Source organism: Carya illinoinensis, chromosome 5 (assembly GCF_018687715.1).
Source record: "Carya illinoinensis cultivar Pawnee chromosome 5, C.illinoinensisPawnee_v1, whole genome shotgun sequence".
Classification (NCBI taxonomy): Eukaryota; Viridiplantae; Streptophyta; class Magnoliopsida; order Fagales; family Juglandaceae; genus Carya; species Carya illinoinensis.
Genome location: NC_056756.1, coordinates 1,531,192 through 1,591,066, shown reverse-complemented (window position 1 = coordinate 1,591,066; position 59,875 = coordinate 1,531,192). Strand labels below are relative to the sequence as shown.

General features: G+C 36.4%; 6 protein-coding genes and 1 long non-coding RNA gene across 15 annotated transcripts in view; 2 read left to right on the top strand and 5 right to left on the bottom strand.

Annotated features, from left to right (window-relative positions):
- Positions 1-1,188: 1,188 nt before the first annotated feature.
- LOC122311118 (alpha-L-fucosidase 2-like) lies at positions 1,189-8,445 on the bottom strand. 2 transcript variants are annotated; one of them, XM_043125521.1, is made up of 10 exons: positions 8,026-8,445; positions 6,407-6,552; positions 4,910-5,814; positions 4,437-4,569; positions 3,859-4,017; positions 3,028-3,252; positions 2,836-2,937; positions 2,565-2,700; positions 2,135-2,330; positions 1,189-1,730 (listed from the first exon to the last, which is right to left on the bottom strand). In XM_043125521.1, exons 1-10 carry the CDS (start codon positions 8,231-8,233, stop codon positions 1,427-1,429), a joined length of 2,514 nt encoding a protein of 837 aa, XP_042981455.1. In that variant the 5' UTR covers positions 8,234-8,445; the 3' UTR covers positions 1,189-1,426. The 2 variants fall into 2 exon arrangements, with proteins under 2 accessions (XP_042981455.1, XP_042981456.1); XM_043125522.1 differs by lacking the exon at positions 8,026-8,445 and having other exon boundaries at positions 4,910-5,937; positions 6,407-6,547.
- A 1,399-nt stretch (positions 8,446-9,844) lies between these two features.
- Positions 9,845-11,695, bottom strand: LOC122309972. The gene has a single exon (XM_043123817.1). The coding sequence runs from the start codon at positions 11,480-11,482 to the stop codon at positions 9,920-9,922; it is 1,563 nt and encodes a 520-aa protein (XP_042979751.1). The 5' UTR covers positions 11,483-11,695; the 3' UTR covers positions 9,845-9,919.
- Positions 11,696-12,053: 358 nt separating this feature from the next.
- On the top strand, positions 12,054-26,320 carry LOC122309971 (DNA repair protein REV1). 8 transcript variants are annotated; one of them, XM_043123812.1, is made up of 25 exons: positions 12,054-12,614; positions 13,013-13,157; positions 13,575-13,690; positions 13,785-13,861; positions 14,051-14,535; positions 14,731-14,868; positions 15,070-15,202; positions 15,291-15,379; positions 15,576-15,626; positions 15,711-15,911; positions 16,362-16,481; positions 17,192-17,284; positions 17,802-17,861; positions 17,944-18,039; positions 18,223-18,306; positions 18,417-18,489; positions 19,596-19,649; positions 19,841-19,942; positions 21,078-21,368; positions 21,464-21,537; positions 22,294-22,883; positions 23,833-23,893; positions 25,130-25,290; positions 25,632-25,866; positions 25,946-26,320. In XM_043123812.1, the coding sequence occupies exons 1-23, from the start codon at positions 12,391-12,393 to the stop codon at positions 25,181-25,183; spliced, it is 3,411 nt and encodes a 1,136-aa protein (XP_042979746.1). In that variant the 5' UTR covers positions 12,054-12,390; the 3' UTR covers positions 25,184-25,290; positions 25,632-25,866; positions 25,946-26,320. The 8 variants fall into 8 exon arrangements, with proteins under 8 accessions (XP_042979746.1, XP_042979747.1, XP_042979744.1 ...); XM_043123810.1 differs by having other exon boundaries at positions 12,057-12,614; positions 19,596-19,664; positions 25,615-25,866; XM_043123808.1 differs by having other exon boundaries at positions 12,058-12,614; positions 19,596-19,664.
- A 4,353-nt stretch (positions 26,321-30,673) lies between these two features.
- LOC122311377 (ARF guanine-nucleotide exchange factor GNL1-like) lies at positions 30,674-32,726 on the bottom strand. The gene is made up of 2 exons (XM_043125923.1): positions 32,676-32,726; positions 30,674-31,751 (listed from the first exon to the last, which is right to left on the bottom strand). The coding sequence occupies exons 1-2, from the start codon at positions 32,720-32,722 to the stop codon at positions 30,890-30,892; spliced, it is 909 nt and encodes a 302-aa protein (XP_042981857.1). The 5' UTR covers positions 32,723-32,726; the 3' UTR covers positions 30,674-30,889.
- Positions 32,727-36,000: 3,274 nt separating this feature from the next.
- Positions 36,001-37,377, top strand: LOC122311704. Its single transcript, XM_043126341.1, has one exon. The coding sequence runs from the start codon at positions 36,046-36,048 to the stop codon at positions 36,820-36,822; it is 777 nt and encodes a 258-aa protein (XP_042982275.1). The 5' UTR covers positions 36,001-36,045; the 3' UTR covers positions 36,823-37,377.
- Positions 37,378-52,047: 14,670 nt separating this feature from the next.
- LOC122309721 lies at positions 52,048-52,616 on the bottom strand. The gene is made up of 3 exons (XR_006242507.1): positions 52,475-52,616; positions 52,214-52,306; positions 52,048-52,118 (listed from the first exon to the last, which is right to left on the bottom strand). It is a non-coding gene; the product is annotated as an uncharacterized LOC122309721 (long non-coding RNA).
- A 4,821-nt stretch (positions 52,617-57,437) lies between these two features.
- Positions 57,438-59,875, bottom strand: part of LOC122309252 — a 3,953-nt gene continuing 1,515 nt past the window's right edge. Inside the window, exons 1-4 of the mRNA XM_043122651.1 lie at positions 58,818-59,875; positions 58,645-58,732; positions 57,767-58,541; positions 57,438-57,448 (exon numbers count right to left, since the gene is read on the bottom strand). The exon at positions 58,818-59,875 is cut by the window's right edge and continues 1,515 nt beyond it. Coding sequence (XP_042978585.1) covers positions 57,438-57,448; positions 57,767-58,541; positions 58,645-58,732; positions 58,818-59,875 — 1,932 coding nt within the window. The remainder of the gene's footprint in view (positions 57,449-57,766; positions 58,542-58,644; positions 58,733-58,817) is intronic.

Below are 59,875 nucleotides of genomic sequence, written 5' to 3'. Positions count from 1 at the left end.
AATATGTAAAATTACAATTAAAAGAAATATATTTTTTACCAAAAAGAGGTGAAATTTGCATAGAAATAATTTTCATTAAGGATCAGCAAAAATGTTAAAAAAAAAAACAAAAAAAATACTGAAAATGCAATCGAAATCTTAATCCTTTTGGTTCTTGAAATGAAACTTTAGTGTAATATGAAGAATGAATTATCATTTAATTTGAAAAAGCAGACGTATTATTTAGTTCCAATTATATCATATTAATCATACTAACATGACTAACTTATTGGTGACTTGTTTGCTCTCTCTTCCCAGGTGATATTTCTCTTTAGCCTTAATAGGGAGTAATCTTCCCTTCTCCGACCACGGGGAGTCCACTCTTTCCCGTTCGGGTCATTCTGGATATATTCATTAATTTTTTTATTTTTTATTTATTTATTATTATTATTATTATTTGCTGCCTTCCAGCTCCTATGACCACTATGCACTCCACTACTAGATTTTCCAGCCTTTGATCCTTTGGATAGAAGAACAAAATTGATTCAAAATGTGGTGTATACGTCTCATGCATTGTCAGGTTAAGAAGAGTCTATCGCCGCCTCATGCAGCAGTATTAAGAGTAATGACTTTGAATCTCTTATGTTCGACTTTTATATTATCTTTAAGGGTGGCGCGTCACCTACACATGCCTTCATAGCCAATCACAGTCATGTGCTGGCAATTTAACTCATCTTCCAGTTTTTTTTTTTTTTTTTTTATGTTCTCGTTTTTCTTAACCAATGATCAAGAGAAAAGAGTTAGGAAAAATCTCATTCAGCCAATCCAAATTAGCAAAATGCAACACACAACAATTCAATGCAGTTTCCAGTTATAGTTTTACAGTCTATTTATTAAATTATATCAAAACTACGTCAAGCGATTTTTCTTTATGAAAAATATGTTAGAGCCTAGTCATTAGCTTTAGATCTTTTTTTGTTTTATTTTTCGTGTTGTATTTGCTAGTTTAGAATGATTGTTGAGGCTCACACCCTATTAAATCTTATAACTGTTTATTTTATCTATGATATGCTTGTCTGAAAAAAAAAAAAAAAAACCATTTACTAACAGAAACTTTTATCGGCCCCGAGAGAATCGCAGCGATAGAGACCTTCATGATCTGGTGATCGCAAGCCTCTGAAGCTTTAAAAGAAAATCCAATCCAAGTCATACGTCGTAAATTCTTGCAAGAAACTGTTATTAATAACAAATAAATAATGCGTTGGAAGATTCACTGACATGACTAATCGAGTTAAATCCAGACCAAAAGAATGATTGAGAAAGACGGATAAAAGAATACAAGGGAATTTTTTCATTCTGTGGAATTTATTGGCGATATAGAACCCAATGCTCTTAATAAAAGATCTAGCTTGATCTTAGCAATCGAAAAGAAAAGGCCGCTTGCTTCTCAAAGAGAGCACGCTTTAACGCATTTTAATTGCCGATTGAATGTATAAACCCTGCCAGATGGTAGATTTGCCGTGACCGTAGTTCCTCTGTAATGCAATCTTCTAAGAGAATTCGGTTCCTTGGACCAGAGGCCGACTTCGTGAAGATCTCCTTCCTTCCAGCAGATGTTTACTGTCACCCCACCGCGCGCCTTCAATCCTTTTACACAACCATTTGCCCATTTATCTCGGGGTAGAGCAGGAAGTAAGTACAGATCCTTCACGGTGCTCTGGACAAGCATTTCTGCAACTGCTGCTGAAAAACTAACACCCCAAAATTACAGAATCGTCAATCATAACTGATATCTACTTCAAGTGGCATGCATATCAAATAAAAATACCATGGCAAAGCTCCCGTGTACAATTTCAATTAAACCGTCAATATCAGATGATTATACCGTCACCCCCACCTTTTAAGCGAATATATATATTACTCAGTCACATAACTCGAGTGTTTGAACCCAAAATTTAAACTTCAACGATGAGAAAATGCTTAATATGTTGAAAAATTACTGTATATGACTTATAATAACTACAGTCCACAAAATAGACTGTTGCAATCAGGGGAATGGAATTTATAATAGGAAGCCTTTTTTTTCTTTTCAAAGTGATCATACATGTTAGTAATAGAAGCGTATATTAAATACACATAATGTAGTATGACTTACCCAAAGTTGGCATCAATCTGGAAAGGGGGGTGTGCAGTGAACAGGTTACTATATAGTCCTCCTTCATAGTCACCTTCATGATCTGGATCTACCAAGTTAATCAAATGCTTGACCATCCGATATGCATGCTCACTGTTATGAAGACGGGCCCACAATGCAATTTTCCACGTAGTTGACCATCCTGGACCATCATCTCCTGTTTCATATGAAGAGATCAGAACAACACTACTGCAAGATTACGATAATAGTATGGACAAGGAGGAAAAACATGGTGTTGATGATAGAATCATCAAATAAAAGAGTAGAGAAAGAGAAACATCAAACGCCAGCTTAGACCTTGGTAAAGCCTTTCTCTGCAAACCTCAGTGGATATGGTTTTACAGGACGATTTGCACTTTGACACCTAAATAGCCAGTTGTCAGATACAAACCTCTTTTGTAGAGAGTATAATCAGCCGCTTTACACAAGTCTGGAGTTTTACCAACACTGATTGTATGCCCAGGAAAGAGGCCAAAAAGGTGTGATACATGTCGATGGTGAATGTCTGGGTCTTGAAAATCTTGTGCCTGCCATAAAACAGAGAATTTGCTGGCCTATAATTAATTTCGACATTCCAATACATTGAAGAACTTCACTAGACATGCGACAAGATGACACCTTCCACAAAAATATGAGAAGTTAGAATCAGGATATTCACATACCCATTCCATGATGGAACCATCTCGAGCAATTTTTGTTGGTAATAGCCTAGGTTGAGCCTCACGGACTCTTTTAACAATAGCATCCTCAGTCTTTCCCAAAACCTGTTTGTCAGAAAATTTCTTGTAAATAGATTATAGATCTTATAAAGATAAAAGATTAGAATTGACTTAACCAGTATATAGAAGCTTCACCTCAGCAGCAGAAACAATTGCAGAGAAAACTTCTTTTATGATTGCCATGTCCATGGTTGATGAGTAGCTCACACTAGCAGGTTTACCATCTGGAGCAATAAACATGTGCTCTGGAGAAGTTGACGGGTTGGTTTCCAGATATCCTCCATGGCCTTCAATCAACCAATCCAACAGAAACGATGCACATCCTTCCAACAAAGGATATGCCTTATTTTTTAGAAAATCCTAATTATACAAAAATAGATATAAGCAATCATATAAATAGTAAATACCAGGTATTATATCCAACATAGAGAACATGTCATATATGATATGGATTGAAAACTGATATTTCGATTGAATCGATATTTAAAGCCCCTGATTCCTCATTTTTCAATTAGTCAAACCTCAAAACATCATATCTTCAACTAGGCAACAAGACAATTTATAGGTCCTGTCTATTATCATGACATGAATGAATTAAGTGTCGAATTAGTCTTTACTTACCCAATAGTCCAATGAGTAGAGTACAATAACAAAATATTTTACAGTCATACAGACATTCTACACCACTTCAGCAGCCTTTCCTCCCACTCTAACTAAGGCTTTCGGGCAAGACTACTGCTCCACCTAGAATGTTAAAATTAATTACGAAAGGACTTTGCTTAGCGGACAGATTTCACTTGGCATGTCTGGACTTTTTTGTTTCTACACTCTCAAATGCCACAACAATATCATGGTCTATTCCAATTCAAAAGCTGTGGCAGCTGTTGTTTAATGTTCCTTCTCATGATGAACAGACATCGTAATCACATTAGCAATAAACAATATATGGATAGAACAGGAACTTACTTTGTCCATTTTGTAAGTATAATGTTCCCAGAGATGGGTACAAAGCCATGCTCCTCCCATTGGCCATAAGGCCCACACAGCCTCACCTCGATCAGGGGATGTTTTTGCCCATATGTCAGACACTTGATGGACAACCCAACCACTTGCTTCATAATTCACCTGTAATATTCAGCAATATATAAGAATCTTTATGCTTGGTTGTATAAAAGATAGCAAAATCAATTGTCTTGGCGACACAAGATATTGGAGGCCACCAAGTTTCTATGGACTCATGCTGGTTTAAGCCTATCAATGTTTCATGGATAAGGAATATACACTATCACTTCACATTGGAATGATATGGTGAATAATAAAATCAAAATACATCATAAACTAAACAGACCCCCTTCTACAGGGTCAGCCTATAGGCGCTGTACTATCCATACATCAGTAAATTTAAGGCCCCCTCATTTATTCTACTTAAGGTGAACCATCCATTAAAAGTTTCTGTAAAAATAATATTGATGCATTGAATAAAATACATAGACAAATAAAATAAACAAACGAAAGGACTTTACACTACAAAGTGAAAATCTTACTTTTGCAGTTTTGCTCCCATTGACTGACAGATAGGAAACGTACTCAAACAAGGGTTCCTGGCACTCGCTAAGGTTGCAGGGAAGTGAAGGCCAATAGTTCATTTGAAGATTAATGTTTGTATGAGGAGCGCCACTGAACAAGACAGGAATCAAATAAGTAATTATACAAATAAAAAATGAGATGCAAATAGCCACAAGAATTGGAAGGTACCATGTAAATTAGGTAAAATTTTATATTTATGTGCTATCCTTGAAAGGGAGCACATTTAACCATCTCATGTGTCTAATTCATGTTTACAGAAAGAAAAAATGTAGTGAGAGGACTGGAATAATCTTCCTTGAATGTATACTTTTATCTTATTATTTTACAGTCTTTCCTATGTCCCTGTAGAAAGATTAACTTCCTCTGTTTCATTAAAATTACTGCACACTAATATATGGGGTGGGGCAGGGTGTGAGAGAGGAAAACATACTCCCATGCAGGCTCAATATCCTTGTTCCATATACCCTGCAGGTTTGCCACCTGAGTTCCAGGACGAGAACAAGATATAAGTAGATATCGACCATACTGGAATAAGAGCTCTATCAAGGATGGATCTTCATCAGTCTGGAAAGATTTAACTCTCTCTGCAGTTGAGATCGTCACATCCTCACTTTCCTTGAAATCTGAATTAGTTATAGAGGACATAGCTTTCTTCATCTTCAAAAACCCATTTCCTAAAAGGCTCTTGGAGCTTTTTGAAAGCTGCAACGAGACACGATGAAAAAGATTCTGATAGTCATCCAAATGATGTGCATAAAGGTTAGAGTATGACAATTTATTTATTTGCTCTAATGCACCGAGAGACTCTGAAGTGGGATCCTTCTTAGAATCTGCAGGCTCGGTAAATGGGCCAACAAATGAAGATGAAGCTACCAAAAGCAGGACAGCCCAATCTGAGCCCTCTACCTTTAACCTTTTGTCATCCAAAACCATTATTGCCCCTCTGCCATCACTTATCTGTAAATCAAGGATTGCAGAAAACTGAATTCCTTTAGGATTTTCACTTTCATTCGCTTTAGGGGGGATTCGTTTACCAGGACAACTTCCTTCCATTGTTATCTGATTTTTTCCATTTACATGTGAATGATGATGTAACTTGCTGTCCAAAAACACTGTAAATGATAGAGACCCTAACTTGCTGGCAGAAATCTTTGTCACAATCACTTGGTCTGGATGGGAAACGAAATGTTCCCTCATAAATTCTACATCACCCACAGAATATTTTACTCTTGCGGTACCAGTATCCAAGTCCAACTCTCTTTGGTAAGTGTCTTCAGCATATGTAAGATGCGAGTCATCAAATTCAAGCTTGATGTCCCCAAGAAGTTGATAAACCTTCATCACCACAAAATAAATATCAGGACATAAATCCCATTAGCAAGTTAAATCTTTTGGTAACATGGAAGCTCATCTTCTCTGGCATCATTGGCAATAAAAATCTTGTCTTCTGACTAAATTCTGCAGCAAAATTAACATTTTGATAATGTATAAGATGCACACCACAGATATAAGACCACCATCCAGAGATGAGACACTCCATGATCAGTAGGAGCCAAATGCTAATCAATACTGCAAGCATGAAAGCATTAAACACCCAGGCATTCCTGAAACTATCATTTTCAGCTATTGCGTATGTTTCAGCTTTAACATCATATCTGTGGCAGGGTGTAAGCCTCAATTACAAATAGATTTTTCTTTGGTTGCACTGTTTGTATATGTATCAGCAGTGCCTTGTCTAGATAAAATACAAATGGAAGACAGGACTCACCACCGACTTGCAAACAAAAAGAATTGAATAGGCAGTTTTACCATAAGGAAAAAGCTTGAGAACTCCATAAATTTACTTGCATCAGTATTAATATAAACCATACTTATTAATAATAAAAAGATGAAAAATAGAAGCATCAAATGTAAATAAGTGGCATACATCAGAAGGAGTTCCTGACAACTTGACTGCTGCTGCAGTCGCTTCAGTAAACTCATCATTATCAACAAGTTTTCTGACCTGTGATAGTGCCTCTGGAGCATTTGGGTTGGTATAGTTCCCTGGAGTCCCAGTCCAGAGGGTGTCCTCTGCATACACATTGAAATAAAATAGCCATTAACACATTTATAGATACATACATACATACATTCATATATATATAGAGAAAGAGCGAGAGAGAGAGAGAGAGAGAGAGAGAGAGAGAGAGAGAGAGAGAGAGAGAGAGAGAGAGAGAGAGAGAAGAGACCAAGTCAATGTATTGGATATGAAAGAGATGCTTATTGTTGTATCTTGTGCCATTTGGTTTGTAGTAAAATGTATGAAACAAAAAGAAATTCTCCATCTAGATTTACAGACCTTGGTTTATTTGGAACCGGTTAAAACAATAATGATCCAGACGGTGATGGGATTTTTAACTTTTGGAAACCATAATAACACAGTATAAAACTCAAAACTCCAGTCCCCACTCTCATTGCCTCAAGACTCTCGTCAACCAAATCCAGACATAATTAACAGACCATGCATATAAACTAACTAGATGTGATTTGTTAAGCCAGGTTGAATCAAAGATGTGAATTCTTTTTTTTCTTTTTCTTTTTTTTTTTTGTGCTGAAAAAAAAAAAAAGAGTATGAGAGGGCGATCAGTGGTGGCTTCCCTACCTCGGCATAACCATAGCCGCACTCTAACTGCTAGGAACCGAACAAGAGGGGCCAAAATGGAGGGAAGCTGCAAGCGGTTTGAGTCATAGCTTAGACCCTAGTCTCACTAAGGAATTCAATGCATCTTTAGGCGGCTAATATTAACAGTCTAAAGTGATCCCATAGACCTAGTACTTGCTAAACCACTTATGATAAACCACTTGAGAGTAACCCAAGAACAAAATAAGCAAATAAGTGAATCCAAATTCAAGAACAAAATCACCTAATTGCATTCAATCTTAGAGACCAAGCTGAATGCACAAAGGCTCTGGGTAAATGCCACATTAATTCTTTAATTTCAGAAAAGATCACTCCAAGCAGTTAAATTATGAGTGCCAAATAATTGTCTCATTTTTGTGGCTCGGAAAATGTATGACATGACCAAGTCTTGGATCTTAGGAGGGGTGAGAAAAAGGAAAAAGAAAAGCATAGATATCACTTCACTCCAAGAATTTCTACCCAATACAATACCAGTTAAGCTCCACATGGCCGCCACCCATTCTGTTGCTCAGAAAACGTAGGAATGCAGCATAAACAACTAAATAGTTCTTCTTACTACGTAATAAGCAAAGCATATAAATATATATATATATATCTCGTTTGCTAATCAATAAGAAAGTAAACAAACTCAAACTTGTCGATATTAAAAATGGTAAAAAAAAAAAAAAATTAAAGGTAAGATATAACAAAATCATCCACCTGAGTCTTGAGCAACCTTACTCAACTACTTTTCTTACTTTAATTTTCTTTCGATTTCTGAACTACCAAGCATGTCATAACCAAATAATTTTACTCTCAAAACTCAATGTGCAGTTCTTAAAAACACGAGGGGATCCGGCATTGGCCGTTGTTTTTCTTTTTACCATTAAGTTGGAGAGTTTCTGATGCCACACCACCCCAAATCATCGCTCCAAGCCGCCCGTTCCCAATAGGAATCGCATCGGTCCAGTGCTTCGCCGGCCCAGAAAACACAAGTTTCAAAGGCTTAGAAGTTTCTGCATCCTCTAAACTGGGATTCCAGAGTTCCTTCTCTGCCGGTGGCCGCACCAAAATCCACTCTCCATCTTCCATTACCGCAACAACCAAAGTCGGAAAGTAAGTACAGGACGAACAGGGAAGGTGCTTGGGGTGGTACGGTGAGTCCTCTAGCAGTCCGTGAAGCGTGGGAGAGAGAGTAAAGTTAGGGTGGTTGGGAAGGCCGCGTGGCCCGTGCTATAAATTTCACATGTCAATGAGGCATGTAGTGAAGGAAACGGGACCCAATGCTACCCGGCACTGTACGTAGCTTTGAAATAAGCTTTCTGAATTCTTGATATCATATTTTACTGCACGCGGGCGTTATGTGCATTGCAGTGATCACAAGGGAAACCAAGTACGATTGCATTTGTTGTTTTTCGTAATTTATTCTCGGTCTCCGTTACGCTTTTTGTCTCTGGTCCCACGTAAAGGCGGTGTATTTCAAAATTAATATATTTACGTCCCGTTTGTACATCGAGAAAATATGAGGTAACTTAAAGAAATAAAAAATAAAAAAAAAATAAAATGTTATTTTTAATATTTAAAAAAATTAAATTATTTATTATATGTAAAAAAAGTTATAATAATTTTATAAAATAAGATAAAATATTTTCATCATACAAATAGAGCCTAAATTAACAAGGAATTAGCATAATTTGTTAATTTAACAGTGGACAATGTAAATTTTTAACATTTAATAATTCAATATATATATTTTCAGGTGTTTGGGTAAAAAATTTCATTAAAAAAAAACTTATCCCCTCAAATGCTCTCTTATCAGGATAATTCACTCCGCATCAAGCGAAGAATCTGACACTTGGATTCGATATGTCGTGACTCGTGCCCAAGGCAACGTGCCACAGGTTATATTATATTAAATTAAAGAAGTTTGATATTTTTGAAAAATAAAAAAATGCAGGCCGGATACCTATTTTAGTGTCGTTCCCTAGTCTTGGACTTCGGGTTGCTGGACCTTCACTCGTGCATTCCAGGCTCTCAGGACGAACCCAAGGCCGACTACCACCTCGCAACTCGTATCCAACAAGCAGTACCTGTAACCCAAATGCAATAACGATACGTCTATCATACTGTTTACTACAAATATTATTTTTTTAATCTTAAATAACTTTCTTATTTGATCTATTGACTTATAAAATTATTTTTTAATATTTGACCATATTGATCGACATGAATGCAGACAAGATAATGAGTCATATTATTATTCATTTGTATATATTTAGACCAATTTTCGAGTGTTGAAATTCAGAATGCCTATTTTTCTTATTCATACCTGTGATTTATTGTTGTATTTGCTTCTTCTTCTTTTTTTGAGTCCCCTGTACATATACATATAGACACACACTAATTTGTAGTTTGTGTTTCGTATTTTAACTAATACATATCTTTCTTTCTTGTTAAGAAGTCTCAAATCTGATTCCTAAGCACGGGCACATGAACTATATATAAATAGGAATGCCACAATTATCCCTAATTGTGGCGTACGTGTTGGTTCAAAACTTGGGTTTGTCCAACTTTCATCTAAAACATTTTAGATAAACGAACCTAAAAGTCATGATGTTCTGCCGGATAATAATTGGTTTAAAGCAATATTGCAGTTTTACACTGTATCATATCTTAATAATAAACATGCACATCGAACCAGAGTACTAAAACACGTAGACCTTTATAACGTACATCAATTAATTTTACATAATTATAAGTAATTTCTTACAAGCTGAATTATTTATCACGAATCAAAGGCAAATCAACCTCATCACACCACTCCACGCACCTCGTCTCAAAATACGAACTCTTTACCTCATTAGGCAAGTAACTTAGCCAAACTTGCCCTCCTATCCTCCACTTCAACACACTCCCTTCCATCTCTTTGCTCAACCTCCAACTTACTCCCTCTCCATACACATCCCCCGCGAATACCAATCCCCCGGTTTTGGTAAACGGCCTATTCGCTCCGGTATATCGATTTTGAAGACCATGCCCCGTTTTACTAGTAACACCACTGTGTGGATTCCACGTGGCTGCTTCAAGACCCGTCATGTCGTCGTATAAAACCGCATCGAAAATTGCTGCGTTTCCTTCAGTGTCTTGGTCCCACCTCCAATTCTTCGTCCGCGTCCTCGTCGATGTTGTTTCCAGGGCTTTCACCCTCTGAACCTTTGCTTTCTCAAAACTACCCTTCACTATTTTTTGCGTTTCCACTTCTTTCTCTCCGTTGTTCGTGGACCGACCCAAGCTCACTCCGGCCACGTACGTTGCCCCGACTTCCGGACCGACCCAAAACCGAATCCTCGACGGGAAATGCCTCTCTTCTGCATAATGCACGTCTTCGCTTTCATTAAATCCTAGCTTTGCCACGTGGAGTCGTATGTTATCGACACGCGTGTTCACGTGAAGAAACCCATCGTAGAATGTAACCGAATATTCAAACTGAATAACGGCCTCCAATTGCTGGTGCGCAAGAGCGTATCTTATCAATGATTCTTTCGCTTCTATAACAGGAAACCGATATTTATGACCTTTATAACGCGCGAGTTTCATTCCCAGCACCGGTGCGTAACCCTTCAGTACCCAAAACCCATGGGCCTCCGTAGCATAAGAAAACCCTAGGTTCTTATCTGGTGTTAATGTTTGCAATCCTACGCCCACCTCTTTCAAGATCAACCATTTTGTTATCATGTAGCCTAGGGTGCGCATGAAGCACTGCTCAACATCCACACCGACTGAGATAAAAAATGTTCGCAGAACTGGCATGTGCTTACACGACAGGGCTTCGATGTTTGGAGCCAACAAGGAATGGAAGTAAAGTGAGCCAACCTCGCTAGGGGAGTCGCATACGCAGAGCCAGAACAGCCTCATGAGGAAGACTTGGTTGAAAAAGCTAGAGAACGACTCCAGTGAGTGAGATTCCATGATCCACGAAATCGGGTCCTGTTTCAGCTTTTGAAGTTGTGACCTGGGGCAAGTGCTATCTCGAGCCTTTGGTGAGCGGGATATGAGTTCCTGGAGCAGCTGGAGCAAGAGGGGGAGGAAAGGTTGGGGGGAGAATAAGGGGCAAGCGTCGGAGACCCAGATGGTCATTTGAACGTCAGAAGAATCAAAACCATGTGAGCATATGGTGAAGGTCATTAGCGTGTCCGTGTTGGACCCGGAGGTGCGCTCGGCTATGAGTTGGATAATTTGAGTCTGCTGACCCGGTCCGGATCTCGCGAGTTCAAGGACGTTGTGTGAGTCCCCCTCGTCTAAGTTGGAAAGCTCACATATCCAGGACCAAATGTCCAACATTATGTTCAGTTGTTTGGTGGGTATTGCTTTGCTGTTTGGGAGCCAGGTGAATGTGAAGAAGAAACCTGGGCGGTTCTTGGGGCTATAAGGATGGATGAGTGATAGGAATTTCGCCAACTTGGAAGCAACGGGAGCCACGGATGAGGTAGCTACCGTGTTTGAAATTTCTAAATGAGGTGGAGCACTGGAACTGATGGTTCTAAGTGTGCGTTTGTGTTTGATTCGAGGTTGTTAGTTTTTGGATTGCATTAATGACTGTCGCTTTTCTCTCACTTTCTAGCTTAAGACAATTCTATTTTTTCTTATCGGAAGAATTGCTCAGGAAAATGTTTGCGTGGTTGTGGCAAGTACTGGCAACTGGCGACGTCGAAAGTTTAACAGTTTTCTTGGGCCCGGGCGGCCTACACGTGTAATGTGATACTGACGAGCATAAATCACGAAAGGAAATAATGAATACATAAACTAATTTACGAGGATATAATATTTTATAATATAAAACAGCCGCGTCGAAAGAAATAATTGGATCTCAATATTGGGCTGGTTTAAATATAGCACATATCTAGTCAATTGTTTAGGCCAGAGCACAACACTATGAGGGCCTAGTTGGTGAACGGCTCAAACAGCCCATCGCCGGCTTAACGTGCCCTTGGAGTTGGGCAGGTAAAATTAAAGATTCAAACAGCCAATCCCCTAATATAGCCCATTTCTAACAGAGGAGGTTTGGTTGTCGATCCAAGCACGAAAACGCTATTTTCTACCCATCCACTATCCAGTACCGCCACTCGGTAGTCGGTACTCCATATATCATATCAAGTATCAACAGAAGCTTCAATTTGCCGCTTCATTTGAACGGTACTCTCTGCGTGATTCTGTACTTGAGCCTTCCTCCGTACGCTTTTTCAAACAAAATGAGTTTGGATTCGTCTCGTTCTGCGAACTCTTCCGGCGGCCAGAAATCCAAGAGAAGCTTCAATAATTCGACCTCTTCTAATCCTTCCAATTACAGCAACGGTAACAATAACAAGAAGGCGAAGCCCAGCCAGAAAACCCTAGGAGCGGCCTCCTGGGGCGCCAATTCTCTCTCCCCCTCTCGCTCCTCCTTCCGTAATGCCCCGTTCTCCGATTTCGGCAGGTGCTCTTCTCTCTCTCTCTCTCTCTCTCTCTCTCTCTCTCAAACTAATTAGATTTTTTCGATCAAATTTACAAGTATTTGATTTTAATATGCGTCTACATACATATCACATATATGAATGCATTGAATCGCCTTTATTATTATCTTTTGTATTTTTTTGTTACTTATTTGGATTTCTTATACTCAACTCGAATAAGCGTTAATTAGGGTCAGCTTCAGCTATATGGATCCTCTTATGCTAATCGGTCATGTAGGACCGTGTCCTCGCTTATCTATTTGGCAATCACGTCCTGTTTTCACTTTAACAATTGTGTCCTCTCTTCGTATTCCTTCATGTATCGTAACACGTTGTGGTTTAGGTTGCAATCTTTGACTGTTTTATTGACACTCGAATGTAGTTATATGATGGAGAAGAATAGGAAACTTCATGACCAGTTTGATGCCGAGGCTTCAACTTCTTCACATAGTGGTTCGGATTCTGGGAAGCCTATATTCCATGGAATTTCCATCTTTGTTGATGGTTTCACAATTCCTTCCAGTCAGGTTCAATCACTTTCTAATTATTTTCTATTGAGGTCTGCTTGGTTTCTGGGAGACAAAAACTAGAGTAGTAAAAATGATTATATTGAAGATCTGGACACGGAGACTTTATATTTACATTTTTCTAGTTCATAGTCTGAGTCAATGGTATATACCTTTCATGAAAGAAAAATGATTATATGAATTGTTTGACACTAAACTAATTAGTTTTAGATTTTTATTTTGATGGGTGGGCTGTTCATTCGATCTTCCATGTGGAGATACCATCTGTGATCCGAGGATTTTGGTATTTAGAGGCAGATGGTGAAAACTGTTTAATTTTGGATTATTGTTTCTTGTTTCCCTCAATGTTATGGTTCGAATGCAAGGTTGTTATTATAACTGGCTTTTGTCTTATTTACTTATAGTAAGCTATTTCAGGATTTGCGGGGCTACATGCTGAAGCATGGTGGAAGATTTGAGAATTATTTTTCAAGACGCCGTGTCACCCATATCATCTGCAGTAATCTTCCTGATAGTAAACTTAAGAACTTGAGGTTTACCTCAGTTTTCTTTTTTCAAACTCCTTCAATTTAAATATTTTAGAAAAGCAACTGAATGGGATTTGTGCCCTTTGTAACTCCAATACAGGTCCTTCAGTGGTGGGCTTCCCGTGGTGAAACCCTTGTGGATTTTGGATTCTGTTGTTGCAAACAAACTTTTGAGTTGTAAGTTTTTGCATTTTGTTGGTTTGGACTTCTTTTAATGTGTAACATAGGTATCCACTTAAAGTCTTAAACTTAATGCAATGGAAGAAGGAAGTTTCGTCCCCTCAATATGGTTAGACTACTAAATTTCAATTCCTTTCTATGTCCTATTTTATTTCGTTCACAATCAATTTATTCTGCTCTCTCCAGGGGTTCCTTACCAACTTGACCAGCTTGCAAATAATCAACCAAGGTTGTCAGCCTTCTTTGCCCCGAAAAGCAGCTCGGTCTCTAAGGATGTTAAACCTGAAGGTTCTTCCTTTAAAGGTGGCACATCAACAGAAGCATACTTTTCTGATTTGGGTGAATCCAGCGAGCACAGCAGGCAAATTAGTAGAGAAACTGATAATCTTGTGAATAGGAACTCTAATGCATCATTGGTCACAGAGCCAACTAGCAGTTGTGGCAGGCCTTTTGAAGTGACTATGGAAAAACCAAATAATATTGATGCAGACGACGAGAGAAGTGTTAGAAACGAACTGCAGACAAGTCCTTACCAACCCTCTGCATTGGCTACCAGCAACTTTGTAGAAAATCATGATATGACAGGTTCACCAAGTTCAACAGTCAGTGGGCTTTCTAATCACCGTCATTCAACTATTGAGGATCCCAATTTTGTGGAGAATTACTTCAAGGTCCTGAATTGCTTTCCAATTGCCCATTAGAGATATGGCTGTTTATTCAATAAATGCGTTTCTATAAGTTTGTTTCCTTGATTTGTTGAAATTACCAAACAGAGCATTTAGTTGGCTCCAGTTATTTATGGATTTCGTAGGCAAATTGCATTGCAAACTTTTGGTTATATATTGAGCAAGTTTAGCATTCTGCAGAACTCGAGGCTGCACTTCATAGGAACCTGGAGAAATCGATACCATAAGCGTTTTTCTAGCTTATCTAATGGGTTTAATAGCAGAAGTTCCAATATTAAAGCCTCTGCTCAAAAGACTGCCATTGTGCATGTTGACATGGTAATCTCCATGCCTTTGGTAGTTGAAGTTGCAACTGTACCTTTTGCATATTTATTGTTTTCCTTTTAACAAAGTATATTTCGTTTTTTTTTAATTCACTAATTCTGGGATGATGTGATATTGGATCCTATAAGAATGGATGAACTTTTTTCTTCTACTGTGTATTTGTAGTTGTGCCATGACGCTGATTTATCATTCCAGGACTGTTTCTTTGTCTCGGTGGTCATCAGGGACCGTCCTGAATTGAAGGATAAACCTGTAGCAGTATGCCATTCAGATAACCCAAAAGGAACTGCTGAAATTTCTTCTGCAAACTACCCTGCTCGAGATTATGGTTGGTTTGTGCTAATTTCTTTTATCTCAATTCTCCTTGACAGTCTCTTAGAGGGTTTTTTTTTTTCTTCTTATTGTTATTCTTTTAGGAATTAGGGCTGGAATGTTTGTCAGAGATGCTAAGGCTCGTTGTCCCCACTTGATCATTTTCCCATACAACTTTGTAGCTTATGAGGAGGTTAGGATTAAGCTATACATTGGAGCGTTTAATTTTCCTGTTCAAATGAATTGCTCACTGTCGAAGAAAGTTGCCTGCCTAATTTCGTTTTCTCTTGTGTATCTTTTGATTTTTTTATCCTCCTTTCTTTTGTTTTGTTTTGAATAAATGTTGAGTGGGGTTATTGGAAGTGTATAATCTGTTGGATAATTTGCAGGTAGCTGATCAGTTCTACAATATATTGCATAAGCACTGCAACAAAGTGCAGGTTTGCTTGTGGAAATGCGTTCATTCAGTGCACATCATTTCTGACTTGCCACCCTGTTAATACATTCACTGCTGTTCAATGTAGGCTGTAAGCTGTGATGAAGCATTTTTGGACTTCACAGGCTCAGTGGAGGATCCTCAAATTCTAGCTTCAAGAATAAGAAAAGAGGTTATTGAGACTACCCGATGCACTGCTAGTGCTGGGATTGCAGGGAATATGCTTATGGCTCGTCTTGCCACAAGAACTGCAAAACCAGATGGTCAATTTTTCATTCCTCCTGAAAGGGTATGTCTTAGGAAATTTTTACGTATATATATGTGGTTAGCATCGTATTTAATTCTATTGTTTTTTTTTGGGTTCAACACCCTTTTGTCTTTTTCTCCCTCGTTATTTATGTCTGCAGTGAGTCTTGTGAATTATCTCATTTTTTTGGCAGCCGTTTTAACTTTAATTGAGCAGCTCTGCTTGTCTGTTCAAGAACTACTTCAAACTTCGTTTTTTTTTTTTAAGTAATTAGGTATTTGTTGAGTTATTTATGTACTTGAGGTTTAAACTAATAACATGTAGAGGTTGATACGGGGAATGGAAGCAAATTTTGAGTATTTGGTTTTTCGCTCACTTTTGCTCTCTTTAAAGACAAAGGATCCCTGTTTAAGTTTGTGACCTTTGGATGCCCTATCTTCATAAAATTTATCCCATCTTATACCTATATCTATTATTGTCTCTGAATTTCAGGTGGATGATCATTTGAGTCAACTTCCAATCAAGGCACTTCCAGGAATTGGGCATGTTCTAGAGGAGAAGTTGAAGAAGCAAAATGTTTGGACTTGTGGGCAACTGAGTATGATATCCAAGGTCTTTTATCCAGCTCGATTGATTATTGAGCTCTACTTGTTCTGTCTTGAGCTAGGATGCCCTCATTCAAAACTAATAATTCTTAAGATTTTAATGCATAAAAGTTGCTGCATAATTTTCATATGATAAATTTTATCCGTTTTGAGTAAACAATGCTAGTTATCAATTTTAATTCTCTTGACATTCTTTTCAATTCAGGAAGGCGTTTAAAAAGCTTAAAGTTTGAATTGGCATTGGATTCTTAAGGTTTCTACTAATCCTGGGAAAAGCCTACCTCTTGATAGCACAAATTAAGTCCTTAGAGAACTGAGAAGATTTGATATTTTATTATGTTTCTTCAGTGGGGTTTATAGGGTGCTTTAAATGTGTCATGTCAGCACTTGGCAGAACTGAAGCTGACAATTTATTGTAGTTTTCACTACACTCAAGAACTTCATGAATTACTTATCTTTCTAGAAGTATTTGGGTCATGGGTGAATCAGTTTTTCCTCCTTGGCTATCATAAGAGTGAATAATTTCTATAAGCCATCCGTTAGAGATTATATCCTAATCAGCTATCTTTATTGAATACACCCCACCAGACATTAATCTCCAAGGTTTATTTATATTCTCTACAGTTTTTATTATCTTATGCAGTGAATAACTATTTTATATCTATTATTTGCATGTGGTTATTTATATTATTACTCACACCTTTTTGGCATCTCCAGGAGTCTCTTCAAAAGGACTTTGGAATGAAAACTGGGGAGATGCTATGGGATTATAGCAGAGGAGTAGATGATCGGTCAGTTGGGGTGATTCAGGTTTGGCAAAGAACAAGATTTTGATCAACTACATAGCTTTCAGTTTAAATGGATATTTTTTCTTTTCAGTTTATGCTTGAGATAGCCAAATAATTTTCAAATGTATGTAATGGCTATCATGTTAGTTCTCTGCATTTTTTCAAATGAAGGTCTGCTTTTATCAATATTTTTCTATTTTTTAGGTGGAGTGCTTGGGTGTAAAATGCAATTGGTTAAAGTATCATATTGGAGACTAAGATACGATCTTGTCTGAACTTTTTAGTTATAGATTGCAGAGGCTTATAAAATTATATATCACCTATCTTCATCTAATGCTTTAGCAAAAAACTTCACAGACCCTTTTACACTTCAAACACCTTGTGACGGTGGACTTTAATTGTGCTAAATTTAAGAGGTCCACTGCCATATAAGCAAACTGGCTTGAATTTAGCTTTCTTGTCCAGATCAACCTTATTTCTTCTGTGTTATTTCATTTACCATCATTGTGGCCTTGCTTATCAGAAAATGTGTTCTGCAGGTAAGCAAGTCTATTTGTGCTGAAGTGAATTGGGGTGTGAGGTTTAAGGATGTGAAAGATGTTCGTATTCTGATGCACTGTCAAGCTAATTTCGTATTTTTGCTCACAATAGGCTTGAATAGTTAGTGAATTTACATATTAGTTTTTTCAGAGTCAAAACTTCCTCTCAAATCTTTGCAAAGAGGTTTCATTACGCTTGCAAGGATGTGGAGTGCAAGGGCGCACTTTTACCCTTAAGGTACCATGCTATTGTCTTTTCCTAAAACTTATCAGTCAAAATGATTAATTGCTTTGAGTAGCTTGTGAGTGGGTTCAGGCTGAACGGTTCTTTTTTTATGTCTTGCTTTTAATTCCATAAGAGTTTAGGTTGCCTTGGATATATTTTGAAGTAATCTGAAATTCTTGGCATGCAATGATCTAGATAAAAAAGAGAAGAAAAGATGCTGAGGAGCCTATAAAGTATATGGGCTGTGGAGACTGTGAAAACCTGAGCCACTCCACTACGGTAGATAGTATATTTCTATTTGTTTATCCATATGTGGATATATTTCTATGCTTGTACTGTTAAATGATTGTCTTTGGGGATGTGTTTAAAGATCATTGATGTTTCAATAGGTTCCAGTTGCTACTGATGATGTGGAAGTGCTTCAAAGGATATCAAAGCAGCTTTTTGGGTACTTCCACTTGGGTAAGTTAGCTTTCCTTTGTGCTCTTTATATAGAGCTTCCTTTTCGATTAGACAAAAACTCTCTCTCTCTCTCCCCCCTCATTTGTGTCTGCATTTCATAAGGTGACTAATCTTTTTCCAAAATAAATTTTTTGCCATCTTTTCTTTCCCTTTTTCCCATATGAAAAGAAGTTCTTCGCATTGAAAACTCTTAATACATGAATTGGAGGTCAAGTGTGCTTTTCATTAATTTTCCTTGCATTTGTTGCATTGGAGAGAACATAGTATGTCTGCTAAGGATAAAAATCCGTATTTTATTTATTTCAATATGTGAAGGTTTGGGAAAATTGCGATTAGCATTTGATTTTTGTGGACAAAAGTACAAAAAAATTCCTCGAAGACAGTTGTAACTGGTATCGGGGTGTCACTTTGTTTTTTAGTTAGGCACCTGTATAGGTTGGGCTGGGGGTTGGAAACAGATCTTGACTGGTTATTGACTGCTACTTGGCATGAGAGTTCATGTCTTCTAATCATGACAACTAGTTACCTCTTCTCAGCATCTTCTTGATGATAGTTAAACTGTGTTCTAAGGTTTTGTCTTAGGGGATGCCTGGGGAATGAGATGAGATGAGATGAGAAATTTGTGAATAGTAATGAAATGAATTGTGAATAGTAGCGAAATGGTTTAAGTTAAGATGCTTTATGGGGTTTTGGGAAATAAGAGAGAAAAAGTTGAATAAAAATATTATAAAGTTAAAATATTGTTAGAATATAATTTTTTTAATATAATTTTTGTTTTGGAATTTGAAAAGGTTGAATTGTTTTTTGTGTTTTGTTTGGAAGTTTGGGAAAACTATAATAATTAGGTAATGATCAAATGAAAAAATTGAAGATTTGAAATTGAAAAAATATTTGTGTTTTGAGGGATGTTTGGGAAGGAAATTATGAGAAATTTTGAGATGAGATGGGAATTGTTTCCCAACAATCCCTTAGTTTTATTATTTCATCTTCCTTGACAGCAGTAACATGAGTTTTACTGTTAGTTTTACCGTTGGATAGGGTTTCCATTAAACAAGCTTTGTTCTTTTGAACATCTTCATGATTATCTTTTCGTTGCTTTTACATAGATGTCAAGGAGATTCGTGGTATTGGCTTGCAAGTTTCCAGGCTTGAAAGTGAAGGTAGTTTGAAGCAAGGTTTGTGTTGTACCTTTTTCCTGTAGTCCCTATATAGTTTTTCTCATCACATTAGCCATTAATGTTGTAAGTTGCACATGTTGCAAGAGTAAATGAGGTCTAAATCCTCTTCCCAGGGAAAGCTGCAGTATTTTATTATCTGATTGTGAAACTGGTTGTTACTTTGTTGTTTAAAGGGTTGGAGAGAAATTCTTTGAAGTCATGGCTTACCTCTGCTGCAGCAAGTACAGAAGAGGCATGCAATAACAGTTGCACTGCATTAGTGAGGTCTGATACAGGTAACTGGAAGTTATCATTCTAACCCTTGTATACTTGACACAACCAGTAATTTATTACCATTTATATCACTCCCATTTGTTTCGGTGTTCTCTTGCTAACTGGTTTTTGGAACACCAAGAGGCCAAATTATTATGATTGTGTTTTGCTTCCTATAGCACACATAAACAGAAAGTTGGTCTTTTTTTTTTTTTTCTTTCAATTCTCTAAAAGATTAGCAATCCAGTTATTCTAAATATCTGTGGTTAAATATAGTACTGGATCATTTTTTAACAAATGGAGTATTATGTTCATTGAGGTCTAATCCTTGTATACTTGACAAACAACCAGTAATTTATTACCAATTTATATCACTGTTCCCATTTGTTTCGGTGTTCTCTTGCTAACCAGTTTTTGGAACACCAAGAGGCCGAATTATTATGATTTTTTTTTGCTTCCTATAGTACACAAACAGAACGTTGATCCCTTTTTTTTTCAATTCTCTAAAAGTTTAGCAATCAAGTTATACTAAATATCTGTGGTTAAATTAGTACTGGATCATTTTTTAACAATTGGAGTATTATGTTCATTGAGGTTTCATATTGCTTTTCTAGTTGTGAAACATTTTTAAATCTATTATTGGTTCTAAAGTATGGGCCTTATGTTATTTTGTTATTTTTAGTAATTTTGTTTTTACTTATAAAAAAAAAAAAAAATTATTTTTGTTTTCTCCCTTGGGCTACCTTCTGTGACTGATAGTTATTTGGTCCAATTGGATTATATTCATATGAAAAATTTTCATTGTTCTTAATTTAAATCAGTTATGAAAATTTGAAGCAGGTTAGAAGATATTAGGCACGACACATCTTCATTGATGTTGTTTTTCACCCCGACAAAAGTATTTACAATTCTCAATATAACTAACTTGTCGCTTGATAATCGCTGCTCACTTCTCATCACAAGCAACTGATTTAAAGCCCTTGTCCTCTCCAAACAAAGCTCTTATCCCATAAACTAAGGCAGCATGTTGGGCTTAACTAGACAGCTGCAAATCGTTTCCTAGTCATAATTGTTTTTAATATCCCCACTTTTTTTTTTTAATTATTGAATATGAAAAAAAACAATTGCACAGCATCTTGTAATTGTGTCATTTTACAGATTGTGAAGGACAAGGCAATGAAATTTTGGGGAAGATATGTGCTAGTTCAGTTGGGCCTTCAATTGAAATGGACAATAATATATCCAATGGTGAAGCTTTTTTGAACCAGGTTTCAGAACCGCCACCATTATGTCATCTTGATAAGGAAGTTTTAGAGAGCCTTCCTCCTGAGATCTTTTCAGAATTGAATGATATATATAGTGGGAAGTTAATTGATTTAATCACTAAAAGTAAGGGCAAAAGTGAAAATATTAGCAGTTCTTCGAGCAATTCACATGTACAAGTAGAAGGTGAGAATTCCTTTTTGTTTTCTTATACTCAAATGCCAACTAGCCAGTGCTCTGCTAACTGTGAGTTACTAAAAGGACATTCTGAATTTGTTTAGGGGCAATGAAGACGGGACACATGGTTCTCCATTCTGATCCTTTTCTCCAACATGAAATACCAGTAGAAAATAGGGTAACATTTTATGTTTTTCTTATTGAATTTATGTAGGTGTGTTTCGCTTTTGCTTTTAATGGATATCTTTTACTACAATTTGGTCTTTTCTAATTCTATACATTTCCTTTGACGGGCAATTTTCCAAGTTATGTGGCGGAACTGTCAGTTATTGACACACTTGTGCGATCCTTTTATTAATTTATTGCTAATTTTTATATAACTTTCTTCAATTGTTAATCCATCTTCCACACAATCATACAGTTTTTATATGCAGATTTTTCCTATCTTCAAATTCCCATAATAAATTGTTTGCATCCTGTCTGTTGGAAGAAACACGAAGGTTCTTATCTTATAAAGTTTCAACATAATTTCATCTGTCCATCCCTTCTAATTTAAGCTGAAAGATAGGATACAAGGGCATGCTGATAAGAATATCCAGTAATGGGACATGATTTTCTCTTGGTAAATGGTGCAAGGCTCTAGGTTGTGAAATTTTAAATGTAATGTTTGTAGCTCCCAAGCCATCTCAACCCTTTGCAATGCAATGCTAAAAGGGCCAAAGATGTTGCTTGTGTCACTTATTGGGTCGAGTTTTGAATTATGGTCTATCTGACAGTCATTCCATATGTAAGAGGGACAGTGCTGCTCAGTATTACCATTGCAGTTGTTTAAAATGAATTTAGATTCAGGTTTGCTTTATTTACATCCATATGATATTATAATTTTTAGCTTATATAGTGGTTCACCATTGTTACTTTTTTCTGGGCAAAGCAGCATATAGCTATGGAAGATCAGGCAGTCCTTGTTTCTGGGGCAGAATCGAACAATGTGGTTCTTCCTGCTTCAGGGATTCAAAAAATTGATTTGATGCCTTTGTCTCTTAGCCAAGTGGATGCAACAGTCTTGCAACAGTTACCTGTAGAAGTGAAAGCGGATATACTTCAGCTTCTTCCTGCTCACAGGAGGCAAGACCTTTCTTCAAATGCTCTTTCCGGACCTTCTAAAGAAACCCCTCTGGAATTATTAGGTACCAAGACAGCTGAGGACCACTCTGTATCAAAGGGTTGTGTCTCAGAGAACAATCTTTGGGCTGGAACTCCTCTCCAGTGGGTTGTTAAGTTCAAAGTCAGCAATTGCTTGATATTAAACGTTCTTGCAGAGATGTATTATGAGTTGGGTTCTACTGGTACTTTATCTGCAATTCTGCAACGTGCGATTTCTCTCCCTAAACACCAACTAGATGCAAATCGAGATAGTTGGGATGAAGCTACTTACAACTTGTGTGACCTTCTGAAGCAGTATATTAAACGAAAGATAGAATTTGATATTGAAGAGATCTATATTTGTTTTTGTCTTCTTAGAAGGTTTGTATTGAGGATTTCTAAATCTCTTTCTCTTCATAATGCATAGTCTTTACTTCTACATAAAGAACAGTCTTTTTTTATCTTGTCAGATATTCCTTAAACGATGTCATCGACACAAAGCTGATGCTGGTCCTATTCTCTTTTCATTTGCTTCCTATAACCTCTTTGGGTGAGGGTTGGGGGGGTTGGCTTTCTCTTCACATGGGAATTCTTAAGTTCTTGGGTAGCAAAAATAAGGTTGTGGACCTGTGGTTGAGGCTTCTGTAACATGGTGTCCTGTGTGGGCTATTTGTGAAACACAGTTTTTAGCTTCTAGTGCATTATAATCCTTCTAGCTTACTGGATTAGCGGCATTTAGCTCACTGCCTCTTTAGATGTTGGCTCTTAACTATCCATTAATCCAAGTGCCCAGTACAATAAATAAACAAATAAACTAATGTGTGGTTCATAATATTCCAAATTAATTAAAAGTATTCCAGATACACGTGCCTAGAATTCTATAAAAAACATATTCATTTAAATGGATAAGTATTATGATTTAGTTATTTTTTATGGCTGAAAATTTGCACCGGTGGTTTGTCATGGCTATATACAACAAAGTTTTAGCTACAGCATGGGTGCTTGATTTTATATTGTTTTAACATATGATAAATCTATGATTGTACTATATTTGAAATTTGAGTGCCCTTTTGAAATCTTAGAATCTCATTGCTAGTGTCTGTCGTGCACATCTTGGGTACTTTGATGATGCCACTTGTCCTTTTTAACCAAGTTAAAAAATTGTTACTATTCATATTTCTCTGCCATCCATCCATGTATATTACATGATGCTGTTTCGTGTTCTTTGCTGTATGCTATATTGGTGATCGATTGTTGCTGAACTTTTTCCTCAAGAATCTTGTTTTGCTCTTCTAAACCTATATTGATTGAAACTCAAATGGTGCATCAGGTTTGCAATGAAATCAGAAGTTTTCCTACAAGTATACACCAATGTGTTTCCTTACCTTCAGGTTAGTACATTGACTATCCTGTTTATTGCTCTGGCTTTATCTAAAATGTCCTACATCTACTTTCTTTCTTTTTTTACTTAAATTAAAGAAAAAAAGATAAAATAAATTTCATCCTTTTGCTTGTTCTCAGCGGTTAGGCTTTTATTGTTCTGTGGAGTGTAGAAAAATCATTGACTACTACTGTCAACTACAGAGTGGTACAATGCAGTTTAAGCCCGCATTTTTTCATCGCAAAATGCAAATTAATTGATGATACTTTATATAATAGTTGGGCTTATACCTAATGCCTTTGGTTTGCAAGAATGATTTTATTTCCAAACAATGATGAATGGAATGAGTCTTTAACTTGCACTGTTGTCTTCCTACCCTAATTGAGGGGAAATTGATATAGAAAAGCATAGAATTATGTGCACATAACATGAATTTGTGCCTTGAGCTGCTAGGATTATGGCCTTTTATGTACTTCCAAATTGCGTTTCCTAATAGTACATTTCTAACCTATGGGCTTTTTCTTATAAATTAAATAATAAATAGAAAAGAAAGATGTCAGTTTTTTTTCAGATTCTGAGAATGGTAAGGATTGTGTGGGGTTCGACATGTTTTATTGTGGTTATCAAATGTGTGTTCCAAAATATAGGTTATCTGGTCATCAGTGTTCTGTGGTCAACTTGAGTTGGGACAGGTTTTGTAATTCTTATATTGATCTTGCGTTTACCATGAACTTTTGCATTTAGCTTCTTGAATCACCTTAGAGGTGCTTTTTGCTGTATACCTGAAAATTTTACTTCTCTGGCATGATCAATTAGACTTATCTTATGACTTGCAAACGACTTATGTGCTATAATCAACTCTTGTTGGAATACAAATAGACAACAAATTCTGACTATAGAGCTTTTTTCCTATTAGATGAACATAGAACTTCTTCTCAGTTTTGGACTGGTGGTGAGGGTTATACTAATTTTGGAACCTGCTCTGGGTTATTTGGAACTTATGTTAACGCATAACCTCCTAGCCATTGCTAAATATGCATCTTTGTAGTCACTAGTCTCTACGAAAGTAGTTTAGTTTTAGTTTTAAATTTGTAGTATAATTTCTCCATATTGTCTACTTTTACTGTCGCCCCTCAGGCAACATTAATTTCTAGTATTCACTTGCCCCTTCTTTATTTTCTCATTGTATTAGGAGATGAAATTTTAAGGTCCTGATTTTTCCCCTTGTGGCACTCAAACCTTCTAGGCATCAGTTGGAGAAAACTATGGAGGAAACTTGCACATGTCATTGAAGAATTAGTACTGCTTATGATGTGACATTTTTTTCTCAATTCATGTCATTCCACTTTCCAAGGGATGGGCTGTGCGATTCATGAGCAATAAATACCTTGAAACCTCCGATTTAAGGTAAGATTTTCTGGTGCTGGTTTTAATTCATACCCTAAGTGAGTTGTGAAATGATAGATGTACATGTTTTATGCTTAAAAAAAAGAACTTTCCTTGATGCATCGTGTTAAGGTCCAGTTGGTCCAAATTTACTCCATTTCTGAATCCTTCTCTGTGGGATTGTATTCCAGTTGTTGAGACTAAACAATCTTCTCCAAAAAAAAAAGGAATAGAATAGACGTGAAATTATGATCTTTGCCATTTTTTGGTCAAATCTATTTTTCTTTTTTGTGCTATGGGGAAAACCACTGAGTTCATGTTCGTATATGTCATCTTGAACGTCAGATTGTTTTCAATTTTAGGTTTGGGTATGCCAATGATCGGGCTTTACTCCATTTGATCAGCCAAAGTTGGATGATGGAAGCCGTATATTGGAGGCCTATACGTTTAATAATTATGCTTGCGTGCCCATGAGCTGAACCACAGAGAGTTCAAGCTCAAGCCCATTTATGAGAGAAGCTTTTTAGGCTCGAGTTTCAGCTTGAAAACTCCACACCAATCCCAATACGGTTGCGAACAGGTTTACAATTGAACTGGGTAAGTGCATTGACTTTATTGAATTTTTCAATAAAGATGGCGTCGATAATGAGAGATTCTAATTCTGCTTAAGTTTCAGAACCAGAGATGGGCGCCCATACTTAAACTCCCATGAAAAGGGACGTTCCTGACAAGGTTCTCATTTCCAAATCCTTGAAGCATTGACATGATTCGTCATTAGTATTGTGAGTATTAGAGCAAATGCATATTCTTAACTACTGGAAATGGCGGACTGAATGAGCTATCCATGATCACCGTCCTTTGTGTTTGTTCGTTCTGGTTGCAATCAATTGACATATAAGTTGGTTTTTGGCTCCTAGTCCTAATTTTATTCGTATAAATACAGCATCTTTTGAGAACAAGGTCGGTGTTCCCTTTGTTCTATTAATCGTCAGATTGTAAAGCTCGTGTAATATTTGACGTGTATGGAGTAATATGATCATAGTTGTGAAAACTTCTTCCCGCATGTATCGATTCGACTTGCGAGAGTAGTGGTGCATATAAAACATAAATGTGGCAACAGTTTTTTGACAAAGGAACTCGATTTGTCCCTCAAATTTAAACATAATAAATTGTGGCAGCATCGGGTTGAAGCCGCAGCAGGTGTTGAAGTTTTGAAACTTGAAACATTGCCTTGCTAAAACGTGGACGGCAGGGTGAGCGAAAAAGAACCGCTTCCAGTTGCTGAAACAGAATGTTTGAAATCTCAAACCTTTTTAGCTGTTGATCAGCCGAATTTGGCCAACCCCAAAAGACTTCAAAATTAGGCACCCGGAAAATGAGAGAAGAGCATCTTGTACCTGCCCCTTAGGACCAACTCGCATCACAGCTCCACTATAATTTTAATTTGTAGTCACCTGAGGAAACGTGTTATTGACTCCTGTGCTATACCCCATCACATGACTTGACCGTTATAAATACCTCCCGCTTCAGATTTCTTTGTTTGTTCCACGTTGTGACGTGATAGACTTCTATATATATATATTTTTACCTCGAGATTAATGAATGAAAATAAATTATACAAAATAAATTTATAAATTGGGATGATTTAATAGAATCTATTATATTATTTTATAATAAAAATAATTTTTCAATATGATGTATCAAATTAAATTATGTTAATTTATAAATTTATTCTTATGTAATATATTTATAGTTAAAATATTTTTCTAGTGAATCTCTTTTCCAATTTTTCAGCTTAAAAGATGATAGCGTTTTCCAGACTTTTTAACCTTGCATTAGGGGAAACTATAGGTTGGCATTGCTTTATGTTTCAGCTATATAGCAATAGTTTATGTCATTGCTTTATGTAAACTTGAGCGGTACTGCCCGGCCGGCGTAGAAGCATTATGCTTAAACAAATGTCCGCCGTACGTTGGTGATATTACTATTGCACGATAGCCACTAACTTCGACAGAAAACTGGGGCGAAACGTACGTGAAGGCATGCGCATGTTGGCCATTACTAGTCCGCGATCAAAAGATAATTATATGACGCAAAAAGGGCAGCAGTGTAGAAAAGCGCCATAGATCCATACAGCCGAGCATATTGAATACACGGTTTGAACCTCACTCATGTTACATTAGACGAGAATTCATTAATCAAGTCCCCTTTAAAAACTTTTTGGACAAATTCATCGCAACAATAGATCGAGACTATCCATGCACCGAGATTGCTTTGGATTTAAACTATCGATAACAAAAATACTTTGGATTTAAATTAATCACATGTGTTGTGTTTTAAACCAAGTATACAATAATATCCAATAGATCCCAAATATAGAAATCCGAATACGTAATAACATTCAAGACTTCCAAATCTGAGATCCTCCAACAGTATAACAATATATATATATGTTTGTACACAGATTCAAAACAGAACATAAATCAGGAATCTCCAAGTGATAAGATACTGATCAACACCGAAACTTAGTTGAGATATACACAGGATATGATAATGATAACAGGATAACAAGAATAATGAGACAAGCTAATAAATCGATAAAAAAAGAAACAAGAAATATGCACAGAAACATAAAGAAGAGAAAAGAAGAAGGTGCAAACAGAGATTACGTGGTTCGGCCCTAATGGCCTACATCCACGGCAGGAACAACCTCAGAGATCACTTTATTGATGAATCTTCAAGGCCAAAATGCCATAGTACAAGATAGAACTACAATGGAGTCGAGAAAAGCCACAAGATCATGACTTTTCACTTTCCCTCTCAAACCCTAGCTCTTTCTCTCTCTCGGACTCACCCAAGCTCTCAGACGGCTACAGTACAAAAATGAATCACTCTAACCCTAACACGATAAGCAGGTATTTATATGAAGCATATGTTACATCAAGGCTCAATCGGACGGCTCTTCTTCCCTTCCTCATTAACTTGATACGGCACCGTATAATAGCATGTGCCCTGCACGTGTCTGCATTACTTCATTTAAACATAAATGTTGCTGCTTCATAAGCCACCGAGAACATTTAATTTCTGCATAGATCAGTTAGCAACAGAGTGAAATATAAAAGATTGGCACAAATATCACAATTCTCCACCTTGACAATATTTTATTCACCATACCTATCCTATTCTCATCTTGGCTGTTCCTGCAATGCCCCTCTACTAAGTGACCCCAACAGATTTCATATTAATTAAGTTCAAACAGTGTTTGAACTTTGCTAATGGCAAGGACTTGGTCATCATGTCTGAGGGATTTTCCTCTGTTGGAATTTTCTCCACTCCAACTTCCCTAGACTCAATTACATCCCTTACAAAGTGAAGCCTAACATCTATATGTTTAGACCTTTCATGAAATACTTGGTTTTTAGCCAAGTGTATAGAGCTTTGATTATCACAATGTACAGTTATATTTCCTTTGAAAAATGCCCAATTCATGTGATATCCCATTCAACCATATAGCTTCCTTTATAGCTTTTGTCAAAGCTATATACTCAGCCTCTGTTGTAGACAAGGCTACAACAGATTGCAAATTAGACTTCCAACTAATAGCCCCCCCAAAAGCAGTAAAAATATATCCTGTTAGAGACTTCCTAGTATCCACACTACCAGCATAATCAGCATCTACAAACCCTTCCAATTCACACCCCTTTTTAACATTATTCCCATAATTCAAGCCCAAAACAGTAGTTCCTGAAATGTATCTTAATAGCCACTTAATAGCCTGCCAGTGTGCCTTACCAGGGTTACTCATAAACCTACTAACAACACTGACAGCATAGGTAAGATCAGGTCTTGTACAGACCATTGCATACATTACACTTCCTACCATACTAGCATAAGGTATTTGATGCATAAACTCCATTTCAGATTCAGTTTGAGGGGCTTGAGTAGTGGACAACTTGAAATGTTGACCTAGAGGTGTGCTTACAGGTTTAAATTGGTCCATACCAAATCTTTTAAGAATTTTAGATAAGTAGTCTCTTTGAGATAGAAACAGACATCTCTCTGGTCTATTTCTTATAATATCCATACCTAAAATTCTACTAGCTGGTCCTAGTTCCTTCATATCAAACTCAGATTTTAACATGCACTTAGTCTGTTTAATTAAAACAGGATCTTTACATGCTACCAACATATCGTCTACATACAGCAACAAATATATTAGTATTCCATTAACATCCTTATAATAAACACAACTGTCATAACAGCTTCTTTTAAACTCATTTTCAAGCATGTAAGTATCAAATCTCTTATACCATTGTCTAGGTGATTGTTTTAAACCATATAGAGATTTTTTAAGCAAACACACCTGATCAGAGTTAATGTCTTTTGTAAACCCCTCAGGGGGTTGCATGTAAATTACCTCTTCCAATTCTCCATGTAAAAAAGCAGTTTTTACATCCAATTGTTCTAAGTGCAAATCATTATATGCTATAAAGGATAAAAGCAATCTAATGGAACTATGTTTAACCACAGGAGAGAATATCTCATTAAAATCTATTCCCTCTCTCTGAGTGAAACCTTTAGCCACTAATCTTGCCTTAAACCTAGTCCCTTCTACCCCTGGTATGCCTTCTTTTCTTTTAAAGATCCACTTGGATCCAACCAACTTAACCCCAGCAGGCTTTGTAACTAAATCCCAAGTTTTATTTTTATTTAAAGACTCCATTTCTTCTTGCATAGCAAGTATCCACTTAGTGGCATCCTTGCTTGCAATGGCCTCTTTATAAGTCCTTGGTTCTTGATAAATGACCTCATCAGCAACAGTCAAGGCAAAAGCAGTGAGCTCTGCATGACCATACCTAATGGGAGGTTTTATAGTCCTTTTCTTCCTGTCTCTTACTAACATGTAAGAGTTAGGACCTGGTTTATCTAAGTCCTCTGAAATATGATCCTCAGACTTACTGACTTCCCCAGTATTACTAACAGTAGAGGTGTTTCCTCTCTCCACCTCAACCTGTACATTTCCCTCTGTGTTTCCAGGTATTTGTTCTATTTCTGTATTCTGGACCCGAGCCATTTGAGATTCATTAAAGATCACATCCCTGCTAATTATCCATTTATTTCTACCAGGTTTGTCTATCCATAGCTTATACCCCTTCACACCTTCAGGGTATCCCACAAAAATGCATTTTAGTGCCCTAGGGTCTAACTTATCAGTTTTTGAATGTGCATAGGCTGTACATCCAAAAATTCTAAGGTAATCATAGGCTGTACATAGCTAATAATTGTTTAGTATTTAAATTGCTTTCTATTTTAATTTATTTTATTGTTGGGCTTTATTGTTTTATTTTATTAATTTTTAGTTGTAGTATTCCATTGTTGGGCTTTCTATGTACACTATCACTCAATTCAAAACTAAAGACTGTTTCTCATTTAAGGCTTCACCTACAAACCATTAATATATAATTCCATACCACCAAATGTTCATACACATGAAGTACACTTGATTGATGATTCACCAAAAGACTTCAAACAGAAATGCCCTCTTTTCGTTGGGCAAAACTCATACAATTATACTGCACTATATCACCAATTAATATGGTGCCAGAGACGTCATATATTGTTAAACTGGACAATATATAACATCAAAGGATGTGCCAAGAATTATTACCTCTTTATTAACACACGACCTGTTTCCATTAGCCAATGCATGTTCGGTACTGCCTATATCAGGCAAGTGAGAGAAAATACACCTAACCAATTCATGCATAGTATGGCGTGCAATCCGCTGCAACAATTCACCTTTGGAGCTAGCTTGATGGACCACTCGAAAGCATGTATTTACAATATTGCACACATGCTGATTACTCAACCTAACGGATGTCGTATTCTTCATGCAAGCCAAAAGAACCTGAAGTATCTTCATCAGCACCACTTCTTCAGAGGCAGGATCAGTGACCTCAAACCGGCAACTTGTCACTGCATCAACTATCAAATGCATAGCATCTCCCACATTCACAGTATCAAGATTAAGTATGTCAAGGCTCAATATCTTGTAAACAAATGACAATGCAACTCCAATGATTGGTGCACCAGTTTCATCAAATTGAATGACATCCAAAAATGGCTGGAGGTACACAGCTGGATTGACATTGTGCCACTTATTTTGCCAAGAAAATATCTTCTTTCGAAGTTCTTTCAACGAATGGATGAGAGAGTGCTCTAGCTTATCATCATCTGCCACATAGCGAACTCCCCATCGTACATTTCTTCGCATCACAGCCAAAACAGCACCTATTTCAGAATTAACCATACAAGCTAAAGCACCTTTGAAATTTTTAGCTGGAGATTCCTTTCTTTCACCATTAAATGAGATGGTTCCAGAGTCTGGCTTTAGATGCCCTATGTTTGTTCGAGTTTTTAGATACAGTTCAATTGATGATTGAACCATGAGTCCAGAACCCAGACACACAAGATTCCAAAACCTGGCCAAATAATTCCATTCTTGATAACCATTGGAGCTCAACACAAACTAATTCAACTATCAATTTGTATAAAAGGTGCAGCTAACAAACTAATCGCTATCAAACCAAATATATATCAGAACATGTAATAAAAGGTGCAGCTATAACTGCAAATAAATGATGTAGATAAAACCTGCAGTTATATAGTAAACTGAAACATAGACATAGCAAGAAAGGAACAGCTTTGTTCTGGAATGCAGAAATTTCTGGATTCGCGGACCATATACAGAGGATGAGGAAATAAAATCAAATACTCAAAATGCTGAAACATGAACATAATGAACCAATGAACTCGGTTAATTAGACCAAATGTAGGAAAGAACAATTATTGAGTTCAGGACCAAGCAAACTTCAGATATAAGGAGGGGGAGAGACAGAGAAAGAGAGCTCCTTGAAATACCGAATTCGCTACTCTACGCCGGAGTTAATACTACTAAAATATATAGTTCAACTGAGACATATACTTGAAACCCAGATCTACCCAAACTAACATTTTAAATTATTACATAATTCAATAAAGAAAATAATGAAAACCCAGATTGGGCATCAATGCATAAAGCTACTCATAAGATGAAAAAAACCAAACACCAACACCATTGACCAGATCTACCCAAGAACTTAAGGTCTCAAAGTGAAATCGCCCACAAATGAGACAAGCAAATTCAAATTAAACATCAGTCAAAGTTCTCGTACCGGGACACTTCAAATCCAAATGAACCCGAATGGTATAAAAGCAACAATTTAGATTTTCCAAACAGATCGAAACAAGAAATAAAAAACAAAAAATCAAACTCAGCGTTGGGGATGCCCGAGTTGAGAATTAGGTTCAGGTACCTTGCAGAAATGGAATTCCAAGAAGCCAGAGAAACCAAGTGAGAGCCATACCCATGGTGTCGCTGCCTGTCGCCATGAAAGGCAGTGTACGGACGCATGGACAGAATGAAAGTAAAGTATCCACGACATTGATCTCACCAATTTTACAAACGGCGTTAAAGTAAAACAATAATTTTAACAGAAAAACAAGAATTTCCCTTAATGACCGTTACATAGGCACTTTTTATATATAGAAGATATTTATATTATATCTGTTGTTCCAAGCACCAGAGCCTAGCATTTCAACGGTCAATCCGCGGGCTTTATGTTTTCAAACTCCCAACTGAAAAGCTGTGAGTAAACACCCTATTTGCCCCGCCAACCAGCACACAATAGCTAAAGTCAAACAAAAAGAACGTCCCCTTCCTTAAGCTGCCACACCCTCTCCATTAGTCATGGGCAGGGCAACACGCTATATATATCAAACTGATCTACTTCCTTTCTATCCTTACCATTCCAAAGCTTTCCCAGATCACATATTAGACTATCCTTTCACTCCCGACTTCCCATTCCAAATTAACGTGTAAGCCTCCGAGATTCATCACCCTTACCAAAAACGATGAAGGGGGCATTCTCTTGCATTTGCTTTCAATATCCTTTTCACGATCTCCTTCATCTTCTTGCTCTCTTATTCCATGTATGTTGAGGGCTCGAGACCTCTCAAAGCTCAATCTCTTTCTTCGCCAACGAAAAGTCAAGCTTATTCTGGACCCAGCCGTCGGGGAAGCGGTCATTGATGATCAGAACCAGCGTATAATTTATAAGCATGCATGCAGTCGACAACGTTTTTTTCATCAACTCGAAGGAACTATAGGCAAAGGTTCAACAATTTTACACGATACGCTTTATTCAACGCAGTTAGCGTGGCGTCGATCGACTTCGTCTGAATCAACACATATATATATATATATATATATATATATATATATATATATATATAAAATATAACCACTTGATCAGGAAAAAAAAAAATCAAACTATAATATAACCGCAAATTTGCAGTTGTTGATCCGTAAAAGGAAGAGAGCAAGTTTTATAGGGATATAAGGAATTTATGTCAAAGAGGTAAGTTGGAATGTATACAGTGCTCTTTCGGTTTTATATTTAGTAGTTTTCGTTCCATTTTGTCGGAATCTCATCATTCATGAATTATGTAAATTGTTTCGGATTTGGCATATCACTGAAACAGTGTAACCTTTACTTTGTACGTTTTGCTTAAATTTTGAGCTGGTTTGTTCTAATATTTGGTAATCTTAAGATATTATTCTCGAAGTTATTAAGATTTGCCCTGGCCCCTGCATGGTTTCCAAAATGTAAAACAAAAAAGGATTGCGAACGGGGCAAAAATGGTCGACCACTTGCAATTAATATGCATGCAGCATTTAGTACGGCCAGTCAGCCCAACACTAACGTACATAATTTCGTTTGATCTAAAGAGTCCACTTTAATAATTTAAAGTATATATGCAGCGACGTTCAGAAACACTACTTACAACAACCTGTCGATCGAGCAATATTCATGGAAATTGCATTTATATGGGACTACTACTTTATAACCTCATGTAGGGTATCTAATTATGATTTTAGTGTAATTCGTTAGCTCCAAATACCATGAGTCCTAGCCACTGGGCATAGTGCATTGATTTGGCCGGCATCTCAAAGTCAAGGTATATATATGATTCATTCTTCAATTAATATCCAACTTGAAATAATTACAATATTCACTAATAAAGCATCAACTGATTTTGGAATCGTCACTATTCACTCTTACCAAGAAAGCAACCAAAATAAGTAACGTCCACTACCATATATAATATGATGAATTATTAGCTTCATTTTGTTTCAAATTAGAATAATTTGATTTAAAAGATAAATTTTAAAATTTAAATCTTACCAATTAAATTATACTATATAGATGACATGTAGTGTAAAAACTTCAAATAACACTACTCAATTGAGAAGTGCTAAAAGTAAATAGTCCGGTACAGGCCAACTTAATTAATTAGTTATATATTGACCCCGCGCGAGTGGTGTGGGTATATTAAACAGACAACGTCAAAAAAGGAAACTGCATGCTGCATCTCAAAATTAAAGAATTTCATCCTTAATTTGTTTGACAAATTGTCTTAATTGAATTGTCAAACGTAAGCTCCTTTCTTCCCGCGCCAACTCGGCCCACAATCAGTATCCAAAGTCGAAACGGCAAACCTTTCTTTGTTAAGCTCCCTTTCATTAATAAGCCCACACCCTTGGCCTTTTTCCACACGTCGTGTATATTGGGTTGTACTTGATGAAAGGGGGACTATAGAGTTGGACTTGTGGATTTCATAATCATTAGTATGGGCCAAGCTCAGTGGCGATAAGGGGAAGAAAGTCCCATATGGCAAATAATTCATCAAGGGCCTAGAACCTTGTTCACATGTAAATAAATATGAAAATTTTTAAACGTAAGCTCTACACTCTTCACATAATTTAAATATTTGATTTTACTTTTTTATTCTCTTTTATTCTATACTTGAAAAACTCTGATATATCAAGTGTGAGGCTTTTGTATAGCATATCTCAATAAATATATATGAATGGATCTCCCATTGACACAATTAGATATTCAAAGTAATTTTGAAACAATTACTGGGAATTACGAGATGGATTACCAATGTATCTAACCAATTATAATTACTTCCAAGTTTCAATCCCAACTTATGAGTGAAAACTGAAACTACTCGGTAATGAATAGTCTTCGAGATTTAACAAAATCTATTGCGCGGATTATGGGTACTAATTTTTGTACTTGGAACAGTCCCATTGGCGTGAATTATGGGTTAGCTAAATTGTAATCAATGACGTACGACTTGTCATTAATATCTTGTCACGATGCTCAACTTACGACGTGTTAGAAAAGTTTGCGGTCTAGCTGGGATCAACTATCCAATTACAGACATCACTATTTACTGCTGGAATATTTCTAATTTCTAATAATCTCCACATGACTACCGTTAAATTATACGTTCGCGATCAATCCTCTAGAAGGACATCACGATAATATCTAGAATTATAATAGATTTGAGACGGATCAATATTTACATTAATTTTCGAGGACTACCTTTTTTGTGCCAACAAGAAATTATCATACTTGACTAGCTAGATCGTCAAAGTCAATGTTCGTATTTTTTTTTTTTGGGGGGGCGGCGGGATTGACTGGTCCGGGTCAATATTTTCATGCTCATAATTCGCAAGAAGTCATCGGAGGACCACAGTGTAAAGCTAGTTAAGAGTCCCATGCATTCCCTTTATAAATCACAGAGCACTAGGGCATTTGTTGTGCAAAACCAGCTAGAACAAAGAAAAGAAAAAGAAAAAGCACAAGCTGCACGGCACAAACCATGGCCTCTCACCACATTCCACTCCTCTCCAGCTTCCTTCTGATTTTAGCAGCCATTCAAGGCATTCGTGCGGTCAACTACGCTGCCACTAACACTGCCAGCAACACTTCCGATGGGGTTCACTACACCGTTACTAATACTGCCAGAAACACTTCCGGTGCAATTCGCTTCGACAACCATATTGGATTTGAATATAGCTTACAAGCATTGGCTTCTACTACATACTTCATATGGAAGCTCTTCCAGCAAACTAATGATGCGGATAAAAAGAATGTGTCAAAAGTGAGTTTGTTCATTGATGACATGGATGGTGTCGCATATACTAGTAATAACGAGATACACGTTAGCGCCAAATACATCAATGGCCATACAGGAAATCTTAAAGGAGAAATCACCGGAGTGTTTTACCATGAAATGACACACATATGGCAGTGGAACGGTAATGGGGAAGCTCCCGGAGGATTGATTGAAGGAATTGCTGATTTTGTGAGATTGAAGTCTGGGTACATACCAAGCCACTGGGTTCAACCTGGGCAAGGCGATAGGTGGGACCAAGGCTATGATGTTACAGCTCGATTTTTGGACTATTGCAATGATCTTAGAAATGGATTCGTGGCTGATTTGAATAAGAAAATGATTAATGGCTATAATGTTAATTATTTTGTTAATCTACTCGATAAGTCTGTTGATCAGCTCTGGAGTGATTACAAGGCTCTATATCATAAAAAGGCATCTATTTATGTGTGCGGGTGCATGTGCACGCGAATATTTTTGTAATAGGTAATCAAGAATTTTATTCATAAAAGGGGGCAAAGCCCAAGTACAGTGTGTAAATATATTTATATAAAACAAGGAAATGATCATTTTCTGAAGAAAAAGGAAAGAGAATAAAAACATCACATAAATCAAGAATGGCCTGAAAATATATCAAGTCAAACACTGTAGTGATATAAACAATCAGGGCTTTTCACTAGCTGCTGATTGTATATCGTGGGCTGCTGGCTGTGCATCATGGATTCTATAATTTGCTTCAACACTCAGCATCACCATCAAGACAAGGGAAAGTCCAACGGTTATATTCAGAAATCTTGTGAAGGTCAGAAAAAACCACCTGCTCGATGAGCCTGCATAACTCCACATTCCCGCAAAATTTAGCAACTGCATATAAGCAAGCAATAGCATGAGTAAGACTACGAGACAGATCATATACATACGAATCAACATTTTAAGTACAGCACCAATAAAACTCACCTAATCATAACGTAAATCATGCTCTAAAGACAAGGGGTGTGGGAAAATAATTCACAGAAGGGGCACATTGGTAAAATAAAACAAGGCTATCCAGTACTTCAATCAACTTTTACAGACTGAAGTTGTTAAAGAATGAAGAAAATGCTGAGGTGGAAAGGCATCGACCATTGTAAGCCACCCTCCTGTTGTGTTGCAATGCAGGCCAGAAAAAGCAGCTACAACCTGCAGAGGGAATGTACAAACCTGCATAGTGCAAAAGATGAAATATTTTTGTTTGTATTCATGTAGTGTATTTCTGTCACATGCCATGCCATTTCTTTCATGTAAATGGAGTAGTGCATATGGCAGGTTTTGTATCCTAGTGATTTTGTAGTATAGTGACATGCATGAGGCTGCTATAAATAGCAGAGTTTTTTTTGTATAGCTTCAGCAAGAGAAATAAAAAGACTGTGAGCTTTTCCATCGTGTTCTTCCAATATCAACATATTGTTCTTACAATTCTTATAGAAGTTCAAACTAACCTCTAGACAACCTAATGTTGCACACCTGGCATGAAATAAAAAATGGGTCAGAGGTAGCAAAACTATTCTCAACCTTATCAGTTATCAATCTTAAATCAACTTATTGGTACAGTTCAAAGCCGTCATAATTAAAAAAATTCATCAACTCCTTGGAAAACATCAAGCTAAACCTTCGATGAAAGTTAATTTGCACTGTGTAAACCACAATTAGTCACACAATTAAATATATCCTTGAAAGATATTGTCGTATTGGTAAACAAATACACAAAAATTTGTAAGGCAGACTAATAGAAAACCTTCCAAATCCAATATAAGTACTTAACTATGCATTGTGAGGATAACACCTCAAATGAAAATATGAATCCGTAGTAGAAAAAGTATGTGAAACCTCAAGTGCAACAGACAATTCAAATCAGCACATACCAGCATGTGTGATCCATGGGGGTACGATAAAGAAGGGATGTGAAATAAAGATCTAGTCCTTGCCATGTATTCTGACATGCGTTCTGCCAGAAAGTGGTACTCAATCCCAGCAATCAATCATTTTCTCTGGATTATATGTGGAGGCTCCAAACAGCGCATGCCAATCAGAGACATAGTACGATCAAAATGATAAACTTCAGGCACATGCTCTGTAAGGAATCAAAGAGAAGAAAAGAAGAAGCTGGAAAACAGAGAGCAGGTGCACGAAGGATGAGGGAAAATGCTTTCTCAAATATTTTGTGTAATGAGCACTGTATAATCTGTCCTACATATACACGTTTCTGTAACAAACTAACCAGTTCTATACTAAAAATAGCAGCTGGCTAAGTAAAAAAATAATAAGTATTTACAAAGAATCAAAAAAATGGAAATAAGCAAAACTGGAAAAGTATACAATTTATCCATTTTTTGGTTCTAAACTTAAACAACTTGTAGGCTCTTTTGAAGAGGAACGACCTGCAGTTTGATCATCTATGATGTGTAATAGCCCCCCACAAGATAGAGAATAGAGGTTCACTATTCCCATCTTGGATAAATGCAACTGAAGAATAAAGGAAGGTAAAGATTTTGTAAATATATCAGCAAGTTGACATTTTGAGGCAATGTGAGCTGTGATTATGCTGCCCTCTTGGATCTTGTCTCTGATTAAGTGACAATCTAACTCAATATGCTTTGTACGTTCATCCGGATTGGCAACGATGTGGAGGGCTGTTTGGTTGTCACAATAAAGCAATGCAGCCTGAGGATGAGGAACCCGAAGATCAAGAAGTAAATATCGAAGCTAAGTAAACTCAGAACATGTGGAAGCCATGGAGCGATACTTAGCCTCAGCCTCATCACTGGTGTCCTCGAGGTCAGGATCAATTTGAGCAACAAGAGCAGTAGATCCTTGAGATTTATTAAAAAGCTTGTGTCCAGGGGGATAGCCATGGAGCTTGTAACATTTCTCCATGGTGTGTCCAGTAATATGACAATGAGAATAGATGGGTGCTTCAGCATTACCAGCCTTGAAACGGTTTTCAAGGGAGTGTCCTGTGATTTTGCAGTGAGAGTAATATGCTCTTTCTTTCCTGAATTTGGGTTGGGGTGAAATTTTGGTAGAATATTGAAAAAGTTTTCGAATGGCAAAAGCCATTGAGTCAGATGGGTTATAGTTGGGAAGTAACTGGTGTTGGCATTCTTGCTGTTGGATGAGGGAAAAAACTTTTGTGATGAGGGGGAGAGGATCTGAAAGCATTATTTGGTCTCGGACAGATGAATAGGTGGGATTTAAACCCATCAAAAATTGAAACACACAATCACGTTGGTAACGATCTGAGAGTGTTTTCATTAAGCCACAAGCACAAACAGGTATAGGATCATAAATGAGCAATTCATCCCAAAGAGTTTTAAGGTTGCCATAATACACACTTACAGTGTCAGAGTCTTGAAGGAGGACGGCAAGTGTCTTTTTGAGCTGATAAATGCGGGGTGTATTCTGATGGGGGAACCGATCGTGTAGATCAAGCCAAATGGCATGGGCATCGTCAATGAAGGCAACGCTAGACCGAATGGAGGAGCTGATAGAGTTGTAAAGCCATGAGACAACAGTATCGTTGCAGCGTTCCCAAAGGTCAAAGAGAGGGTTGTCTGGGTCGGTGGGTTGAGGGATTGAGCCGGTGATGAAGCCCAACTTATTTTTTGGCACGGAGGGCTCTTCTCATTGCGAGGGACCAAGTAGCATAGTTCTCACTTGTGAGTAGGTCAGTGACCAAAATATTTGCAGGGTTGTCGCCAGTATCCAGGCGAAAGGGGTTGTTGGGGTCGGCGATGTTTGAGTATTTGGCCATGTATGTGGCACGAGGGGTGTTTGAGGATTTGTCTGAACGAACAGAGGAATGGTTGGGTGTGACGCCCCCAAATTCCGTTTGGGATCGGACGGACATTTGAAGCGTCGAGACATGCAACACAAGGTTACCTGCCCCCGTTCATGACATATAAGATGCAATATTCCTAACATGCATCTAACAATATGTAATATTCGCAGCGGATAAATTTTTTTCTTTAGCAATACTATGCACCAAATTGAAAATATGCCAAATGCTTAAAACATACTTCATACATAAAAATCCATTGAACAACTAAGATCACAACACTAGTCCAAAATGGTTATGATCCAAAAAGTAGTAGAGATGCAACTCAATCGTACAAGTAGTAATTTACGTTAATTACTATATCAACATTTATGTCGCACCGTCACTTAGTCAACTGTGTCTAGTTGATCAGCTCCTGATTCTCCTTCAGGTCCTGTAACAAGATCTACCATTCGGGGGGAATGGTAGTTGGGACTACCAAAGTGAGATTTGATTACAAATCTCAGCAAGTTAACAAAAAAACTTCCATACAGACTAATGATACATGTATGACAGTAAAAGCATAAATGCATAATCAAATTCATAAGTAATTAAAGCATAACTTAGCGTACAACATAGCATAATTGACATAGCTTAAATTGAATCATGAACTGAACTTGACTTGACATGAACTTGATCTGAAACTTGACTTAGCATGAACTTGCTCTGAAACTTGAATTAACATGAAAAATACATACTCCACAGTTGTTGTGGCCCCATGTATTCTACACAAACTTGACTTAACATTAAAAATACATACTCCACAGTTGTTGTGGCCCCATGTATTCGACATAAACTTGACTTAACATGAAAAATACATACTCCACAGTTGTTGTGGCCCCAAGTATTCTACGTGTAAATACATACTCCACAGTTGTTGTGGCCCCATGTATTCTACACAAACTTGACTTAACATGAAAAATACATACTCCACAGTTGTTGTGGCCCCATGTATTCTACGTGTAAATACATACTCCACAGTTGTTGTGGCCCCATGTATTCTACACAAACTTGACTTAACATGAAAAATACATACTCCACAGTTGTTGTGGCCCCATGTATTCTACGTGTAAATACATACTCCACAGTTGTTGTGGCCCCATGTATTCTACGCATCACAATTGTAGTAAAATACATACTCCACAGTTGTTGTGGCCCCATGTATTCTACACAAACATAATGTACTCAAGATGAAACGTGACTTGAACATAACTTGAAATACATGACCAACTTGAGATAGAAACATTTCGTAACATGGCATAACATATAATAGACAACATATTTAACATGACATACTTGCAACAGTGAATATTACATGACTTGACATACATGTAATAGATGGCATACTTAGCATGACGTACTTGTAATGTACAGTAATACATAACAGAATATATTATGTAACAGATAAAAATTGATGACAGAATAAATTCTGTATAATAAACAATTACGTGATAACTTGGCGTGGCATGACATATATGATAACACACATACATACACTATAGTTCTTTTACTTAGCACACATACACAGTAGACTGCTAGTAAGTTAAAAGCTAACTTACCTCGATCTCCGCATTTCTTATAAAACCTCAAGCGCGATCACGAGGAACTGTAATTAGTGATTCTAAAAGTTAGTACTAAATCACTAATAATTTGAAATATGGAAAAATACTAACTTAAAGAGTAAAATTTCCATTTTACTTCCTACATGTAGGAAAATGACCGTTTTACCCATAACTTAAGGATTTTGCATACTAACTCCAAAAATCACCAAAATTTACATGCCTCATGTAAATTTTATCCTCAACTCAAATATCAATTTAGAAAAATTTAAAACTAATCACAACTATTAAAACTCCATAGGGCCGAAATTCTCATATGCTATTTCTATTGATTTTTGTTTCTAACTTGTTTTGATCAACCTTTTGATCTATGACTTATAAATATGTGATCTTCAAACCAAACCATCACATGGTTTAAAAAGATGTCCTAAAACATATATAAGCTTCTAATTCAAGATCACATGGTTAAAAATTAACCAAAACATAAATTTAGCCAAGAACATCCACACTTTGGCTTATCTGAATATCTCTTTGTATAAAATTTCATATCTTTGAAACTAACATCAAATATCTTCAAAATAATAATATAACATGTATATAAGATGCTTAGGATCCTCCAATAAAATTATCAAAGTCATTAGAATAGGTTTAGACCACCAAAGAGTTAAACTTTCTCAAAATAGAAACTGTTTTTCTTCTTCCAGTTTCTAAGTTTCTAAATCTAAGCAAATATTTCATCAAAACCTTAAATCATGCAAAAATCCTCAACCAATAGTCATATATACATGTTAACAATACTCCATAAAAATTTCGGACCAATATCTATCCATTAGCTTGGTCAAAAACTTCAAACTATAACATATTCTCCAGTTTATCTCCCAGAATGACCTTTCTATAGTTTACACAATATTTGACTGGCCAAATGATCTTCAAATGGGGCAAATAAGATATCCATGTAAACTAGACTCAAAAAGGAACAACTTATATGAAGGAGACTTTATGATAAAACACTTAAAACAGCTTTGAAATGGGCATGCAAAAGAACTCCTAAAAGCTGTCCGAGAGAGAATGTTTGATATTCTTTTAAAGAAACGTGTAAATGAAGATAAGTTCGTGGGTGATGGCTGGAGATGCTTATGGAAGAGATAAGGGAGATGATAAGGCTGGAGTTGAGAGTTGAGTGTGGTTTTCTCCTACCCAAAATATCTATAAAATATTATCTCAAAATATTCTATCCAATAATATCTATAAAAATCAGCTCAATATATTTTCCAAATGTGGAGTAGACTTGGAAGAGTAAGGTGGCTAAAATTTTTCTATGTGTATTTTAAATCTCTATTTTTAAGATATTTTCCAAATGTGTATTTTGCTTAGGTGTCATGATCTCACATCTTGATTTCCTTCACAATTCCATCTAATGGTTTCTCTTTGTGCCAAGTATGTAATACTATTCATTATGTGTGGTTAAGATCTTGCCAAGTGTCCAAATAAAATATCGCTATCCTAATTTGGACATTTCACACTATGATTTTGAAAACACTGCGCTCAGTACATTTACCGAGGTTACTATTCACTCCAAAAATAAACGTAATAAACTTAGTACTGAAAAATTCTAAATATTTAATTAAGCCTAGTGGTGTAGACTATAATGTATTCTGACACTTTTAACTATCTCAAATAATTAAAATCGCATTTCTAGCACCATAGTGAGTGATAACACTAACTATGTTGACAGGCTAAAATTTATGCGATTAGTCGATTCGTGTAAACTTACAGAGTTTTCACAAGGTTCCTAAAGTCAATAGAAATTCCTTAATTGAATTTCTAGCGGGCTGTTACATTGGGACTGTTTGATGAGCTATCGGATCCTTCAAAAACCTCCATGATTGTTGCTCTCAAGGCTCTGATGCCATGTAAGGAATCAAAGAGAAGAAAAGAAGAAGCTGGAAAACAAAGAGCAGGTGCACGAAGGATGAGGGAAAATGCTTTCTCAAATATTCTGTGTAATAAGCATTGTACAATTTGTCCTACATATACACGTTTCTGTAACAAACTAACCGTTTCTATACTAAAAATAGCAGCTGGCTAAGTAAAAAAATAATAAGTATTTACAAAGAATCAAAATAATGGAAATAAGCAAAACTGGAAAAGTAAACAATTTATCCCTTTTCTGGTTCTAAGCTTAAACGACTTGTAGGCTCTTTTGAAGAGGAACGACCTGCAGTTTAATCATCTATGGTGTGTAATATGCTCTGGACTAAATTGACCATGCTCTCTCAGATCTAGAGCCTCAAAATATGCCCGTTCCTTCGTTATAGGCCAAGATTCCCCTGTACAACGTATATATGGAAGAGCCTGCACAATCATGCAACCAAGAATTTGATCATCGCACATGGAGGGATCTAATTATACACTTTGACTACAAGAAAACAACAAAAACATAGCAGGTAAGTCTTTTAATAATTATGAAGTCTGTAACACTAAGGCGCCAGAATGTGAGAGAATTGAGATTAATGTATGAGATATTTTTCAGTTTGCTACAATTCATTAGGGTTGAATTAGACCAACTGATAGTAGAACAATATGCTATAACCTTTATTTTGTAATTCAATGTAGACATACAAATTCAAGTTTCTGTGTCTACAAAACTGGAAGGGGAAAAGTGGACTGGATTATGACGGAAGAGCTTTTGATTAAGTGGGAAGTGAAATTACCTTATAAGAAATAGTAGGGTGCTTTATTCATTATTCTGCTTCTCAATTTATAAATCGTAATAAACCAGTTTCCAATATATATATATATATATATATATATTTTAATACAAGTTTCTTCTCAGTATTAGCAAACTAGTACTTGTTATTGAATCCAAAGGGCCCAAACAATCTACCTAGATTTATACCGACTATATATACACAGCATGAAAAATGAAATGGTTTTTATATTTAGTAGTTTTCCTTCTATATATTTTGTCGGAATCTAATCATTCATGAATTATGTAAATTGTTTCGGATTTGACATATCACTGAAACAGTGTAACCTTTATTTTGTACGTTTTGCTTAAATTTTGAGCTGGTTTGTTCTAATATTTGGTAATCTTAATCACTTAATGTTAGTATTTTTTTTTAATAAATAGCTTTTATTCATAATTTGTTTTAATTTGATTAAGTTGGGGGAAGACTTGTAGGCGTTATTTTTTTTTTTTGGTTAATTGTAAGTGTTCATACTATATTACCATTGCATGTCTTCTACGTTAGATTATTAGACGTTCTGAGTTATATATAAGGTTTATTGCTTGAAGTTATTTAGCCTGTTTTTATTGTCAGTAACCGATCTCTAGGAGATAATGTTGGCTTCTCAATTACTTTGCTGCCGTTATCTTTTTATTCTTATATGAACGTTGGTGTTAATACCTCACAGCTGGATTTTTAGTCTTGGGAATAACGGCAGGTAGAACCGATTTCATGGCTTTGTACGTTTCTTTCATAATTCTTCGGCTTTTTATTGTGGTTTTATTTATTTGGCTTTTATTTCTTGATTTGATATAATATCATCTAGAGGGGTTCACTACAAGATAATTGGTTTTTTGAGACAAAAAATTTTGTCTCAAAAAATCCAAATTTCGTCCCTACAAGTTTTTGGAGAAGAAAAATTTTTGTCTCTATTTTGTCTCAGAAAGTTCGTTTCAGAAACTTTTCAGAGATAAAAATTGATTTTTGTCTCCAAAAAGTACTTTTAGGGATGAAATTGGGCAGAACCAGTCGAAATCGTTCGAACGAAAAAATTTTTTGAGACAAAAATGTCGTCTCAGAATCAAGTTCGAATGAAAAAATTCTTATTCGAACAACATGAAATGTTCATTCGAACCAAAAACCATATCTGACTAAGGCGTTTGAACCAACACATTTTAAGTGACTTTTGTTCGAACAAAAATATTAACTGTTCGAACAGACAATCTGTTATGGAAATCTTCTGTTCAAACGGAGTTTTGAAAACTAACATTATTCGAATGAGTATTTAATTGTTCGAACGAACACACGGATTGTATTAATTCTCGATACGTTCAAATGGGTTTTTTTTTCGTTCAAATGGATATGTTTTTGTTCAAATGTTTGCATAAATGATAATTTACCATTCGAACGGGTTATTTAAAGTTCGAATGGTATTGATCAAACAAAATGAAATTTAATTAAAAAGAACATACTAATAAAAATTGTAATCTCTATACATCAATTGTTCAAATGTTTACAAACATCATAAATAAAAGCAATTAAAAAAATTAAATAAATTATGATTGTGGTGGTAGTGGTGGCATAGGGTTTTGGGATATCATTGACTAGAATTGTTCAAACATTTTTTGGTTGTTTAATTGTAGCATCTCTTCTAATCTTGCCTCTAAATCTGCTACTTGATCTAATCGGATCAGCAACACATTTTCCTTCGACCTCAATCATTCTATCTCAAGTATAGTTTTCTCTAACCTTTTAGTCTCGTCATCATTTGATCTGACTTTTGAAGAGGATGACGATGTTGAGGATGGCTTCACGCAACTTCCTAATTCCTTCAAATATTCAGAACGTGATCCAAGAACTTGAGAAAATATTTGAGCATCGTTGGCAGATGATTCATCAAATGGATCCGCAGCAGTGTCTATAAGAGATATCATCTTGTCCTACAAAAAAAAAACATTAAAATTAGTATGGGTAACAAAAATATATTTAGACAATGGAATTAATAAACTTAAACTTACAAAAATATATTTACCCACTTTCCTTACTTTCTCTATGCAGACACCTCTCGTAATGCCTCTAACTCAGTGCTGGTTTACAATAGCTATATATACAAAAATTAAAACATATATTTTAATTAAATTATTTTATTTAAAAACTATACAGTGATAAAATACCTTGTTTTGGTTCTAGTGATGTTGGCTAACCATTGTTGGCAGGTGAATTGCATGGAGAGTTAGTAAGTGGTGGGGATGTCTCATGTGTTCTTTTGCGTTTAGGAGGCATATCTGTTTAAAATTATAATAAATATATAAAATGAAGTATTAATCTATATATATAAAATGAAGTATTAATTAGAATACTTAAATATTTTTAATTATACATTATAATTCTTTAATTAAATATTGTATAAGTATATTCCATCATGTTAATCATCTTAATTAGAGTACTTAAATATTTTCAAATATTTAAGTATAATTTTTTAATTAATTATTTTATATTTATATTTTACTAACTAATATATTTAATTAGAGTACATAAATATTTTCAATAATTCATTATAATTATTTAATTAAATATTTTATAAGAGTATTTAGAGTATTAATCTATTTAATTAAAGCACTTAAATATTTTTAAATATTTAATTATAATTTTTTAATTAATTATTTTATAATTATATTTTAACTAAGTAATATATTTAATTAGAGTACTTAAATATTTTCACTAATAAATTATAATTCTTTAATTAAATAATGTATAATTGGATTTTAAGTATTAATCTATTTAATTACAGTACTTAAATATTTACAATTATACATTATAATTGTATTTTATAATTACATTATAAATATTCAATAATTGGTACTGTTCGAACAAACACTCAAACTGTTCGAACGGAATTCTGGTCGAGTTAGATTTCGTTCGAACGGAGAAAATTCAATTCGAACGATATTCATAGTGTTCGAATGGGACCAAGCCAAAAACTAGTCACGAAATAGCAAAAAACTGAACCACAAAATACAATTTTCACATACACTGCAGTATATTTTAATACAATATATTGAAAACTATATGATTATCCCTAAATATAAATATTAAATAACTTAGAAAACTATAAAAACTTACCTCTAATTTTTGCAATCCAATAAAAATATCAATCCACATAAAACACATTAAACTGTTGTTCTATCCCAACAAATAAATGCAACAAATATCAAGATACTTGTAAACGAAAATCGGAATGAAAAATAACAAAAAAAAAAAAACATATTACCTCTTGTCCTTGTCTTTTCTCTCTCAAGAATCTCTTTTCTCTCACTTCTTTCAAGCTCTCTCTCTCCACAACACTCTCTCAAAGCTTCTGTCACGCTCTCTCTCAAACTTCAATCCGAGTGAAAATGAAGTAAAATGATTGGGTTAATAATATGTGAATTTATGTTCGAACGGATTTTTTAGCAGTTCGAATGCGAAAATTCAAAAAATCGCTAATTTTTCCCACAATATTTTTCCGTTCGAACTAATAATATAAACGTTTGAACAAAAAAAATAGAATATTCTCCAGCATCTACCGATAATTTGGCGTGAATTTTCCCTCCAAACAAAAAAAATTCGTTCGAACATAGTTTATTTCTATTCGAACTGTTTTATATTCGTTCGAACAGATAATTCTAGAAATATATAAATATACACATAATATTTTCAATAATATTATTAGTATATGTAAAAATTATATACACTATATAATATTAAGTCACTACAAGAAATTCCCACGTTCCCCGGGGGGGCTTTTCGTGGCAAAAAGGCAGTTTTTGGCGGGGATATACTTTTTCCCACAAATTCTGCCCGTGGGAGTCTCGTGGCGTATAATTCGCCGCAAATGCTTCAATTTCCCATGATAACTCTATTCGGTGGGGACTGAATGTTTTTAACCACGGAATGTTCCGTGGTTAAAAACTCTACACTTCATCGCAAAAGCCAATAAAATTGTTATCAATATCATGGGTAAAACAGATAATGCCACTAGATCCATCCGTGGGAAAATGTATAATTCTCACGTGTACAACTCATAGGCAATATAGTAATTCCCACCAGCGCTACCCTTTTGCAATGATATTTTTCCCATAAGTTGTACTCATGGGTGATGAAGCAATTCCCGCCTTAAAAATTCGTGGGGAAAGGAGCAACAGTGACAAATGAATTTTGTGGATATACTTATTAGCCACTACTTGTTTTGTGGCAAATAAGCCCTGATCCATTCATGTATTTGCTGATTACCCATGATGGCTTTCGGTGGGAATTACATAATTTACATGAATTAAACTGTCGTGGGAAAAATCTTAATAAACAAAGAGTTTATTTTTTTCCCCACAAAACGTCACCCCTAGGAATAAAAATTTGTCCATGAGAAATACCTTTAGGAAATGTGTTGAATTTTAAGTGGGTGATTTTTCCCCATAAATAAAAGCCATGTAATACCTATATTTTACATGGAAATAACCTGTGGCAAGGAAACTTTTATGGATTCTTGTACTATATCTTGATACCCACGAGTTATTCTCCATGAGTTGAAAAGTTTAGACTTCACCATTTACCAACAATACATTAATGGTAACAATGTAAGCATAATTATACTTTAATTACGTTCCCCTGTTTCTTACAACTAATAACCCATTAAACATAACTGTGCTGGGATACAGACAACAAATCCATGAAAAACTATTGCCCCATATATATATTTACAACATTGATCAGGAATGTTCCAATATCATAGTCTTTGAGGGAAATGGAAAATTCTCTGTTTACCCTGTGGGAAGGAGAAGAGGGTCATCAGCGTTTTTAACAACAACTATTAATGCATACAACAACTACACAATTCTTGTAGATAGGGGATACACTTCCAGCAGAATAACCTCCCTCCAACGTAAAGTTCACTGGTAGCTCCATTGAAAGCAGGTATGACTTTTGTAACGGTTGATCTCACCATTTTTCTTTGATACTACCAGCTGATCCTGATGCCCACATGCCTCTCTATACCAGAAAATATCCACTGGCTGAATGAATATTGACCTGAAACCTTTATTCATACATGATGTTATGAATTTAAATAAAACACTTGCAGCAGCAGTAGTAGCCCTACAATTCTAGGAGAATCAACAACCTAACTTCAACAAATGCCAACAAAATCATAGGAACCATCCTACTTAGCACTAATTAATATATCTGCTCATGAAAAATATTCCATCCAGGGATGTTAGAATGCAATCCCATGATTGCATTCTGAAAATTCCTGCTGCATCAGTAGGTTTTTATCCAACAATTAAAGTTTTATCAGTTATTGACACCAAATACAAGAGGGTGCAGTCCCTACAATGAAGGTGATGGCAAGCTATTATCAATTACCCTTCATATCCATTCATAACTGGTGTTACAACATGATATCTATGTAGATGTCATTTCCATATGGAAGAACTGGCCAATATAGCATCAGAAGAATTTATTGGGATTCTGTTGTGTAAATGCCAAGTCCTAACCTATCATAATGAAATGATATATTTAAGGTGCTAATACAAGCCTATTGAGGTGTTTAGTTTTTCTTTCATAAATTGTGAATTCCTGCAAACTAAAGTTAAACTATACTTCTTAGATGTATATTTTTCCATCAACAGTTACCTGCTGAGTTAGTAATCCCTAATATTTTTGTTGGTCATTTGCTGTTGAAAAATTAAAACTTCAAGCTGCCTTTTTCCAGCACATTATGCAAAACCTAGCAATATTCATCAAGTTGCTATATTAATGCTACAAGCATCATAATTCAATGTTATATAATTACCTATGGTATCCTGCTGCATTCAAAATCCGGTTTGCTCATGTGCACCAACCAAAAATCATACTTAAATATAGCTGGGATTATCTGTGTCCAATGAGGATTCATTACAGCTCCAACACATGTTTTCTCACAACCAATCATAACCAAAGTCATCGGACAAAGATGACACATCCAGTTATTATGGTAGTTGCTTAACTTGCCATACAACTCTAGTGAGTGACCCAGTGAGTTACAGTGCACGTGAATTGTAGAGGATTTTTGAGGATGCATGTGGATTCCTCATTCAGATTCTGATATAATATCATGAGTCTTAATTTTCTGCTGAATTTTAAACCTTTTCACTCTAACCTTTCCAATTTTAACATATATATAGGCCAAATCTGGACTTCAAAATGTTATAATCTGATGTGGGTTACAATATGAACCACCAATTTTGATCTCTTTTATCATATGAAGGTGGCTTATTCTCTAAATACAGATAATTACTGTGGTTCCCCCCCAATTCATACTCCACCTAATTATGTGTATTAACCCACTAGTCATTTTCTAAGCAGATGCATTTTCCTAAAACAAAGTGCAATGATTTCTAATAATCAAATTGTTCACTAACTACCCTAAGGAGCATATAACATCATCTATTGATTGAAAATATCAAAATTCAGATTACATAAACCATTAATTTTGACAGAAAGTTTAAGCTACCATCACCCAATCTGGAACTTGTCCAATTACCTTATATAGGTCACTTCGCATGGTGGTTGCCAAACAATGTTACTTCCATGACTTTCCAATAATGCCTTCCATCACCAAAAAAAAATAGACCTGCTGGAACCCTTATATGCAGATCCATTGATGCACTACTTGTGTTTCCCTGAAAATTAAAAATCAAAATGATTAGCATTTAACTGTACCCAATCATTTTACAAATATCCAGGAACTTCCAAACACTACTTCATAGTGTTTTTGAAATATATACTCACTCATTCAGCAGCAAACCATCACCTGATGCATTACACATCTACACATCTAGTACCCATTCCCATATTAAAGTAGTTTATGGCCTCACCAAAACAAAAACCTGTGTCCACTTACATGGAACACCTCCCATCCCTTTTTTTACAAAACATGACCCCCAACCTTTCCCCACAGTTGATCAAAATAAATACATTATAATTGTTTCAAAAAGCGATAGGGGGAACAAAAACTAGTTATATCCCCATGACCTTCTTCAAAAAACATTTACAATATATTAGGAATTTTATAAATCTCCTTGAGTCTCTTGTTGAGACTCCCTACTTGACCCCAAATGTGAGGATATGGCGGTGATTTGTTTGTCATGCTCAGAAAACTGTTTTCGCAGCTCAGCCATATCACCCAGCAGTGCTTCTAGTTTACTCTTATATAAGTCAGCAGATTCCTTATTCCTTTCATTCTCCTCAGCTATACGTTTGAATACCTTGTTCTTTTTCAGAAATGGGGAGGGCTCAGGTATGACAGAGTGGCCCAGACCTAGTGCGTAGCCAGATTTGAACCCCAACACCTCTTTGAAAACATCACCATTGTCGAGTTCAACATCCTCTTCAGTTTCTTTCTCACCCAACCTCTCAAGCATCAGATTCTGAAAGAAAATACAATAACACCGTAAATGCTATTTATAAATCTGCCATGCATAAGCCCATTAAATAATTAGAAATCAGAGGGAAATTAAGTTAACTCACATAATTGTGTTCACTAGCTACATTGATCCATTTACCCTTCTTATTGGACCAGTGTGTTTCTTTGTAAAACTCTATCATATTACAAGCCTCCTCACCCTTCAAATAAACATGATCTAGTTAGTTAAGCCTCACAAACAATAATGAATCCATAACACATAGGACTCACTTCTACAAAGAAACATCTAGCTTACCCTCTCTTCCATAAGCCTAACAAATGATTTCCTCCCACTTGTATGTTTAATCTTCTGTTTTTTCCTGTTGTTACTGTTCCTACGAGATTGCTCCTGAAATATGACACCCATTTGTTATTGTCATGCACTTAGCGTTATGTATGAGATCTCCTGAAAGTGTATTTACAAATAAATACATATTTATTTGGTGATGGATGAAAAAAACTGGACCCAATTGTATGGACTCAAATTGTAACTAATTATAAAACCAGAGTCCCAAACCTTGAATTTGGGGCTGGCCCACATTTCACATAGCCACTCCCATACGTGTGGCTCCACCCATTCCTTCCGACCAGCTAATGCCTCCTCATGCGAATCAAATTTCTTGTAATGTTTGTGTAATTCATAGTGGTAAGCGTTGTACCTATCAACTAGTGTGTTTACTACAGCTTCGCGATGATTGTCTCTACTCCAATCCAACACGAAGTCAGCCTGCATAGACAATAGTAATAAATGATCACATTCAAACCCTCATTCGAAATGTACTATAACCAAGTTGTTCATAAATAACAACATAAACCACAAAATGAAAGTCCCCTACTCTAACACGATTGATGAGCTCGTGCTTCTCCTTCTCATCTATCACACTCCAACTTGCATGTCTCATATCAGCATGTACTCTTATAATCCAACTCACCCGACTAGTGAATATTGTGGCATTTTCGCATGATGGGCCTCTATGCCCATCCTTTATATTTAATGGGATCTTCCCCATCTTTCGTAACCTCTCAAACATAGTACCCTTAGCAGGCCCTCTGTCTCTTTTTTTAATGGGTGGCACTGTAACTGTGAATAACATAAATAAACTAGTTAAATAGGATAGCTGGTTCACTACTAATTACAACAAGTAGAACCAGCTTATTTACATGTTATGAATGCAAACCAAGCATACTGTACTGACAAACCTGTGCTGTTGGCCCCCTCAATACTTTCCTGCTGTTCAACTGCAGGTTGAGACTCTTCTATGCCCACTGCTGGTGGTGCTTCCTGTGAGGCATCAACATAAGTATCCTCCTCATCTCTTAGGCTACTCGGTTGAAGCACCAAATCTGGAACTTCTTCAGAAACTGCTGGTACTGCTCCAGTTGATGCATTAAATATGGGATTGACATAATCCCTTAGGCTCCTTGTTGGAGGCACCTGAACTGGAGCTTCATCACTAGGGCTCGCTACTATTAGCGGACGTCGAGGTCTAATTCTTCCCCTCCGGCCTCTTTTTCCAGATATCACCATTACTACCTACAATGTTTATTCCCATAACTATAATATGTGACTGAATATATATTTGATAATCATGTATAAAGTAACAATATTTATCCCCTGCACCTAAATATTGTTGTTTCTTTTTCTTCTCTTTATTTATTCGGATTATGAAGCCACCATTACATTGTTGAAGTAAATAAGGATGTTTGAAAGTGCCTGAAAATCTGCCATCGTGTCCTCAGGTTACAAAACTCAAATCATTTGTAGTTGACCCCTCTTTTTTTTAAATGTGAAAAGCTGGTCAACTTTTCACTGAAACTTGCAACAGGGGGAAAAATATTTCCCCCCTTTCATTTCCCAAACACAATGTAAGGCATCTATTCTCTCTAATTTTTACTAGTTATAATCTAGTACCCATTAGCTACTTATTTGCAACAGCAACAATGCCTGAAAAAAACCCAACTAACATTAACCACTTGGTCTGAATCTGACTACAACCCCACCAAACTTGTTTGTACTCTGTTCTTCTAAGTATGGGTAATATGCAAACCCATATGTTAATTATCCAAACAAGCAAAAAGTCAGATTTCCTACAATATATGAAAAGCTAGCTATTGTACTATATCAACTTTCATAGCAACCTGAAAGCTTTAATCTTCTTTAAAAAGAGGCATTTTTGACATGAACATTATATGTCCCACAGAAAAACCAACGGAGCAAAAAAGACATTTGCTTAGTGGAAACTAAGGATGTGATTGTGGGGTGAAAATAGGGTTTACCTTTTCTATCTTCAATATGTTGGTCTGTTTGGTTGCGAAGAGGAAGAGCTGTGTGCAGTCTTCAAGGTTTTCTTTCGGATCCCAGGCTTCAGCGAGTACTTATCAACATATATTCAGTGTGTACACCTTTTCTCCTCAGCTATATGAGAAAAGCCCCACTGGAACCCAGAGCAAACTCTAAACTTTTCTGCCCTTAGGTACCCGGCCACTAATCTATGATGAAAAGCCAACTTCTGTCACTTCGACATCAGAGACTGGCGCGAGCTCACATGTTTTCCAAAGTTAAAAGAACCGCCAGCACCATAAAAATTTTAGTTTCCCGCGTATGGACTTACAGCTTAGCCATGTGTCTAATTATATATGTGTACGTGGTTAAGTGTTATCTCAAGCACCTCGGCATTGGGACAGGGGCTGCCCAGCTTTGTATGTGGTGTATATTAAAACGTACTGGGTTAGTATTTATGTGAGTTTTAATACTGAATCAGCCGCCAATGATATCTATCCCCTTTTATTTAAGGCTGCAAGCAACATGCTTTATACAACTAAACAACAATTTTGGCTGGCCATGATAACCGGACTCATGTATATTATCACGGTGAGTATCTTGTCAGGATGTTGTTGTTGTGTCCATACAATTTGGACACAAGGCCAAATCTATTAAATATTGCTGGGCCCCAATTGGCATAATCATTTATATAAAACAAGTATTTGAGACACCACTTTTTCTGCCCAGTTTACATTACTTAACACCTCTGATGAGACGTGTCAAACTCAAGTCAAGACTTGTCTGTTTGGACACCACTTGTCTAAAAGCCTCAAAATTTACTTCCGTGGGACCCATTGGCATACAAGGTGCACTTAGTGTGTGTTTTGGACACCACCTTTTGTAAAATGTTTAAAAGTAATTTTTTGGACTTGTCCCTTGGCATATAACAAATCTACCAAGGTCCTGTTTCGATTAACCCCACTTTGGTAAAATGCTTGCTATGTCTCATTATCAACCTATTCTACTATAACACATACACGTATACCCATGCACCATGCTTGTTTAGCCATTCCGGTGCCGTGTTCCATCATCACTACCACTGCATTTGAATTGTTTCAATGTAATTTAGATAAGCGTAGTTCACATTACGTAAGTCAGCCACTTATGGAAGTAAAACCCTCTTCGAAATATTGGTTTATGCCTAATTTTTTTATATGCTATTCCAATTCCCTTTTAGCTCGATTTATGCCTTTGTAACGTATAACACATTTAACTTTCCAGATTTATGCCTTTTTTCCAATATGTCCGATACATCGACCGTTTACCGCGCTGTAAACTTATATTCTTGGGGTCTATTTACATCCAAGATAGCCCAATCATGGTGAATACATGTCCATTATATGGCAGATAACATGTAAAATAACAGTCTTAACAACCTTGCAATTCAGTCCAAAGTTGAACTGGCTTTGTATTGGTGTGAGCCTTTTTTATAACACTTCCATTTCATGCCTTTACCATACTGATAATATCATAATTACCAAGTATATCTTCAGTTTTTGTCGGTGTTTACCTTATCCTCCTTTCATACCCTTTTAATCTCAGTAGGTTTGTACAAAACTAACATTAATAAATTCCACATATTAGGTCTATTTAATGCCATTTCCATTCTGCTACTATCATAGCAGTATGTCATAGTAGCAACAGTTACCTTATCCCCCTTTCATGCCCTTTTAGCTCAGTTTATTGTACAAAACTGTGGTAGCAGTATATTAATGTTTGAATTATTAACCTTATCCCCCTTTCATGCCCTTTTCGATCAGTTTAATTGGACAAAACTAATCTAATTGAACTTTTTGTACGCTCAAACTTATATTCGAGTCCAAATGTTACACACTCAGCTTGCCATACGTTTGCTCACACCATTTAAATTTTTCTAATCCATTTTCTACTCTGCCATGTACTATGGTGAATGCTATGACAATGGTGGTCAAAGACTTCCACCATTGGCTGCATCTTTCCCACGTACGTCGCATTGAGGTCATCTTTTATGCTGCATGCAGTCTCTACTAGTTCTTCTAATTATTTCTTGACTACTGAGGCAATGCCTGCTTTAGCTAATCCAATGCCCTGTATATAACAGGTTTCCAATACATGCTACATCCATTATTTCAATGATATCTGTTGGTAACTGATTTGACATTGTTCAGGTCTGAAAATGGTGGAGACAGTGAGTAATTTTAATTGAAAGCAGCATCCATTCCAACATTTTCCAGAGGCTTTTTATGTAAAATCAACCAACTGTGCTCCACCACAAACCACGATGTCATTAGGCTTCCGTGTAAGATTTATTTGAACTACTCGATGTCATTGAGTTAGAGGGGACAACATATTCCAGATTATTATACATGTTTTTGTCAGCTACATATTATTCTATACAGTTGGATTCATCAGTCCAACTGTATAGAATTGATCCGGTCATTTTATAAGGGAGTGAATTTGGTCAGTAAACTGATATCCAGATTTGATGCTTGTACCAGATTAATAAAATAAAAATAACGCAGATCTGAATCTTATTATGCTTCCATCTGTATTTCATAACCAACACTAAATCTGTAAAGGGCTCAGGTATTCAGTGTGACCTTTCAACCAGGGGTAATTTTTCCAGCGGAAACTAGTTGGTTTTCCAACCCCTACACTCATGAATATGTTCTAGACCTTCTGATAATTTCCCGACTAGTGAATATTCAAAGCACCAGAATATGATGTCAGACCATTTCCACCAGTGGTCTGCTTATATCTTAATGTAGATGGATATAAGAGGCAGTGCATCTGTATAAACATGAACTTTTCTAGTTACTGAGGGGTTTAAACCTAATTATCTGTTTTGGACTCCTCTTTCTTGAAAGTGAATGTATGGTCATGGTTAACAAGTATTACAATAAGACTAATAATCAAATCTATGAAAACAGGCAATTGGGAGAAAATTTGCACAAGCATAGCATGGAAGATCATTGGGATGTTATATTCCAAAATCATGTCTAGTATAACAAGCAACATTCAGCATATACGAAATGGGATAACTAATCCTCTGATTACCAAAGTTTCCTCATTCCAAGTCAAAGTAGAGAGAGCAACCACGCTGGACCACTTCTTCATCTGTCTTATGCTTCACACGGGCGTACAGTTTGTGCTCAACTGTCCTTGGAAGAAAGAACAGTCAGGCGCTGTCTGCAAACGGAGGAAATAAAAACAGATGTCAAGCACCAACATGTATCAAGATACAAGAAAAATATTTTGTATGCCCATGATAGTACTATCAATATCATGGTACGAAAAGTGGCTTGTGTGTCAAACATCTTTTATGCCTAATTTGCATGTATTCATGAAAACAACAATGGAAGCATTACCCGGCCATTTCAATAGCTATGTAGAATTGATTAACATATGCCTCCATTAATTAGAGACTACAAGCATTAAATAAAAGGAGATGATAAACCATCAATCTAAAATAGTCCAGGCAATGGAATTGAGGTTTTAGATCAATACCATCGCTATCCACAGCAGGCATGTTCTCCATATCAAATTGCCGGTTAAGGTCTTCATCATCAACACAATCCTCATCGTCAGTTTCTCTACACAATTGTTCAGGTGACATGGTTGACGAATCAACCGGCAAGTTGTCTGAATCTCCTCGGGTCAGTGGATTGAGCGTCTCCGGGCTAGTTTCATTAACTGAGACATAATGAATAACATCAGTATCACTCTCATCTTCAGTTTCAAGAGTCTCCGACCCATCATCGTCATCATCAGCATCATCATGCACGTCCGAGGTCTTGTGGCGAATATTATAAACATTCCTATTGGTTATCTTGTGTACCGCATGCCAACTTCCCCCCCAATTCGGGTCCTTGATGTAGAATACTTGCAACGTTTGGCAAGCGAGGGCGAACGGCTCATCTTTATACCATTGCCTAGAAGTATTAACACTCGTGAAGTGCTCCCCAACATGTATCCCCCTTCTTCTATCACCAATGTCCCACCAATCACATTTAAACAAGAAACACTTACGCCACCCCATATAGCGTAATTCTATGATGTCTTGCAACACGCCGTAGAAGTCAACAGGCACTCCTTCATGGTCGCCATGAACAACAACCCCACTGTTTTGGGTGCGGCGACGCCCTTCAAGCTCCTTTGTGTGAAATCGAATTCCATTCATTATACAACCGGCATATCTCGCCACCAATGGATCTGGCCCACATGCTAAAGCAAATATGTCATCGGTCACCGCGGGGGGAGTCATTGCATGCAAATCGGCAATCTAACATTAAAGTATTTGACATGTCATTACAGTAATATAGAAAGTTACGTTATCACTTTTATAAACTAAAATGATTGGTAAATGAAAAAAGAGAATAACATACACGTGTTCTGAACCACATTGGGAATTGCATTTGGTGCCTATGCTCGAAGTTACTTGGGTCCTCTTCTTGCATATTGTTACGGTGGTCCCTACAAAGATTCATGCTTTAATAACGTATTCAACATGACGTACACGAAGTAGAATGTTGAACATGCTTTACAAGGGTGTACTTACTCTAAATAGTCCTCAATCTCCGGGCAATTATTAAGGACATACCACGTGGCCTTGGCCAACAGAGCTTCATCTAATTTTGAAATTTGGGCTGCCCCTAGAGGGCGAACCTTTTGGGAGAAAACCGATAAACTTGGCTCTAGGGAGCTCTGCCCAACTGTGTCAATGTTCCGTTCCTCTCGATTATGTCTAGTCTCGATATCATTCAAGTACATAAAGCAAAATGTCAGGCACTCCACATGCAAATATGCCTCTGCAATTGAGCCTTCTGGATGGGCTCTGTTGCGGACATACCGTTTGAACTTACCCATATACCTCTCGAAAGGGTACATCCACCTGTATTGGACAGGTCCTGCTAGCAAAGCCTCATCTGGCAGATGAATAGCAAGGTGCACCATGATATCGAAAAATGCAGGCGGGAATATCATTTCCAGTTTGCAAAGAATGATGGGAATATTAGCTTGAAGCCGTTTCAACACTGTTATGTCAAGTGTTCGACCACATAATTCCTTGAAAAACGAACACAACTCTATTAAACATCGACGCACATCGGGTCGTAGGTACCCACCAATAACAACCGGCAACAAATATTGCATCAAGATATGACAATCATGACTCTTCATACCCATGATTTTTCCTTCAGAAACGTTGACACACCGGGCAATATTCGAGGCAAAGCCGTCAGGAAATTTAACTTCTGACAAGCGTGCACAAAAACTCCTCCTCTCATTTACGTTTAACATATAACAACCAAGACTCATAGAAGTTTGATTACCATGATGCTGTAAATGTAATTCTTTCCTCAGTCCAAGATCTTCCAAATCCCTACGCGCAGTAGCGGTGTCCTTGCTTTTGCCTTCAATATTCATCAAGGTTCCCAAAACGTTATCACAAATATTTTTCTCAATATGCATGACATCCAAGTTATGTCTCAATCCCAAGTCTAACCAGTACGGTAGGTCAAAGAAGATACTTTTTTTTGTCCAGTTCAATTCATTTGGTGTACGTTTCCTCTTCTTTAATAATTTACCAAAATGCACATTTGAGACCTCATGTAATTG

What these genes read in the sequence shown, in the direction of transcription:
- LOC122311118 (XM_043125521.1), bottom strand. Translation starts at nt 8,233, where the DNA reads ATGGAAGATGGAGAGTGGATTTTGGTGCGGCCACCGGCAGAGAAGGAA. An exon ending in TGTCAGGAACTCCTTCTGAT is followed by an intron (nt 5,815 to 6,406) that starts GTATGCCACTTA and finishes GTGGTGATGAAG; the next exon opens with GTTTATCAACTTCTTGGGGA. An exon ending in CAATTGTTTCTGCTGCTGAG is followed by an intron (nt 2,938 to 3,027) that starts GTGAAGCTTCTA and finishes TCTGACAAACAG; the next exon opens with GTTTTGGGAAAGACTGAGGA.
- LOC122309972 (XM_043123817.1), bottom strand. Translation starts at nt 11,482, where the DNA reads ATGTTGGACATTTGGTCCTGGATATGTGAGCTTTCCAACTTAGACGAG.
- LOC122309971 (XM_043123810.1), top strand. Translation starts at nt 12,391, where the DNA reads ATGAGTTTGGATTCGTCTCGTTCTGCGAACTCTTCCGGCGGCCAGAAA. An exon ending in GGCGCACTTTTACCCTTAAG is followed by an intron (nt 18,040 to 18,222) that starts GTACCATGCTAT and finishes GCAATGATCTAG; the next exon opens with ATAAAAAAGAGAAGAAAAGA. An exon ending in AAATACCAGTAGAAAATAGG is followed by an intron (nt 21,538 to 22,293) that starts GTAACATTTTAT and finishes TGGGCAAAGCAG; the next exon opens with CATATAGCTATGGAAGATCA.
- LOC122311377 (XM_043125923.1), bottom strand. Translation starts at nt 32,722, where the DNA reads ATGCGTCCGTACACTGCCTTTCATGGCGACAGGCAGCGACACCATGG. An exon ending in GACAGGCAGCGACACCATGG is followed by an intron (nt 31,752 to 32,675) that starts GTATGGCTCTCA and finishes TTATTTGGCCAG; the next exon opens with GTTTTGGAATCTTGTGTGTC.
- LOC122311704 (XM_043126341.1), top strand. Translation starts at nt 36,046, where the DNA reads ATGGCCTCTCACCACATTCCACTCCTCTCCAGCTTCCTTCTGATTTTA.